General features: G+C 38.0%; 5 protein-coding genes, 1 long non-coding RNA gene and 1 pseudogene across 8 annotated transcripts in view; 4 read left to right on the plus strand and 3 right to left on the minus strand.

The window, feature by feature from the left end:
- Positions 1–2,343: 2,343 nt before the first annotated feature.
- Positions 2,344–6,729, minus strand: LOC120740937 (probable E3 ubiquitin-protein ligase RNF144A). 3 transcript variants are annotated; one of them, XM_040043479.1, is made up of 6 exons: positions 6,253–6,729; positions 6,039–6,155; positions 5,238–5,421; positions 5,040–5,140; positions 4,380–4,532; positions 2,344–4,294 (listed from the first exon to the last, which is right to left on the minus strand). In XM_040043479.1, exons 3-6 carry the CDS (start codon positions 5,392–5,394, stop codon positions 3,833–3,835), a joined length of 873 nt encoding a protein of 290 aa, XP_039899413.1. In that variant the 5' UTR covers positions 5,395–5,421; positions 6,039–6,155; positions 6,253–6,729; the 3' UTR covers positions 2,344–3,832. The 3 variants fall into 3 exon arrangements, with proteins under 3 accessions (XP_039899413.1, XP_039899415.1, XP_039899414.1); XM_040043481.1 differs by having other exon boundaries at positions 5,238–6,155; XM_040043480.1 differs by having other exon boundaries at positions 6,039–6,729.
- Positions 6,730–7,211: 482 nt separating this feature from the next.
- On the plus strand, positions 7,212–13,280 carry LOC120740992 (ubiquitin carboxyl-terminal hydrolase 47). The gene is made up of 11 exons (XM_040043584.1): positions 7,212–7,486; positions 8,058–8,160; positions 9,621–9,734; positions 9,833–9,903; positions 9,974–10,099; positions 10,806–10,901; positions 10,989–11,117; positions 11,604–11,732; positions 11,842–11,879; positions 12,566–12,597; positions 12,684–13,280. Exons 5-11 carry the CDS (start codon positions 10,097–10,099, stop codon positions 12,938–12,940), a joined length of 684 nt encoding a protein of 227 aa, XP_039899518.1. The 5' UTR covers positions 7,212–7,486; positions 8,058–8,160; positions 9,621–9,734; positions 9,833–9,903; positions 9,974–10,096; the 3' UTR covers positions 12,941–13,280.
- A 3,555-nt stretch (positions 13,281–16,835) lies between these two features.
- Positions 16,836–26,622, plus strand: LOC120740984 (probable E3 ubiquitin-protein ligase ARI7). The gene is made up of 5 exons (XM_040043576.1): positions 16,836–16,965; positions 17,376–17,470; positions 17,635–17,735; positions 25,907–26,062; positions 26,165–26,622. The coding sequence occupies exons 1-5, from the start codon at positions 16,859–16,861 to the stop codon at positions 26,618–26,620; spliced, it is 915 nt and encodes a 304-aa protein (XP_039899510.1). The 5' UTR covers positions 16,836–16,858; the 3' UTR covers positions 26,621–26,622.
- Positions 26,623–33,617: 6,995 nt separating this feature from the next.
- LOC120740991 (E3 ubiquitin-protein ligase RNF144A-like) lies at positions 33,618–35,484 on the minus strand. Its single transcript, XM_040043583.1, has 4 exons — positions 35,360–35,484; positions 35,177–35,277; positions 34,379–34,531; positions 33,618–34,295 (listed from the first exon to the last, which is right to left on the minus strand). The coding sequence occupies exons 1-4, from the start codon at positions 35,481–35,483 to the stop codon at positions 33,867–33,869; spliced, it is 807 nt and encodes a 268-aa protein (XP_039899517.1). The 5' UTR covers position 35,484; the 3' UTR covers positions 33,618–33,866.
- A 15,654-nt stretch (positions 35,485–51,138) lies between these two features.
- LOC120740993 lies at positions 51,139–52,447 on the plus strand. The gene is made up of 3 exons (XM_040043585.1): positions 51,139–51,258; positions 51,722–51,877; positions 51,983–52,447. The coding sequence occupies exons 1-3, from the start codon at positions 51,193–51,195 to the stop codon at positions 52,436–52,438; spliced, it is 678 nt and encodes a 225-aa protein (XP_039899519.1). The 5' UTR covers positions 51,139–51,192; the 3' UTR covers positions 52,439–52,447.
- A 7,869-nt stretch (positions 52,448–60,316) lies between these two features.
- Positions 60,317–69,543, plus strand: LOC120740988 (annotated as a pseudogene).
- Positions 69,544–70,599: 1,056 nt separating this feature from the next.
- The window catches only part of LOC120740998, a 2,276-nt gene continuing 1,615 nt past the window's right edge, over positions 70,600–71,260 (minus strand). Inside the window, exon 3 of the long non-coding RNA XR_005697527.1 lies at positions 70,600–71,220. This is a non-coding gene — a long non-coding RNA (uncharacterized LOC120740998). The remainder of the gene's footprint in view (positions 71,221–71,260) is intronic.

Genomic DNA, 71,260 nt, shown 5'->3' on the forward strand with positions numbered 1-71,260 from the left:
CAGCCAATCAGACAACACACACAATAACCACAAACATGACTTTTAGTGGTCTACAGCAGATATAATGATTTAATAATGAAAATTGTCTTCTAAGTGGAAACTTTCTTTGAAAAAATACAAATCAAATCATCTTTTGTTAGTATCACTAACTCATCAGATCACATACATTAAACAATCCAAATATTAGCTTTGCTGATCTACTCTAAAAGGCCTGAAGCAAGCCCAGCTCTTTAAAGCTCTTCTCTCTGCTTCTGCTCAGTTGGTGAAATGCGGGTGGTGTTCAGGACGAAGCCGCTGGAGGACAAAGCCCTGCTGGTGTCTTATGGGATTAAGCACATGTCCGTCATCCACACACTGCTGATGCTGCCTGGTGGAGGAGATCGACCCGCATGAAGGAACACGACAGACTCTGCACTGACAAAATCATTTATTGTCAAGTCTTTATTGTGATCTCATATGCACTCACATGATCATATTATTGTTATGTACTTACTGCTGTCCCTTTTTTGGTCTTTATTTTTCATATAATAAAATACATCATGTTTGTAGCACACTGCATAATACGTTTCATATCTTATTTTTGAGACACTTTAAGAAATCAGATGTTTAGCTGGACTTTTGCTAGAGAGATCATTTCAATAAAACTCTTCCATGTTTGTTTGTGCTATCTTGTTTCTTTAAACTCCAGATTACAACAGAGGAATCTGGATGTTACAATATTTACAGAAACAGATCGCTGCTAAAAGCAGACAGTTACTGGGTGACTTCAAAACATAAAAGGCAGAAACCAATGCCTGAGCCAAGATAAGAATGTGATCTGAAAGACAGCTCTATTTCTATTGAGGCAATACTTATAATCAGTGTTGGGCAAGTTACTTTGAAAAAGTAATTAATTATAGTTACTAGTTACTTCTTCAAAAAAGTAACTGAGTTACAATATTCTAAAAGTAATTAATTACTTTTCAAGTAATTAATTACTTGAAAAGTAACTATTGCGTTACTGTAAAAAAAAAAAACCATTTAACCCTCTGGGGTCCAGGGTATAATTGGCCATTTTTAACTACTTTTGATTTTCCACATTTTACCTTTAAAAACTATTTACTTTGCCTTGTTTGGTATCATCCTTTTCAGCACAACCTCACGTGTGTGAATTTACAGTTATGTTTTCATTTTGACAGACTGTATTAACACAATTGATCTAACATCAGACAAAAACCATAAAATCAGAGTAGAAAAAGTTATATTTTCTACTGTAACAACCACAAACATGTTTATTGAATCATATTTCATAACTTTAAATGCAAATATAAATTGTCAATTTTAGTTATTTATTTAATATATGAGTTATTTGCATCAATTTACCTTTTACCCTTTTTTTAAAATAACCATTTCAAACTATTTACAGAATAATCAGCTGTTCTTTATTCAATAAGATGCCACACAAATTATTTGTGCCACTCCGAAAACATAATTTCTGTCCACTATAAAGGAGAACATCACAGCCTGATACCTGCAGGTCTGACAGCAGCAGGTGTATCACTCCTGTTTCTACCTGGAGACAGCAGTCGCCTCATTGTTCTGACACACAACACAAAACTAACCACAACACTACACACTAACTACACAAGACAACACATGAACTACACACTCCATCCATCCATCCATCCATTCGCTTCCGCTTATCCCTTTTCAGGGTCGCGGAGGGGGCGCTGGAGCCTATCCCAGCTGTCATAGGGCGAGAGGCGGGGTACACCCTGGACAGGTTGCCAGTCTGTCGCAGGGCAACTACACACTCCAAACACGTTAAACGTCACAAAACTCTCACATCTCAAAACTCGCTCTCTCTCTTTTTCTGCTCTCTCTCTCTCTTGCCGTCACGCCTAACTTCGCCTGTTTTTGTTTTTTGTTTTGTTTTTGTTTTTCTCTCATAAACACAGAGTGCTTGCTAGCGCTGTCCTTAGACAGCAAACGTGACAAAACTATTGAGGAAAAAACGCCGCGTATATATTGTTTATCATGACTCTGGTTTTACGTGGCCTATCAACACAGTTTTAAAACTGCTATATATCACCTTGTTGCTTTGTCTTGAAGTGGTCATGTGACTGGCTTACCACGACTACTTTATTCTTCCTCAGTCAAACAGCAGCACTCATGCGATTGTTTTGCCCCCTTAGCTCCAGGTGTTGTGCTAGAAAGTGATCGTGATTACCGTCCGCGCAGCTGCTTAAAGCTGTAGCGTCCAGATTACTTACAGCTACTTCCGTGTAACTGATATAAGATGCATTTTCTTGTTAGTAACTGTAACGGCGTTGTAACGGCGTTGTAACGATAGGAATAGTAATTAGATGACTCGTTACTGAAAAAAGTAACGCCGTTAGTAACGGCGTTACAAGTAACAAGACCCTTACTGCAGCCGCTTTCAGTTGCTGTAGTAAGGGCCATTAACGTTTCTTTGCAGTGCATTATGTGCCACAACAAACTTTAGAAGACCACATTTATATGCCTAATTTAAATACTCTCATCTTGCCAAATTCTGCACTCTGAAACAGTTACAAGTAACGGCGTTACTCCCATCACTGCTTATAATATTGTGATATTGACAAGATATATTGTGTCTCAAACAGGATGATGTATGGTTAAGGCTAAGTGTTTGTTTCGCCTGTTTAAACCACCACAGTGGATTTTAAATCAATCCATGAATCGAGATGTGACTGAAGAGCAGACTTTCATCTTTAATTCAAAGGGTTTAACAAAAGTATTGTGTTAGCCGTTAACACATTACCTTACATGTTTATACATAGTCCCTCCTTTCAGGCACTTAATTGGACAAACTAACATAATTATACATATAAGCAGTGTTTTTAATGCTTGCTGTCAATGACTTGCTGAAGTCTAGAAACTATGGACATCATCAAATCCACTCTTGAGATGCTCTGCCAGACCCTTACTGCAGCCGCTTTCAGTTGCTGTAGTAAGGGCCATTAACGTTTCTTTGCAGTGCATTATGTGCCACAACAAACTTTAGAAGACCACATTTATATGCCTAATTTAAATACTCTCATCTTGCCAAATTCTGCACTCTGAAACAGTATATTTTCCTAAACAAAAGCAGTTGGAAGTGCAAAATTTTGTGGCATGAAAAGGATACTCTCACAAATACTTACACAACACGGTCAGCAAAACACCTACGTCTACACCTTTTAGTCACAAAACTGACACCTCTTGAGTAAATCCCAACAATAAATTTAATGCCAAAAGGAAGTTTTGCTCTGATGCAGACTGGTAGAAAACTCGCTGTCAAAGAGCAATCAAAATGTGCATAAAATGAATTTTCATCCACATGTTTTAGGAGAATTTTTGTCTTTTAAAAAGACGCACGATTTATTTATTATTGTTAAAGTTTACTGCGGTTAACAATCTTGTTTGACATGGTGAGGAGAAAAGGGGATTCCTAGGGTACAAGGAAAATTTAAAAAGTGAGAAATTATCCAAAAAGTTATTTTAAAAGTCTATAAAAGTGTGGTGCACAGCTACATTCTTCAGATTTCTGGGGTAGAATTTTTTTCCATTAAATATTAGAAAGTGAATTCTGTATTAGAAAATGAAGAAATTCTTTCAAATAATAGAAACATTTAATTTTAGAATGCTAATATATTAATTTGATGAGAACTGGTCTTAATCTGACTTATTGCTGTATTTGAGACACAGAAAGTCACTTCATTAGATTGTGGTAACTGTAGCTTAGTGGTAAATTTCAAATCAGGCTTTACCAACTTACTGAGCTGATAGTTTTTCTATGTGAATCACATAATAACAACATTTCTGTAACAATCTAGTAATCATCCCACTGACACACTGGTATAGAAGTCTGTCTAGGGGCTACACCACTGGAACAAGGTTTGTAATATTCACTCGTCTCAAAACATTCCTCTTTCATTTTGAGGCAAACAAAGCAGAACTGCACCTTACAACGTGTACAGAAGATGTTTTTACACCCAGTTGTGTTATGTTCCACTAGGAAGCCACATGTGGGACAAGCACGGATAGAGGGACAGCCAGTGATGCCCTCCACATCCTTAAAGGTGATATCTGGACATTTTCTCAGAGTTTCTAAGGACTTATTGTTGCAGCCATGATTTTCACATCGGTTTGAACGTGGGGACGGACCTTTCCATTCCCTCAAACACTGCCAACAGAATGTAAAGGTCCGATTTAGATCAGCTGTGCACACTGTACATTCAGTACACAGATTACTGAAGTCAGTTCTCAGCACTGAAGACTTGCAGCCAGGACACTGTTAAAAAAAAACGATTATTTATTTAATGCTCAACATTTGGACAAATATGGCGCAGAAATGCAGACTATGTAAATAAACTTACTGATTTAACATCAAAAACATCCTTAGAGTTGCTGAACATTTTCTTTTCAAAGTACTCGATTTCTTCCGGGGTTAGAAGAGCCATTTTACAAACCTCCTCAAAGGACCACTCAGCATGACATCCAGTTTGGCCGCACACAAACCTGCTCTCGCCCTGAAACAGAATATACAAAAATATATATCAATCAGTGAAAGCAAAACATGTGGAACAAATAGCAACTGCTCACAATAGTATATAGATCAATTAACTGAGCCACAGTCCAGTCTCATGCCTATTAGATTCCATTCCTACCATACTAATGTGAATGCTTTATTTATTTATTTTTGGATTCTGAAGTAGCAATCCAGAAAGAAAGCTTGAGAACTACCAGACTAAGAAAACCCCCATTAATTAATTCCTGTGCTGATGACCCATTACTTAAACTCCTATAAAACTTATACAGTGCGTTTCTGCTCTATCTGGTAAAACAACATACAAACGTTCTTGACATCATGAGAGTTGTCAGTTCTGCCTTATAGTCCTGTAATGTTGAATTGGTGCCTTATTTTGTGACTGCAACTCAGTAGTTATGCAACTGAGTGCATAGTAATATACACTCAGTTCAAAAATCACTGTTAATTTATTTGGGGTTTGTGATTAGATGAACGTGTAATATCCTACCTGATTCAATAAGCTAAGACACCAGTTGGTGAGAGACATGGGAGTGACAGCATGGCCGCAAGACATCAGCGCTCTCAGAGACTTGAAGTCCTCATACAAGACTATGAGTGACACATGAAAAATCTTATTACTGTTATACACTCTACTCAACATTATCTGTAGCCCAGTAAACGTAGAATTCATAGTCTGAAGACTTACAGTCCAACTCATCATCTCCATCCACAAATGTAAGTGTAGAGTCGGATGGGTCGTAGCACTTCTCCTCCTCATATGTCAAACTGCTTCTGGAGTCTTGAGAGGGAGTTCTGCTCCTCTGATGAGAAATCTTTTTCTTTTTAGACAGTTTTAAACCCATCCTGACTCAGCGCCGCCTTCAGATCATCTACAACAAAACAAACAGAGATCTCGCTAAAAAGTTTTTTCTCTCTTATTTCATCCACTTTGGACTTCACTCCATCAGGGACTGTCACTATACCAGATATTCTACATGCATTCACATATGATTAACATGTATTTATTCCATGTTTTATTCTCTCACTACACCTTTTCCTTTATGCTGGGTGCTTTGTCTAACACTACGCGTACAAGTAGACATTACACAGGAAAGACAAAAGGTGCTCATGCACAACTATGTGTGTCTTGGTGCGCACGCATTAGAGTCTATAGCATTAGAGTTTATTGATAATACTGCCATAAGAGAGCGTGGAAAAAGTCAAGCCTGACGCGTGGATTTCAAGAGTTTCGACAATATATCGCTGCTCAAATTCCGATTAGATCAAAGTAATCTATGTTACTCACTTTGACGCGGAATAATCTTCGTCATCTTTCGACGTCTTGACTTGCTTTGGAAATAGCTCCCAAATGAAAGTTATCCCGATGCGCAGACGGATCTTAAAAGCGAAAACTCTGAAATTTGTTTCAGACGAAACAACTAAATGGCCAATAGTATACCCAACACTCCCATTATTTAATACAAAACATGAAAACGGAGGTAATTACCAGTAAGAGAGGAACTGCCAAAATCCAACGATGTCAGGATTCCCAAAATTGTCAAATATACTCGCAAGGAAATTCTTGTCCCACAAGACACAACCGCAATAGTCGTCTTTCCATCATCTGTTAGAACAAAGCACATCAAACAAAAACATTCACGTGTACCTGATGACTAAAGTTTTAACATGAAGACTTGCCAAATAGAGATCCGGACGGTGACCTTTTCTTATTTTTCAAAGAAGAACAGAAGTCGCAGCTGCCCGCAGGTCGAAACCGCGACGTTGTTTTCTTGGTCATGTGGTCGCGGTATGACGCGTAGTGATCCAGTCAGAGTCTCTCGCTACAACACAACAAATAGGGATCATTTTAATTTAACAGAGAAAACAAATCCATGGGTGTTTGTTGTTTGACGTTACATTTTATCACCAAATTTTCGTGAACAAACAGTCAAAGAGGCTCCACTCCAATCACATAGATTTACCTCAGCCTGTTTTTTTTCCTTTTTCTCTCTTTTTTTTTAAAATAACACACTAAATAACACTAATCCATTCGCGTCTGCCTATATGCAAAGGATGTCTTCTTTCACTTGCGTGTGTGGACACACGAAGGTCACCACTCTGCCCTCCTCCCCATGTCGGAAAAAACAACCTTTCATGGGTGTCAGATCGGGTCCAAGTGAATTAAATTTCCTCATGAGACCGCGACAACGAGGCTCGTAAAGAGCTCCGTTTGTTGTTGTTATGATGAAAATACAAAAATGGGATACACAATCTATACTCATTCTGTAATAATAATAATAATAATAATAATAATAATAATAATAATAGTTGTAAACTCGAAAAATTTCGTCTCATCTAAACATAAAAAGGAAGAGGAACTCAGTCCATTTGATGGAAATGTAAACACTGACGAGCTGCATTCAAAATCACAATGTTATAAAAAGTCTCTTCCAGTTTTAAAAATTACGCTAAGGTGTATCAAACAGTGTCTGCCAATATTTTATGACCACTTGGACTTTTGCATGGAGACTCTCCAGTGCATCATGTGCCCTCTGGGCGGATTTCAAGCTGACACGAATGAGTAGGCTGCTCCCCTGTGCCTGCGTGCGCAACAATCCCATGGCGCGCGCAGTATAGAATCTCGACTTTCCTGTTCTTAAATAGAAAGTTCAATCTGAACTTGCAGCAAACAGCGACATCGGCGGATCTATTTTTAAACCAAGACAACAAGAAAAGAAGGTGAGCCGATAGTTCAAAGTCGAAACTATTCCTGGGTGAAAATATGGAATATGAGATGATGCAACAAAGAGCTGGATATTTTTAACAAATAAACTCAGATTTTAAAAAAAGCAAAACAATTTATCCTCAAGGAGAAATTCAAGATGATCAGCTCCAGGAAACGGAACCTGGAAGAAGTGAACACAGAAGAGACGAAAAAACTAAGAGAGGATGCAGGTGAGTTAAAGTCTTTTATACTGAACACTTGCTGTACAAAAAGCAAATAAATAAAACTAAAGCACCGCATACACAGGATTTATAAAGCCGATTTATAAAGCTGTAACTGTCACAGAAAAGAAACATCTTTAAACCATGTGGCCCAGGCTACAATATACATCCAGAGACCACTTTATTAGGCACACCTGTTCAACTATTCTATAAGGCATCTAATAGCCAGTCACATGGCACCAACCCACTGCATGTAGACATGGTCAAGATGACCTGCTGACGTCCAGATGAACATCAAAACCAGGAAGAAAAATAGTTTAAGTGACTTTGAATTGTTGATGCTTTGAAATATGTCAGAAACTGCTGATCTACTGGAATTTTCCCACACAATCTCACGTCACATAAGAGTTTTCATAAATAGATACAACAAACCTATTGGTCTGTCAAAAACTGTCAAATTAATTCCTTATATATGCTTTAAATATGCATCATTTTTGTGGCTGAGGTCTTTAAATTTTTTGTAATCTTTTCTACAGTCATTTATAAAAAATGTGCTATTTTTTTCTTTTCCCCCCCAAAGTAATCCAGCAGAAGAAATTTCATGGCCTGAAAAATCAAGGAGCCACATGTTATCTCAACAGCATAATGCAAGTTTTCTTCATGACACCTGAGATTCATGACAGGTGGGAGATTTTAGATTGCTTACATTTCACATCTGATGCTAATTAGAAACAAATAAACAAACAAATATACCCCTCTTCTGTGGAACCAGCTTCCAGTTTGGATTCAGGGGACAGACACGATCTCTTCTTTTAAGATCAGGCTTAAAACTTTCTTTTATGTCATAGCTTGTAGTTAGGATTGGATCAGGTGATCCTCAATCCTCCTTTATTTATTATTTTATTTCCCACTGTCGCCAAGTGCTTGCTCACATAGCAACAATCGAATTGAACTGAAAGTGAACAAAATTGAAGCGTTTATGCCACTGAGAATTATTTTGATTCATCAGGCCCTGAGTTTTATAAGCTCAGATATGTTATTACAAGATTTCTGGTCATGTTAAACTTTCTTCATATTTAGAAAATGTCACACAGAATAAATATTCTTTGGTTTGAGAATTATTTTTAGGAATCATATTACTCTCAACCAGCTGCTATACTGAAAGAAAACAAGAGATGTGAAAAAAAAGTTTCATCTAGTGGTGAATCGGTTCTTCTATCTTTCCCCACCTGCACTCCACCTCGTTTTATTTGAAGTGAGGTGGAGTGCAGACTATGGTCCTCCTCCATTCTTAGAGAAAAGTAAGCAGTTATTATCTGCCATGTGATTGAAGTGGAGCTTGTGCAAAACCATTGGTTCATCAGGTTATTGTAGTCACAATGTGATTATGATGGGGGCAAATGCATGGTTAATCAAATGTATGATCAGTCCCCTGCTGTGGGTTGTTGACTGTTCATTCAGCACATAACTGGTATGAAAGCTTCATCTTCATCTACATTATTTTACGAATAGTTCGCAAAGCAGCAAACTTTCTGAACTCAAAACAGTGACTCCCAGTCATTACTTGGTTTTCTTTCATAAAAAGGAGTAAAAAAAAACAACTTTAAGTTAAAAAACAAAAAAAAAACAAAAAAACATCCCAAAAGCTTTTGTTTACTCCGCTTATCAACTTTTGAGCCTAGAGTGCAACTTTTGTTCTGATAGTTCTTTATGACAGTCTGGTGTGTTGTGCTGCTATCAGCAAATGTAAACCTGATCTTCTGACCCCAGTCACAAATAAGGAGTTGACTCTAGAGGTCTTACAGAGTTAGATTTTGTTTGTTTTCAACTTCAGTCCCCATGAATGCAACTCTTGGTTTAATAGAGGCAGGTTTTTTTTTCTTTTTTTAGGATATGCATTTTACCCCCTAATATCTTTAAAGAAAAATGTAAATTTAGGAAGCCCCTTGAGTTATTAATTGGGTGTCAAATCAGTCAAAGTGTTTCATTTAGAATTATTTTGTCAGAAACGAAAGAAATCAAATGACTGAATAACATTGTTCTTGGTCACAAGCCTGTATTTGAAATTAGATAAAATAATAACAACATGGTGAATGGACCATAAAAAGTCAACATTAACTAAGAAATATCTGTTTTCCTGAAGGTTGGATCCAGAATCACAGAAAATAGACCAAGAGCTGAGAAACATCTTTGAACGTCTGAAGAAAGGAACATGTGGAACAGAAAAGGATAACAAAAACTTTGGAGATCCATAATGGTGAGATGACCAGTTGGTAAAACATAAACATCAAAGGTAAACTCAAAGAAAAGGTCACATAGTGGCTGTGCTGAGTAACATTTACATGTAATTTTCAGTTTCTCAGCAGCGTGATGCTGCTGACTGCCTGGATCTGATTTTATGTAAGGTCAGCCCCCGTGTCTCTGAGGTGAGAATCATACCATCCAAATAACACTGAGAAATCAGAATGTTTCCTAACTGATATTTCTGTGTTAAAGCTTTTTGAGGGTCAGCTGACGTACACAACAAAATGCTCCAAAGGCCACGTCATCAATGAAGAGACAAATCCTTTTTGGACTCTTCCACTGTCACTGAGAGACAACCCTGATGAAACATACAGCATGGTAAGCAGCAGCCAGGGCTCAGACTGCACCCCTGGTCATGCTGTTTTTGAGTTAATGAAGAGATAATTCTGTCATTGGTACAGAAAAGATGTTTATTCTAACATATGGATACATCATCAGTGATGTTCCCGGGCTCATCAGGTGTTTCAGGTCTTAATATCAGACACCTTCTCCTCGGTGACCCAGCCATGGGGATCAGGCCCTGACTTGCGTCCAGGTAGCATGCTCTACTGCATAACACCTTTCTTCAACCAGAGCTATTGGGAATCATTCACTTGACAGCTTTCCTCCTTCACAGTCTACAGATCCCCAAGAGCACTAGGACTACTCAGTGTATATACTGACTTGCAAAGCCCCCAACACGCCACCTCCATGGGTTCACTGGGTGCTTTCAACCCTTGCCTCCAGAAATTGGCTACAAAGTATTTTGTCCACTTTCTTTCCTGGGCTTCCTCCACTCAGTCCTCCTGTGGGACCATCAACTCCATGAGCGTGACTTGCTTAGACTCCTCAGACTCCCAGGACCATGTCAGGCCTGAGTATGGGGGTTACAATGAGCACTCTTTACTAGTGTGCATGAAAACTTTTCAGTTGTGTATGTAAAAGTGTTTTACTAGTTGGTTTCTGTAACCAACTCTTTCTTTAAGAGCTTGATTTCTGCCCCCCCTTCTTTTTTTAAAAAATTGCAACATGTGTGTTTGTGCAGGACGGAGGATTTGAAAAGATTTTCCAAACCAAGTCATACAGTGGAGACAACATGGTGTACTGTGGAGAGTGTGAGAAAAAAACAGAAGCAACCAGTGTGAGTTTCTTAGTTTTTATTTTATTTTAAAGCAGAATCTGTTAGTCAAACTCTGCTGTGTGTAATCATCTCTCTTGTGGTTTTTAGAAATGTGAGATGGTGAAGTTTCCTCACATCTTGATTCTACTCCTGAAGAGATTTGACTTTGACTACTACACCATGTCAGATTTCAAGTCCGACTGCTGTGTCGCTGTGCCATCTGAAATGACAACAAACGTAAGGAGAAGTCACTCTGAAACCTGCTCTTATGTTTTTGTTTCTATAAACTTAGAACAAAACTAAGGAAATTTGTGTTTGGTCAATTGTTTCTTTGTTGTAACTGGCAATTAATCTGATATCTGTTGGAAAGCCTGTTTATTTCTCCTTTAAATGCTCCCACATTTGTAAGGAAATGCGTTTGTAGGGTGAGCAGCAGTTACACCCATGAAAAACCTGCCAGATCTTCTCTGTCAATGCCAAACAGTTTACTCTGCTGATGACTCTTGCTTGGTGTTGTTTATTAGTTTGGGTGAAGGAAGGCTGAAGAAATAAGAACGGTCCATGCTCACAGGTGCTGAGAATCTGGTACCTGGGGTACCAAAAGCTGAGATTTATTGCCAAGAAGCATTGTTAGGGCAAAGAAATAATCAGTCAAACACAGATTTCCTTACTTTTTGCGGTAATTTTATATGTTCTTATGTCTGACTGCGTGCTCTGTTGTAGGGCAAAAGGTACAAAGTGTATGGGATAGTGAATCACATGGGCAGTCTGAGAGGTGGACATTACACAGCCACTGTGCTGTTCAGGGAGGACCACACCTGGTATGACTGTGATGACTGTAATGTGACAAAGGTGACTGATTAAATAGAACTGAAATATGGGTCATACTTAAAACCTACAGGAAGTGTTACAACTGCAGGGCTCATTTTAATGTTAATCTTGGTTTTGTTGATGTGTGCAGGCTGAAGAACAGCTGTTTGCAAAAACCAAGACATACAAGTAAGTTTAATTTTGTTTAACAAGTCTGACACAGCAGATAGTTTACATCTAGAGCTGTTTGTGAGCTTTATTTACTAAACCTTCACAAAATGATTTTTTTTCCCAGTGGTTTTGCGACCGAGTGTTTTGTGTGTTTTAGTTTTATTCTTTGATTATTGTTATTTTCTCAGCGTTTCCTGGTTTATTTTGAAAGAGTCTTGCGTGTCTCTCAGCTGGTTCCCTGTGTACTTCCACTTCCCCTGATCACCTCCTGTGTGTATTTAAGTCCTCTGTCTTCCTTTGTTCATTGGCAGGTCATCTTTTTACCTTACATGTCTCGTCTTTGTATTCATAGTATTCATAGTCGTCATTGTTGTTTCATAGTTATCACCGTTTTCATAGTAAGTTTGAGTTTTTTCCAGTTTAGGCGTTAGTTTAGTTCTCGTCACTGTTCATGTTGTTTGCACTTGTCGTCATCAGCCCTAATAAAGGATCATCTTTGTTTAAAGACTACAGTTCCTCTTTCAGTGTCTGCATTTGGGTCCGTTTACAAAACACACCGACCTACCCCGCCGTGACAGGCAGTTATTTTTACCACTTGTTGGGGCACTTTAATGTCTTTAATAAGCATGTATGACTGATGGATTACTGAACATTGTTGAATTTCCTTCTTGCTCTGTGTGAACTTCAAAATGATGGTTCGACAGTTCCAGGACTGCATATCTGGTCGTGTACAGAGGTAAGATCACAAAACTACTGAACATCAAGAAATCGTTTAAGAAGTTCATTCAACACTGACAAATAATTACTGTGTCTTTTGTGAAGCCTCGGAGAGAGAGCCAGAGGAATTGAAAGAACAACAGAGGACCAGGAGAAGAGTGGGGGAAAAGGATGAACCAAAGAAAAGAAGAGTGCATGAATACATAAAGAAATCTGGAGAAGAGAACATCCACGATGATGCCCTGCAACCTGGCAAGAGTTCAGAGATAAAGAGGAATACTTTTTTGATTACTGTCATCACTGTTTTTTTGGCCTTAATTGTAATACTTGCAATGATACTCACAGCTCTAAGCAGAAACTGATGGAGAGGAAGAATATCACCAGAGTTTATGGTTTTGAAAATTTCAGCTTGTAACAGAACCAGTTTTGTCAAGGGAGCAATGAAAATGTTATAATTGCATTTCACAGATAACTATGGTCAATGTTATGAATGCAACTTTGTAGAAGCCATTTAAATAATTGTAAAATCAGTTGTTTGAAGTGTGGAGCTCAAAAAAGGTGCTGTGGTGATGATGATGATGATGATGATGATGTGGATGAATTTTAATCACAACGGAAGAAATTCAGGCATCAAAATTGTATTTTTCACATTGTCACTGTAAATTCTGACGCACAAACACAGCCATGACATGCAATACCAAGATTTCATTAGCAATACATGATTAAATAATTATATAAACTGTTGTATTCTTAAAGTTTTCCCCAAAATTATAAAAAAAAAATTTTTCCAAATAAATAAAGGGTCCCACTCCATAGTAAGTAATAGTGACAGAACAATATCAGATATTTGTTTGACGTGCAATTTAAAGTTCACCCAGAAGGAGGCAGTGATCCAATAATGTAACTACAATGGTTATGGATATGTAACCTCTCATTGTTAATATTTAGCAATACTTTTTAAAAATATTAGAATTACTTATATATTTCTGGCTTTAATATTGCATAATAGAAACTGTAAAAGTAAGTTTATTACTTACTGTTGTTACCTGAAACCACAAAGACCATCAGCTGTAAGAGTGGTGTGTTGACATAGCCAATAGGCTACTTATAAACACTGACAACCTTTCAATTGATATTCTGCACATTATCTTTCAGTTTCTGAATCCTGTTATAGGCAATATTAATTGGAGTGTCCTGCCTTAATTTTTTTAGAGCTCACCATCCAAGCCAACGTCCAACAGTCCAAAAGCAAAATGTAGCTGAGTGTCATGGTAGAGACTGAGCTGCTGCTGTCAGATGTTCTCTCATCATCAAAATCTCTTGTGAAAGGTGGCTTGTATTTTCATCTTTAGCCACCTTTAGCCACCAGGTGGCTTTTCTTCATATTTACTTTGTAAATGTTTACTCTGTATATCAGGTGAGTAAATTAGAGCAATGAAAGGTGCTGCTAGTTAGAGACATTGTGGAATTTGTTGTGTATGTGGACTACTCAGATTTAATTTGTAAGGCAATTATACAGTTGCTGACTAATATACAAAATGTCTATATCGTACACATTTAATGTTATTCCTTATCACTGTCTGATCAGAAACACACCACACCATGTTTTCAGCCTCACTGTGGTGCACTAAGTCCTCCTGACCTACAGTCACTGCTGCATTAAGTGCTTCTTTTCAGTCCACACTAACAACATGCACTAATCCACATATTCACTGTGAACATGTAGATTAGTGAATGTGGTAAAAAGAAACAAACAGAACAAAAATTTGAGTATAGCTTCCCATTTAACTTTTTCATTTTCCCACCGAATAACTGAAACTATTCATGTTTTTAATACGATTTTACTCCCCCACCTTCCCTCTCCCTTTTTAAAAGCAGCTGAGATGCAACGTGATACATGATATAGGCAACAATCATTAAAATCAGAAAGCCTAAACATGCACTGTTTACTAGAAATCTCACATATGCTCTCTAACCCTGTGTTAATTACTATATATGTCTAAAGACATATCTTTACTAATTGTAATGTTCATTTTATAATAGATGGACAAAGTCCCAATAGATTTGGATCATTTGACTAAACTGGAAAATCACATGCCTTTCTCCAGTTTAACAATGTTGGATGAAATGGTATCAAGAGAATATAATTTTGTATTTGTGGCTGTTCCTGAGTTTTTTCATTGCAAACATTATCCTGCATCATAGATAAATCAGCTACTCTAAAAGATTTAAAAAAAATAGCTGGAAAAATAAACAAATGACTTCAAAATAACTTTCTTGGGAATACATATTTACACACTAATTAGTCATCATTTACAATCTCTGATATTTAGTACTGAACTCTAAATAGGTTTGATAAAAGTTCTAAAATGTAAAGGAAGACCCAAAGATGACACAGTTCAGTCCCAGCTGGCAAAGAAGATGCATTTTGTCCTTTGGTGTATCATATTTCAGTCCTGCTGTGCATCGATGATGATATCTGTCAGCCTCCGTGGACCTTCGCCACCATCTGCACCACAGACGAGGGTTTGATCCCATACTCCGACAGAGATGCAGAGTCATCGTCCAGCGGCTTTCCAGAGACAATCAGCCGGAATTCAGCCATAAGATATCCTACACACACAAGACAGGAGAGAGAGGAACCTTACTAAATATTTAAACATGTCACATATAATTATATCATGTCCCTGAACACCACTAATGATTGTTATTTTTAAGTTGCACTCAGACAGCACATGACTGTGGCCCCTGCTCAACTAAAACTAAACTAAGTGTGAAGAATATTTAATTCAACTGTAATAAAATAATTACTGGAAACAAAACAAAACCTGAACAAAAGTGTGCTCTCACAGTTTGTGCTGCTAACTGACATACAACAACAGTAAACACGTACAAATGTGTGCATGGGACTGTGCTCATCTATTAACACAACCTGAGATGTCCACTTGAATGTGTGTTTGAAGTTGTTCTGTTTTATTACTGTGCTTCTTAATTCTTGCACCACACAAATACCTCACATGACAATAAAACAAACTGAAACTGATACTGAACATAATGTAAACCAAACTAAATCAAAAGATTTTTTAACAATAAAAATTAAGCACATTAAGGTCATTTAAAAGATGAATAAAATAAACGAGGACATTTGAATGTAGGCTTATAACAGAGTCTGCCTCATTTGCTTGTCTTACTTTTTATCAGATTTCTACATGATCACACGAGACACAGATTAAACACAGATCTGTTTTGAGTTGTTGGGCTTACCTTTCTTGGGAAACAGTTGCGCTGCTTTCATCTTCAAGTCTTTCACGGTCTTCTGCTGCTTTTTGGAGTGGTTTAATTTGATAATCCCCAGCTCACCTGCGGGTGAGCGAACCGACACGCTGTACTTGCACATTGTGTTTGTCTGGATCGTGTGTGAGGCTGAGGAGCTCCTTTGGGTTCTGTTAAAGTCAGATAAGGTGAGTGTATTACTCACTGAGATGGGCTGTCTCTAAATAGTTGTTCAGCTGACAGCTCTGTCAGACAAACATGAAAACACACTTCAAGAATTTTAGGGAAGTTCCTGAGTTCTAATTTAGTTTCACTATCATCTCCACACAGAGATCACATGATTTATTTTAACACAACAAACTGTTTACACTGTCACACTCAGTGGATACTAACACTAGTATCCATACTTATTAATACTTAAACAGCATCAAACACTTTATCTTATGTACTTTATCAGTTTTCCTATTCTGGTCAAAGTGTGCTTCATTGTTTGATTGCAGTACAGCAGAGCTCCAGAGGAGAAGATGGAAGTCAGCAGCAGCCCGTATTCAATAGAATATTTGTATAAAGTGAAGTAAATTAGAGGGGAAGAGAAGGAGAGAGAGAGCTGTATACAGACATCAAACATATGGCCTGCATTTGTATAGCGCTGTCAGTCCCTAAGGACAAAGCGTACTAACAGTATCCACCCATTCAACTTCACACACTGCGAGCAAGCTAATGTAGCACAGTGCCTGGGGCGCACTGACAGAGCGAGGCTGCCGGAACTGACGCACCGGCCTTAAACCGTAGGCAACAGGGTGATATTTGCCAGGATATGGCATGCAAGAGGCAAATAAATTGCTTTGAGGTTATGTAACGAGATGCAAAAGTGAAAAAAGATTAAATATTTTTGTAAGCACCATGTTTCTTTAGTATTTAGTGCAATGCACTGTATGCATGACATACCCCCAAAAGGTTTGATCCTGGAGTCGTCCCTAGTGTAGAAAAAGTCAAGGTCAAGCTCCATGTTCACGTCACTCGGAGTCATTAGTTGTTACGCTCATAACCGCGTCAGACGTTTTTTGGTTGCATCTAGAGCGAGGATGGCCTCATCCACGGGTCTGCTACACAGGTAACACTCAGCGTGGTTCACTCACTGATGTGTGTGTGTGTGTGTGTGTGTGTGTTGGTGTGTGTTGTGTGTGTGTGTGTGTGTGTGTGTGTGTGTGTGTGTGCTACATTTACTCGTCTGTTTTCACAGGTAAAGACTCTTATGATCGGACTTTTTGTTATGTATGTGGAAACTGCGCACCGGAGAGCTCGCGCTGTGCCCGATCATTCAGTGTCACAGTCTGACATCACAGTGATACTGAAACATGAAGCCGCTGATTAAAAACTTTGAATGTGAAGAAGAAACGGGAACTGTTGATCGAAGATCCCGCAACACTGCAGCGCGCACGCTGTTCTGACTCCAAGCCGGATTTTGCTCTTTTACGTGAAACCGGAAGTGTTCATTCAGATCTGTTTGTTGTTGTTTCGCAGTGTGACGCTCCCAAGAGTGCCGACAAAACACGAAAAGTGTTACAACCCTCATGACCCAACGCTTAAGTTTGTCGATAAGGAGGATGATTTGGACTGTAAGTATCACGCGGGCACTTTTCACGGCGATGTCAAACAGATAGAATTTAATGGAGCAACAGTAAAAAAGAAAACAATCAAATGCATAAACCAATGTAAGAACAGACATCAGCATTTATTTCTGTGTAACACTGATTTTTTGCTTGTGTGTGATTCTTCTCAGTTTTGTGTGAAGGCTTCAAATCTCTCAGAGCTCAGATGTCCTGTGGTCACGCTGTGACCCCGACCTCTCTCACCAACTGGTGTCGCAGGTTGTTGGACCAGGTAGGCCACTGAAGGTTGTCTTTGTTAAAATAAACAGTACGTAGCAACAAAAACGAGTGATGGGGAAAAAGAGAGAAACAAATGATGATCACTAGGATGGTGGTGTGGTGATTGGGAGTGAAAAGCTTTACAATTAGGGGAGACCGGGGATAGTTGTAACATTTTTGACATTTCTGTCTGTAAATTGAAGCTCTTTTAAGGTAGTGGATTCAAAATGTAATGCAAAGTATTTACATGTCTCGGCTATTAAATAGTGCAGCTATTTTCTCTGCAGCACAATTACCCATTGCATGGTATGGTCTCAAACACAAAGAGTAAAATGTTACAATTAACCCCATAGTCTGGGTTAGTTGTAACATATCCTGGGGTAAAATGTAACACAATGAAATAAGGGTACTAACAAAACATTAACATGTAATCTTTGTTTATTCAACACATGAATGCACTTAGAGCCATTTATGTAGCTATGTGTGTGTGACAGAATGCAGAAATCTAACTTTTGAACATATTCCAACCCCCCAAAAAAGACAAATTATGGAATTTTCTGCAACTGAATATTTCATTAATTTTGGTTGGTCTTCCTTGCGTTTGGCCTCATTGGCTCAGTGGGCATTATAACCTACAACTCTTGCACCAATTTTGAACATAACAATGAAGCTGAAAAAATGTAGTTGTTCACCAGCATCGCAATTCCATTACTTTTTATCCTGGCTTACCTTGGTGTGGTTTGCAAAGTGCTTCAGAAAGATGAGGAAATCTGTTTCTTTCATCCATCCTGATTTATTTCCACTACCAGTACTTCCTACTGGTCCATCTCTGACACAGTGTGGGAATGTGTATGTGTGGGAACACAAACAGTGGAGGAATTGTGTTGCCAATGGCATTAACCGCATATACAAAGGTGACCAGTGAACCTCTCTCTGCTGATGTCGTTGCCCCAACTTGTTTAATATAAGTTAAAGTAATAGTGTGGTAAGTTGTAACATCTGCATTATTATTACAACTAACCCAGACTGTTGCTGTTACAACTGACCCAGACTCCTATAGCCATGAACTAGCTAACATTACAGCCAACGGCTAAAACATTAGCACTAAAGACCTACACAGAATATATCCCCATAGACATACAAATAACATAATTTAAGTTTGATGAGTTTAACTGCAAAGCAGATAATGCTATTAGAAATTGAAATAAAGTAGAAAAACTTACTTTTTGGCATACAAATTACTTTTTTCGTGTTAAATTGTCTGTGTTTGACAAAATGTGCTGATTTTTCACATGTGATAGCACAACTGAGTTGGGCATGCACAGGATGAATCACATCATTTGAAACTTAGCCCTGATTGGAGAAATTGGAAGTGTTACAACTGACCCACGTTACAACTAGAGATGGCACGATACCACTTTTTTATGTCCGATACCGATACCGATATCATAAATTTGGATATCTGCCGATACCGATATGAATCCGATATAGTGTTTTTTAATCAACAAAACTGTTTTTTAAAATATCTTGCTGCATTTTGCAAGTCTGCAAGTTCATACTCAAGTTTAAAACAACAACTACACTAAAGCTATTCTGTTATACCTGTATACAAAAAAAATATTTAATAGTTCAGCAATAGGGCTTCGGAGTTGACGTCACGGCCGCAATGCATTGTGGGAGCGCGGCGGCATTTTCGGGATCTACAAATCAAATCAAACACACTGTGTTGGAACGACGACTACAAGATGCTTAAAAGCAGCTCAAAAGAGAATAGACTGTATAGAGACCGATTGCGTCCAGAGGCGAAGCGGCGGTACTTGCAGAAAATAGCGTGCATTTGAAATGTGGACCCGTATGAAATACGGCCGTGGAGTAAAAACCCTGAAGACCAACCGCTGCTGACGTAGCCTGATATATTTCATACCTTATCTGTGGAGTCAGCGTGTACAAGTCGTCATTCAATCAAAGGTAAGTCAGCTCGAGTACAGCGAGTGAAATGCGTTTGATTTCCCTGCAAACATTCAGATTACTGCAGCATAAATTCATTCATGAGGGGAAATTACAGTGAGAACATGTGGAGGCTGTTAGAGGGATAACATAGTGAGTTCAGTGCATTGATGAGACACTGTCCTGAAGCATTTAGTTATTCTTTATGGTTAAAGAAATTGCAATGATTTATTAATGTTTATTATAAATAATTCTAATTATACATCTTGCTTCCATGTTTGTATCTTGTGTCACTAAAAATACATTTTATGCTTTCTCCATCTCTAAAGTGATGACATCCTTGCATTACATACTTTAGGTTCATTTTCTGCAGGCAGGTTTCTGACAGATCAGGCAGATTTACACTATAACATGCAGCGTTCTATAGATGGACACATAAAGAAATGAAAAATGACATGTATGTGCTAACTTTCTAAACACTTTGTTACATTTATGATAAAGTAGATTAAACACATTTGTGTCGGCCTTGGCTCATAGTTCTTGTCTTTAAATGAACTTTGTCTGTGTGTGCTTCAGGTCCTGCACTCAAAGACTGAATGAACCAGCATTGCAGCCATGGGTCATTGTGAGCATCACAGGGAAGGTTGAAGCCGCCCGCTGCACCTGCATGGCCGGAGTCGCAGAGACCTGCACCCACGTCACTGCTCTTCTGTTTAATGTAGAAGCAACAGTGTTGATCCGTGGCACAAGGACTGTTACAGATGAACCTGCATACTGGGTTTTGCCTGGTAATATGACCAAGATACAGCCAGAGGTTGGCCATAAGATAGACGACTTCTCTTCAGCTGCCCAAAAAAAGGCTCTTGATCAAAACATACACAGACCATCTGTAGTGACAGGTAAAAGGAGCCGTCCTCAAAAAAGAAATCCCACCTGCTACTGTGGAGGAGTCGTCACTGCTATAATGCCATCATGTTTTATCTAGGGGTCTAGATTTATGCCTGTAGTGCACTGCCGTGTAAATAATTTGCATTTACTGAATATGTACTGACTGAGTCCCGCTGTTCAAAAGTTGAATAAAGAAACTAAATTATTTTGCCTTTTTTTTTTTTAATTTAAACCACTTTATAGAACATCACATCAGTAACAGTGTAGAATCCATGTCATTTACAGTTTACAAATGACAAAATGTTTACACCAAATCATGAGTGTTTACATGATATCACCCACTACTAACATTACTTTATTTACTGTATCTTTTGAAAAAATAACAGCACAAGACTTAAGAATATTTAACAGGAGCAGGTTTCATTCTTCTCTGGTTTTATTATCACACTGTTCACCAAAACGCAGCAAACCTTCACCATCTTATCCAGGAGGGTCACCTCTTCACCCTCACATGGAAGAAGTAATCAGATTGGCATGGTGGTATGTTTGAAGCAGGTCCCTCGTGTAGCGCTGGAAACCAGTCATGATGTTTCATCCATTTCATCGGCTGGTTTGCTGCAATAATGCCAAATAATTAGCAACTCTATAAATAGAAGGTAGTTCTGCAAAATCACTCAGTAGGATGTTTGTTCTAATTTGCTATGAGCTCAGAGCGCATCGAAAATGAAACTAATAGGCTATAAAGAGTGATATGAACATATTTAGAACTTACCGGAATGAAAATGTCTGGAGCACCAACAGATATTTGGAGATGGAAGAGAGCTGCACGTCAGCTCGTCTCACAGCTGCTATCCAGGCTGGACGCCTTCGTTTGGTAACATCGATACACGAGCTGCCTCATGTCGCTTCCAGGTTGGGAAAGCATAAAAAGACAATCCAACCTTATTCCCGTGCCGGTCGTAAGATCGAACATTGCAGCCGAGCACACAGCAAGTACGAACCATGGCTATGCTATCGCTCCTAGCTTAGACCCCCAAAATGGTGAATCGGGCCAAAATCCTTTCCACGCCCACCCCCGTGACATCACGCTCCGAAGCCCTATACTGATCAATCTAATAAACTTAGACCTACACCATCCTCCCTATTCTGGTATTTTAAAGAGTACTTAGCGTAAATATTAAGCAACCTAACTAATAGGGTTCCAACTCCCAGCAACAACAAAAATAAATAAATAAAAAATAGGGAACCACCCCTCACGCTCCACCTCATGATGCTTAATCGACGTAATCAACATTAATTTGATGCAGTGTGAAAAAATATGCACAGAAATCAATTATTTTTCAAGAAATATTAAATAGATTCAACATCTTTCTTCAACAAAATTGCAGACTGCACAGATGGTACCTTCCCAAAGGAAAAAGTACTATAGCTTACTAGGGTATATTAGACTTAACAGTTACTATATACAGTAATTGACTTCTATTCATTTTACATCAAATTAAAACTTTGGGTGTCAGATAATTATTTATTAAAAGCTAGACATTTTAAATGAGAATAAGAAAGAAAAGTATGTCTTTGTGCCCCCTTTTCCCAGTTAATGCCCTATCGGCCCCCCTGGCTAAACTTTGCTAGATCCGCCCCTGCACAGTTACCAGCCGTCAGCTACGTAGAAAAAGATCCTGGTGTAGAAAGTAATATTAAATAAATTGTAACAACAGCTTATCAAGCTTAAACGTGCTGCTGTTGTTCAGCCGCTGGTTTCCTCTTTCTGGCGCAAAGTGGGCCAAAAACAAACAAGAGAGACTCGCGACAGAAAAGCCGATCAGCTGATCATTAGCAGTTTCACGATTGAAGTAGCAGCCGGAGAGCGAGAGGCAGTCGCTCGTTAAGCTTAACGCAGGAATGCTTTACAAAGATTCAGAGATGGACTTACACACTTGCTTTACTTCTCTCGGGGATAACTTTGTCGGAGATGAAATGCCAGGTTGCTAGCGAAGCTCCAAATGCTATCCAGACCACCGACAGGTCCCGCATGCCACAGCCACTCTATCACGTGATGCATACTGCTCCGACGTGCTAACGTTCGGAGGTGAGTTACGGCGTATGTGAGGTGCTTTCGTGATATTTAATGGATCGGATTACATTTTTTATTTTTCTCCGATATCCGACCCAGTAATTTAGGTCAGTATCGGACCGATACGTAATATCGGATCGGTCCATCTCTAGTTACAACTATCCCCGGTCTCCCCTACACGGAAAATCCAGCAACGGAACCCAGGGAATGACAGCTATATATCTGGTTCAAACATATGGTAATTATCAATGAGACACTCAGGTCTGCTATACTTTAAACAGAGACACGGCTAAGGTCATAAAATAGTTTGACCGGTCTTTAAAACAAACCAATTGCACATATACCGTTAATCACTTCAGGGCTGTAGCTCACCAGTGAGCGAATGGATTGCCAGAAGAAGACAAGTCCAGAGAATCACCAATCCACAGGTGCACCTCACCTCTAATTAACACTCAAATTAAAGTTTAGCTCAAACCAAGGCTGTCTACACCGGCTCTTGCTTACCCTTACCCATCCCTGTTGCTTGTCTTGTCTACACCTTGTTCCAAATTATTATGCAAATGATATTTTTCTCTGTTTTTCCTAAATAGTCGATTCAAATGACAGTCGGCACACAGAGTTTCAAAAGATTTTATAGGTTGTAGAGAATTGAAAATGGTCATTTGTTGAATTTGCAGCATTAGTAGATTAATTTCACTGACATCAAAAGGTATTTCAATCAAAAACATCTTGACAGGTCAAGTTACATATTAACATAGGACCCCTTTCAAAACAAATTTCCCACATGTGGGACTAATAAAGGTTATCTTATCTTATTCGATAGCAGTTTTACAATTCTTGCATCCATAGAACTTGTGAGTTTTTGGAAAGTTTCTACTTGAATGTCTTTGCAGGATGTCAGAATAGCCTCCCAGAGCTGCTGTTTGGATGTGAACTGCCTCCCACTCTCATAGTTTTTTGCTTGAGAATGCACCAAAGGTTCTTAATAGGATTGAGGTTAGGGGAGGATGGGGGCCACTCCATGAGTTCCTCTCCTTTTATGCCAAGAGCAGCCAATGATGCAGAGGTATTCCTTGTAGCATGAGATGGTGCATTGTCTTGCACGAAGATGGTTGTGTTGCAGAAGGCACAGTTCTTCTCTTTCTACCATGGAAGAAAGTGGTCAGTCAGAAACTCCACATACTTTGCAGAGGTCATTTTCACACCTTCAGGGACCCTAAAGGGCCGACCAGCTCTTTCCCTGTGATTCCGGCTCAAAACATGACTCCACCACATCCTTGCTGACGTTGCAGCCCTGTTGAGACATGGTGGCTGTCCACCAACCATCCACCACTGCATCCATCTGGACCATCCAGGGTTGCACTGCACTCATCAGTGACCAAGACTGTTTGAAAACTAGTCTTCATGTAGTTCTGGGCCCACTCCAGCCATTTCTGCTGTAAGCATTGTTTAGGGGTGGCCGAATAGAAGGTTTATGCACAACAGCAAGTCTCTGGAGGATCCTACACCTTGACGTTCGCGGAGCTCCAGAGGCACCAGCAACTTCAAATATGTGTTTGCTGCTTTGTTTTGGCCTTTTAGCAGCTGCTCTCTTAATCTGATGTATTTGTCTGGCAGAAACCTTCATCATCGTGCCTTCATCTGCACAAACCCATGTGTGCTCTGACTCAGCCACAAATCTCTTAACATTATGGTGATCACGCTTAAATTTTCGTGAAATATCTAAGGTTTTCATTATGTGTCCAAGGCATTCAACTATTTCACGCTTTTCAGCAACAGAAAGATCATTTTTCTTTCCCATATTGCTTGAAAATGGTGGTCTGCTTAATAATGTGGAACATCCTTCTTTAGTAGTTTTTCCTTTAATTGGGCTCACCTGGTAAACTAATGATCACAGGTGTCTGAGTTTGATTTCAGTGATACAAAGAGCCCTGAGACACTAGTCCATCCGTTGGTTTAATTGAAAAACTTCTTATTTAATCTTTATGACACTTAAACACAATTTGCATAATAATTTGAAACGCGGTGTATGGTGTATTGACAGTCATGTGCTTTTTGTGCTGGGGTGTTTTTTCTGTTCTCAAACTGTTCTCCCATTAGGAGCTCAGTCTGAGTGGAGTTTTTTTTTTCTCCTCCTCTCACCTCATGTTATGTATTTTCATTGTTTTTTTTTCCCCCCCTATCAGCCTACCTCCCTGACATGTCTTCCCAATGTGATGTTTGTGTAAAGTTTGGTCAGAGGGTTCCTTTGTAAGTGCGCATGCGCCATTAGTGTGCTGCCTGCTGTAACCTATAATTTCCTTCGGGAATAATAAAGTATTTCTGATTCTGGTTCTGATAAATAACCACGGAACATGGAAGTATATCCCACCAGCAAAGCCACCCACTGACCTCCACTTTAAGCCTTCAGCTTCTGAATAAAATAAAAAAAAACAAGTTATTTATAGATCCAAACCATGAAGACAATCAAACTCACCCTCATGGTAGTAACAAACTGGTCATCTGCAGCTATAAAAATGTCCTTCCAGTGGTGTAACAAACATTAGGATATTACAAACCAAAACAGGGCTTAGGCTTTTCTTTTTAATCTTATTGGTGTGGCCTTTCACAGCAGTCCCAGTTTCTCATGTGGCTCCTTGGGAAAATTAATTGTCCACCTCTGGGATCAGGTTTTACCGTAGCTGCTCTGGTGGTTAACTGACTTTTTAAGTAATGCTCTGCTAAACAACTTTATATCCACATTGTCCACGGCAAAGTTAAAGTATTTTGAGAAGTCATGTCATTCTTTTGCACCTCAGGAGTTTTGGACTTATAAAACAGTATTTAAATACTGTTTTATGAGTAACTAGTGAATGTACAAGCCTGTATGGAAACACTGGGACTGTAGATTCTGGCTTACTGCTCTTACTGCCTTATTTGGCTTTTTTGAGACTCCAGTGCAGCTTTTAATTACACCTGTGCTTTTATAGCTGTGACCTTTGAATGTTTTCTGTGTGAGGAGCCTTTGCACCGATGACTTTAAGACAGAATTAAGCAACAAAAATCATTACAGTGTTTCAACAAACAATGGCATATTTAGCAATGCATTTCTGACGGATGAGGAAATATTTTGATTGTGATTTGTTTCATTAGCTATTGAGCAACCTTTTTCCACAATATAGAGTTTAATATTTTAATAGTTTAAGCTTAACTGGAAAAAAAGAGGAAAAAAAAATTTCATCAACTTGTTTGGAACAAGTCTGATAATTCTCCCATCTCTCATTATCTCAATAAAGGGTGAAAGCAGATTTGTGTGTGGCGGGTCTGGTTGCAGTGCTGAGTGGACTTTTTCAGAGGTTTGGAAAATGGCTCTTCTGACTCCTCAAGAAACTGAGCATTTTCGAAACAAATTGGCTGTCAATGCTGCCTTGCAGACGCTTATTACCAAATCGGTAAGTATCTCATTAGAATAGTACAATGTCATGAAAATAGAAATGTATTTCTTGTAAGATTTAGTTCTTGTTAAATATTGTAACTCTCTTGTCTCCATGTAGTGTCCTGTATGCAGATCCACTGTGATGAGAGAGAATGGATCAGACTTGAATGTCCTCTGTAAAGTGTGCACAGCAGTAAAAGGACGGCCGTTTGAATTCTGCTGGCAGTGTTTGAGGGAGTGGAAGGGTCCACGGCCTCGGAAAGACCGCTGTGAAAATGATGGCTGCTGTAACCACTCACTAAAAACACTAAAAACCTGCCCAGATATCAGCTTTGATTCAGTGAAGGGAGTCAACGGGTGTCCCTCTGTGCGTGCCTGTCCCACCTGTGGGTTACTGGTGGAGCACAACAAGAGGCATTGTAAATCTCTTGTTTGTCCTCGATGTAAGGTGAAGTTCTGTTTTGTGTGCCTGAAGATCTTCACTAAATGTATGAAAACAAGTGGCCCTTATGCAGCATGCTCCAGTGGTGTAGCCCCCAGACAGACATCGATACCTGTATGGAAAAAGAAATAATTTAAAAGACACAAAGCTCCCAAGTTTCACTTTTAATGCCTTTTCTGTAAATAATATACCATGATGTTTTTTTTTTTTTACATGACCTGTGGTTTTAGTCACTTGTTATAATTCTCTATTGTGTTGGAACAGTTATCAGATATAATCAATGTTGGCTTATATTGATGAGAAATTTGCTACCAAATGTGATCTTTACAGCTGTATTATGTCTGAATCATATCGACAATAAACCTGAAAAATGTTGTTCATTCATAAATTTGAAAACAAGTTAATCATACATTCTGTGATAAACGCATTCTTTGCCTCAATATTTAGTTATTTTACATTATCCTGTCATTGTCTGTTGCATCTTTAGCATCAGCATCTTTGGCATTAGCATCTTCTAAATTGTTCTAAATTTTATACATTTAATTACAGGTTGTAAAGCTAAAATACAGATTAGACTAAATGCATTAATAAAATAAATAGCACAATAACTGACAGATAAAAATAACCAACTTATTACAGAAGAATATTAAAAAAAGATAAAAATGAATGTAAATGCGTGGTGCAATTTGAAACACATTGAATAATTCATTGGCTACATTTTAAAATAACACTTTAAATACATTAATTATTGTAAAATTAGAATAGTCAGTTTATCTGTTTATCTGCATCGGATCTCTGGACCTGTTCACCTTCATCCACCAGGTGGCACTTTGTTTACTCTGTACATGAGGTCTGTGAATTAGAGGGGTGTGTCCAGTTAGACACAAATGTTTTTAACCTTCCTGTTGTGTTCGGGTCAAAGACTCCCACCGGAATGTATCCACACTGCACCATGAAGGCTGCATGGTGTTTAAAAGCATTTGTGTGTAACTGGAAGCACCTCCCAATTCATGTGCAGAGTACACAAAGCTCCACCTGGTGGCTGAAGGTGAACAGGTCCAGAGATCGGAGGCAGATAAACTTCGACTATCCTAATTTTACAATAATTAATGTATTCAAAGTGTTTTTTTTAAACGTAGGGAATGAATTATTCAGTGTGTTTCAAAGTGCACCACGCTTTCATTCATTTTTATCTTTCTTTCTTTATATTCTTCTATAACAAGTTAGTTATTTTTATCTGTCAGTTGTCAGAGGAGGGTTTGATCCTATATTCAGACAGAAATGCAGATTAATCGTCCAGCGGCTTCCCCACGACAATCAGCTGGACTTCAGCCAGAAGATATCCTACACACACAACACGGGAGAGAGACGAACCTCACTAAATATATAAACGTGTCACAAATAATTATATCATGTTCCCCAACCACCACTGAAGATTATGTTTAAGATGCACGTGCAGTGCAGTACCTGTAATACTGCAGGTATTACAGGCATGCTCTAATAATTCTAATAGAATACTATCATCAGCAATATTGAACGCTGCACTGAGGTCTAGCAGGAAGAGAACAGAGATGAGTTCACTGTCAGAGGCCATAAGAAGATCATTTGTAACCTTCACTAAAGCTGTTTCTGTGCTGTGATGAGCTCTGAAACCTGACTGTAGGAGCCATAATTGAATGTTTTGAATTTTGATGATCACTGGGTTTTTATTTGTTTGGTTGTTATGGGAGTCACGTGGGTGCTAGCGGTGACATAAATGGGCGTTGTCAGTCTGTCATTCACTGGTTTTGATTTTGACAGAGAGGAGGGCTGGGTAGCCGTAGTTTTTGCTGACCGCTGCACAACATGTTTCGCTTTGTTACATTAGAGCCTGTGATGTTGTAAGAGTCCAAATCGCGAGATTATCACATTACTTTGTAAACTCTCAAAGCACTTTAATAAACAAGCAAACAATTCTACCTCTTGCATTATTGCGTAAAGTTGACAGCGCGTCAGGCAAATAGGCAGGCTCCATCCCCGGCCTCTAGCGACTGTGGAAGTCACTATAATACTACTAGTACTACTACTAATAATAGTACGATAGTATAGTATGATAATAGGATAATAGGCCAGGAGTTTGAAAACAGTGTGAATAAAATAATAATAATACAAATACTAAAGCATAGGGCTAGGTTACATCTAATCACAGTTTGGAGTGTCACAGCAATAGCTGAGAGACATCTTTTGACTTTGTGTTGATCAAATAGATCTACCACACCTTTCTTTACCAGGTGAAATGGTCTAAGCACTTTCTGTGGCTCCTTTACCCTTTACCCATCTGTAAAAATTTACTCAACAAATTGAGATGAAGAAATGTGAAGAGGAAGGATTTTTATAACAACTAACTGAAACCTGAATGAAAATCACTTAGTGTTATTCATAAAGCTTTTGCAGAAAGTTGCTGTAATTTGATCTTCAACCAAAAAATGCACTAAAATTAAGAATGTAATATGATAAAATAATGAAGCAAGGATGAAGACAAAAACAAATAAGTGTTTTTTGTAATCTTATGAAACTTATGGCAAAAAAAAAAGAAAAATAGAAAGAAAACCAAAACTAAAAAATAACCAACACCCCCCCACACACAAAAACTTTACTTGTTCTTGTCACTGGTTACTTGTTTCTTTATGTCTTGTTGAACTGGTTTAAAAGTAATTTGACGGTCTTAATGGTATTATTACCATTTTTAAAAACACATACATTTAAGTATAAATACAGAATAATGAAATCACACAAGTAAGGTCCATCACTCCACAAACAAAGCATTAATTCATAGTTGTGATCTAGAGTCTTTCAGTAGGTGGTGGTGTAGTCATGGTAAAAAGAAAGTCCACCGTCTGTCACTTATAAAGTTTCATGCATCAGGATGCATACATTTGGATTGGTCAGATAAACAACAAAACATGACATATGACAGCATGCCATTATTTATTCATCAAAAAATTGCCACAATGCAGAAGTAATGTGTACTGCTTAGGTACTAGGTACACCTTTACTTACTATCGGAATTAAGACAATGAGTAGCAGCCAGGTGCTTTAATCAAATACACTTGATTAACTGTTTATCAGCATTTGTTTATCACAAATTCTAATCTGGGGCATTCAGGTGTGTGTTAACACAATGCCAAGTAAAAAGATATCAGCAGCGATCTCAAAAAACTTAAAAAGGAGTGGTGCTACCAGTCTTGGAAGAGTTATAAGGGCATTTCCAAAAAATGTGAAGTCCTTCAAGAAAGTTGCCAAGAATGAGTGTGCCAGGAAATTCAATCAAAGTCAGACTGCAACGTGCTCAGAGAAACTGCAAAAAAAACCCCCAGACCTACATTTTAGACTCTTAAGGCTTCGTTTAGCAAGTTAAATGCTAATTTTATGACAGTAAACTTAGAAAAAGAATGAACAAGTTTGGCTTGTTTCAAAGGGTTAGCAGGAGAAAGCCTTTTCCCTCTAAGAAGAACATGGAGACTAGCTTAGGTTTGTCTCAAAAGAAACCACAAGACTTCTGTAACAATATCCTTTGAACAGGTGACACCAAAGTCACCTGTAACGCACAGTGTCACTATCGAGATAGTGAAAGAGCATATCAGCACAAACACCTCATACTAGCTGTCAGCACGGTGGTGGAAGGGTGATGATTTGGGCTTGTTTCACAGCCACAGGACCTGGGCACCTTGCAGTCACTATCATTCTAAAGTCAAATATCAGGCCATCTGTCCAACAGTTAAAGCTTGGCTGAAAATTGTGTCATGTAATAAGACAATGATCCTAAGCAGTTGCACAGCAGCAGAACTACTGAATGAATGACTGAAACAGAAAAGAATCAAATCCCGACTGAAATGCTATAGCAGGACCCGAAAAGAACTCTGCATAAATAATTGAATCAAAACTCACTGAACTGACTACACAGTGTAAAGAAGAGTGGGCCAAAATTCCTCCACAGTGAAGTGAGAGACTGATAAAGTAATATAACAAATTATTACTTCAAGTTATTGTGGGTAAAGGTGGTTCTAGAAGCTTCAGAATAATGGGGTGCCCTTAGTTTTTGCACACACATTTTAATTTTTGTCAAATAAATAATGACACTGCACAACATGTCATGTGCTATTCTTTTATCTCGAGCTGTATTTATCTTATTTTAGGACCTAGCAAGGACTAGATTTAAAAAAAAAAATTATGCTCTTTTTTTTTATCTTGAACTTCACGAGAAGTACCTTGACTGTACTTTTCACCATCCCTCTACAAAGGGCAAAATTTTACAAAGCTGTGTTTAAAAAAATTCCAAAGGTGGTACAATAAAAAAATTAAAAGTAAAATAAAGCAATAAATCTGTGAGAAACACTGACAGCCTAAATAAAAGAATTAAGCCTATCATTCTTGTAACTGCTGGGAAGCAACAGAAAGTAAATAAAAGATGAATCATAGTACTTTCCCTGAAAGTTAATGTTTACGGATAACTCCCGTAACTTATCTCAACCAAAAACTGGCACTTGACCAGATCCAAAACAAACATGATGCCAGAGATATGACTCTGACATTTGCTGATGACTTAGCTTCATTATTAAACAAATAAATCTTTGAAGTATCTGCTGTATATACCAATTACATGTTAGAAACTGTATTCTTGTTACTTTTTCCTAGAACATAAAATATTTTTCTTCACATTTATTTAGGATTTAGGGGACACCTTGCTTACTGAGCCCATAATTTTGCCCCTCACAGTGTGCTGAAGTATTCCACAGGAGGAAGTTGTTTACCTGAATTCCTAAATGGGCGGCGACTGCTGGGGTTTTGTCTCGTGGCCAAGATAGTTGAAGTTAAAAGCCTCAATAAAGGTCTGATTGAAGTAGAAACAGATCCAGCTCTTAGTGCTAAAATGTCCATCCAGCTGAAAGTAAACGGACCGAGAGGAGAGGAGAAGATAGTCAATATTTGTGACAATATGGACCAGATGAAGATCCTCAAAGTGATGGAGCTAAAAAGCAAAATCTCTGACGCACTAGTGATAAGTAAGTATGACTCTTCTTATCGTCTGTTATTAATTATTTGTAGAAATGCAAATGTTATTGTGCAGCAGATTCTATTTACAAAAAAATTATATTTAATTTCCAAAATGAAACAAAATGCAGTGTGGCCTCCCATTTATGTAGTCTGCAGTCACTCAGATAACACATACAAACACCATAAACATGACTTAAATTAGCAGATAAAAAGGGGCTTAGAATAGCAGTATAGTTAAATTGATTGACAGTGGGACTCCACAAACACAATAAAAACAAATATTCGACTTTTGCTAGTATGATTAAATAATTACATCACGTATATTAAATGATCCAAATATTAGTTTTGCTGATCTGCTCTTAGAGGCGTGAAGCAAGCCCAGCTCTTTAAAGCTCTTCTCTCTGCTTCTGCTCAGTTGGTGAAATGCGGCTGGTGTTTAGAACGAAGCCACTGGAGGACAAAGCCCTGCTGGTGTCTTATGGGATTAAGCACATGTCCGTCATCCATGCACTGCTGATCCTGCCAGGTGGAGGAAATCGATGAGGACAAGACCCAAAAGAAGAAACCTGAATGCACAGACAAAACAATTTATTGTGAAGTCTTTATTATTTTATATGCTCCAACATTATCACGTTATTGTTATGTAATTATTGTTGTCACTTTTGATCTTTATTTTTCTTATATCAATAAAATAAATCATGTTTTTGCCACACCGGATAATACATTTCATATTTTATTTTCTGAGGGATTACATCTAAAGCCATCACATTTAGCAGTTTAAGGCAACAAATGGGTTAGTGAATATCAATTATTAATTTTAACAATAAACTGATGAAACACAATAAGAACGATATGATCTGCAGATCACAACAGAGGAATCTGGCTGGCACAATATTTATAGAAACACATCACTACTAAATATAGACAGGAGCTGGGTCACTCTAACACATATAAAGGCAAAAACAACTAAAGCCTGAGCCAACAGCAGCACACAAGAGAAAGAGTTCAATTTCTATAGAGGCAATGCTTATGATATTGACAGGATATTGTGTTCACCTCCACAGTGGATTTTAAATTAAAAAAAAAAATCTAGATGTGACCGAAGTGCAGACTTTTAGCTTTACTTCAAGGGATTTAACAAAAGTGTTTCATTAACTGTTTAGGGGTTACAGAAAGTTTTTTAAATAGTTCCCCAATTTCAGAGGCTCAAAAGCAGTTGGGCTTAAATAATTTTAAATATGAGGATTTTTTTAAATACTTGGATGAAAATCCTTTGAGCTCAGTGATTTCCTGAAGCCAAACCCACAGACCTCACTAATGCTGCGTTTCCGCCCTTTAGATAACCTGCCAGGCCTTATGCAGTTCCACTAGCAGACATATTTATCCATGCGTCATCATTACGTCGACAGTGTTTGACAGATGATGTGGTTCTGGAGCCTACTCCGGCTGTCCTTACCAATATTTCTCATTCTGGCTATTTGTAGTAGACTGCGTGCCACAAACCTCTGAAAACTCACGTATGTATAGTTCATTTAAAGGCTCTGCTCTTAGAATTTTGCACCCTGATATGGTATATAATTTGAAACGAGAGTAGTGTTGTAATTGCAAAATGTTGTGTTGTAAAAAGTATACTCCAAATACAAGTACTTATACGAGAAGGCCAGCAAAAATACTACAGGTATCTACCTTTCAGTGCCAAAAGAGGATTCTGCTCTGATGCAGACTGGTAGTAAATCTGTTGTCAAAATATGCAAAAAATGAATTCTCATCCACATGTTTTAGGGCAAAAACTGTCATTTTACCAAGGTGCATGATTTATTTATAATCATTACAGTTGGAATTGGTTAACAAAGTCTTGTTCCACGCAGTGACAGTGAGCATGAAAGTTGACTATAACGATAAAGCATATGTTAGTGAGTGTGTGTGTGTGTGTGTGTGTTGAGGGCGGGTTAAAGAAATGAAAGTGAAAGTTGACTATAACGATAAAGGAATGTTAGTGTGTGTGTGTGTGTGTGTGTGTGTGTGTGTGTGTGTGTGTGTGTGTGTGTGTGTGTGTGTGTGTGTGTGTGTGTGTGTGTGTGTGTGTGTGTGTGTGTGTGTTGAGGGCGGGTTAAAGAAATGAAAGGATGTTAGAATCTGTTAAGGCAATGATAACTGGCCTTAATCAGGCTTATCTCTCTGTGTAAAGAAAAAGTCAGCACGTTAGATTGTGGTAAGTAACTGTAGCACTGTGGTGAGTTTCAAATTAGGCTTTATCAACTTACTGAGCTGTTATTTATTTCTCTGTGAATCACATAATAAGAACATTTCGGGACCCTCTAGTAATCATTCCACTGCCACACAGTTACTGTCTAGGAGCCACACCACTGGAGCAAGGCCCAAAATCTTCACTTGTCTCCGAACAGTCATCAGTGATTTTAAGGCAAACAAAGCAGAACTCCACCTTACAACGTGTGCAGAAAATGTTTTTACACCCAGTTGTGCTATGCTCCACTAGGAAGCCACATGTGGGACAAGCACGGATTGAGGGACAGCCAGTGATGCCCTCCACATCCTTAAAGGTGATATCTGGACATTTTCTCAGAATTTCTAAGGACTTATTGACACAGCCATCATTCTGACATCGGTCTGAACGTGGGGCTGTACCTCTCCATTTCCTCAAACACTGCCAGCAGAACATGAAGGTCCGATTTAGATCAGCTTTGCACACTGTACATTCAGTACACAGATTACTGAAGTCAGCTCTCAGCACAGAAGACTTGCAGCCAGGACACTGTTAAAAAAAAAAAAATTTTTTAAGGCACAACATTTCAACAAATATGGTGCAGAAATAAAAACTGTAATGAACAAACTTACGGATCTGACATCAAAGAAATCCTTAGAGTTGCTGAACATTTTCTTTTCAAAGTACTCGATTTCTTCAGGGGTTAGAAGAGCCATTTTACAAACCTCCTCAAAGGACCACTCAGCATCACAGCCAGTCTGGCCGCACACAAACTTGCTCTCACCCTGAAACAGAATATACAAAAATACATAAAGACCAGAGGAAAATATTACACTTGATTGAATGCTTTATTTATGTATTTATTTTTGCTATTGAAGTAGGGCATGCCAGAAAGGAAATTTGAGAACTATACTGGTCTAAAAAAAAAAAACCTTAATCTATTCTTACACTGGTGACCTGTTGTTTAAAGTCAGGAAACTTATAAGGCTTTTCTGCTCCAACTTGGAACGCTAAGCACCACACCCCTCCCTTTAGCCACACTTTCCCTGTCAGTAATAAAACAATACAATTTAGAGGCTAAGTACCTAATAATTGTTTTTAAACGGTTGGACCATGCACTGCTCTGACAGAATGATCCTAACCATACACCAATTCCAAAGATCAACAAGCTCTTTGCTCCTATCCTTCCCTTCAAAACACAGATTACATCAGCTACAATTTGTGTTTGAAAGCACCATAGGTATAACAAAACATGTCACACAAAAGTTCTTGATTTCAGAGAGAGTTGTGAGTACTGCATTATATTCCAGTAAATGTTAAACGGGCACCTTATTTTGTGACACAGCTCAGCGGTCATGTGCTATACAGTCAGGTTAAACATCACTGCTACTTATTTGGGTTTGTGACTAGGTGATCGTATAACGTCCTACCTGATCCAGCAACCGACGACACCATTTGGTGAGAGACATGGGAGTGACAGCATGACCACAAGACATCAGTGCTCTCAGAGACTTGAAGTCCTCACATAAGACTGAGTCACACATGAAAACAAATGCTATTACGATTACACAGTGCACTGTAGGAAACTTACAGTTCTTGATGTGAAGACTTACAATCCATTTCATCATCTCTGTCCACAAATGTGAGTGTAGGGTCCTCTGGTTTGTAACGCTTCTCCTCAAATGTCAATTTTCTTGTAGAGTCCTGAGAGGGAGCTCTTCTTTCAGTTGTCAGCATGCTGTTCTGTAGATAAAGCCTCAGTTTTTGAGATCATCCTGACTCCGATTATGCTTTCTGCTCATTTGCAATAAAACCAGCAGATATCCAACAAAGAATATTTATTAAATTTTTATACGTCATCCAATGTATCCAGCATGACTCATTGTTGGAAATAACTTTTATTAAGATCTAATTAATATAGCCTTTACTTGCCATAAAACCTCGACCAGGGGCTGACTGAAATAATAAATCAAAAAGGGATTTTAACTCTATCGGAAACTTCAGCTATTGCTACAGGGCTGCCATCATACGAGATTTTCTCTACATGATTAAAATTTCTTACACACACACACACACACACACACACACACACACGCACACACACACACACCTTCATGGAGGGTGCTTTGTCTAACATTACGTGTACATAACTAGCAACTGTGTGCGAGTTGGTGCGCACGCAAGACAGTCTATAATGAGCAACAGAGCAGCTGGTGCTTTAATTCTGAGTGCTGTTGTTGGTGGAGCTGTAAAGGGGACCCTTCACAGGCGCATCCATCTGGTCCTTTGAGAAGTACATATGCGCACATGGGTGTGGTGCATGTATAATATTACAGTAAGAGAGCGAGGAAAAATCATGCCAATGTAACAGACGAATCATAAGATTCAAACAAAGTTAAGTGTTTCTGAGTAACAACTAAATGGCCTAATGTACATGGTCTTTGCCAGTTATTTAATGAAAAAAAAAAACTCACGTAAGCGAGGAAATGCCAGAAGAAAATACATCAAACAGAAACTTATTTAAGTGTATGTGAAAAGGAAACGAAGCTAAATACAATAATAATGACAATAATAAATAACAACTTGCCAAATGGAGATCCGAACGGTGCGCTTTATCTTATTTTTCAACCACGATTAGAAGTCGCAGCGGCCCCTAGGTCTAAACCAACCTGTTGGTCACGTGGTCGCGGTATGACGTGTAACGGATGCTGACGTTTCTGTTTCTGAATCGTGGTCCAGTCGAAGTCTCTCTATACAAAGCATAGTGGCTTTTGTCTACACAACCTGCCCGATTAATCTATTTTATAGTTATTTAGATTTGGGATATCCATACGACTTCTAAACCTCAAACTTCAGAAATATTCCGATTGAACAAAACCCTTTACGTTACAGTGATTAAGAAAACCGAAACGTACAAAAACTAAAACAAAACATTGCAAAACAATATAAAGTAAGATGAAACGAGCAAAACCCACCGTGGAAACTAACTGAAACTAAGCTGAACTGAAAACAAAAAAAACAAAACAAAAAAACACGAAATTCTACACCTAGAAACTACGAAGTTAAAATAATAATGCACACACCTCATGTTGTAAGAAAAAAAAACTTCCTCTAGTCACCTTGATGTAGATGAATGGCGTGGGCTGCCTACTTTTCACAGAGGTGTGTCAGTGCAAATTAATTTCCAATAGAGAAGAAACAGCGGTGAGCTACATTAAAAATTACGTTATGGAAAGTTTTTGCCCGTTTTTAAAATCGAGGGAACGTGTCTAAAACAGGGTGTCTGCCAATATTTTATGACCGGATTTTTTTTTTTTTTTACTATGCACCTTGCGCCCTTTGTGCGGATTGCAAGCGCCACTTGCCCTGGGCTTGCCCACTAACTCAAGAGCTCAAGTCACTTACCCCTCGTCTTTTGAAAATATGAAATAATCCACGTATGCAAACTGTCCTTAGAAAGAGCACCAGGAAACTAGGAAACAACGACATCGGCACGAATTTGATTCCGGATCTATTTTTCAACTAGAAGATTAGATTAGACCACCAGGAAAAAAAAGGTGAGCCGATGGTTGTTCAAAATCGAAATGATCGCTTGCTGAAAAAAAATGAAATAAGTCATAAAAAACTAACCGATCTATTCATCAGTTTCCCCAATCAAAAGCTGTTTCCTTGAAAACAACAAACATCAAACAAACAAGGACGTTAATAATTACTTTTATAATCGTATCATTGAATATTATTTACTCTTTAAAAGGCAGGACCACTATTATAGAAGCAAAGTCAACCTCTGTCGGTCATGTCCCTTTTGACTGGGGAAATAACATGACAATGAGGAAGAAGTACTTCTACTCAACATAAATATTTAATAAGTCCAAGTATTTCGGAACGCTTATTGGCTGGATAATGGACCTCAGTGATATGTTGGTCTCTAATGTCGATATTGTTCCTACATTATATTTAATCTTGTCATTTTAACTGAAAAACCACATCGTTGTAATGTTATAGAGTTTTAGTGACTTGTTTTTATGAGCATTATTTCAGTTATATGATTGTACCTTAAGCTGAGGCACCCTTTCAGATAAGTCTTTACCATGGATTAGTTGGGACAACAAAGGATATCAAATTGTGCTTCACAGAACTGCCCAGGAAATGAATCTTTCCCCCAAATAAACTGAGATTAAAAAACAAAAACAAATTATCCAATTTGTTCAAGATGATCAGCTCCAGAAAACGAAACCTGGAAGAAACTAAAACGGAAGAGCAGAAAAAACTAAGGCAGGACACAGATGCAGGTGAGTTAAAGTCTTTTACTGTACACTTGTTGGACAGAATACAGTACGACATGCAGTAGAATTTATAAAGCCGTTACTGTAATGAACATGTAACCTATGAGCTATTTGATACCATATGAGCATGTGGCTTATATTAGGTTACATTATACCCAGTGGTCTAAGTATTTTAGAAACTGCTGATCTGTTGGGATTTTCCAGAACAACAATCTCTAGAGTTTACAGACAAAGGCAGAGAATTGTTTTTTTTTTCTTCTCGTGTACAACTGTTCAACTGTTGTCTGTTATGGTTGTATTGAGGGTGTGAATGTGAGGATGGAGTAAAAATAAAGTAACCTGAATGTGTCCTGAAGAAGCCAATAAGAAAGGCAACAGCAACTCAAATAACCATTCGTTAATACCGAGGTATGCAGAAGACCATCTATGAATGCACAGCATGTCAAACCTTGAAGCAGATGGGTTACAGCAGCAGAAGATTACACTGGAGCCACTCCTGTGTACTAAGAACGGGAACTGAGGCTATAGCTCACATGGCTAGACCAAAAAATGGACAATAGAAGACTAGAAAAATGTTGCGTGATCTGACTCTTGAATTCTATTGTGACATTCAGATGATAGGGTCAGAATTTGGGGTACATGAAACAACATGAAAGCATGGATCCGTTTGCCTGGTATCAGCAGTTTGGGCTAGTGGTGTGATGGTGTGACCACATGACCACAGTGTACCATCCTCCGATGACTGCTTCCAGCAGGATAACTCACTATGTTACATAGCTCAAATCATCTCAAACTGGTTTCTTAAATACACGAATGAGTTCAGACTACTCGGATGACCTCCACAGTCCCAAAGCTAGACAGTAGAGCACCTTTAGGAGGTGGTTGAACGGGTGTGTCACATCATGGATGTGCAGCCTAAAAAAATGTGGCAACTGTGCGGTCATGTCAATATAAACCAAAATCTCAGAAATGCTTCCAGCACCTTGTTGAATCTGTGTGATGAAGAAGACAAAAGTGGGTCAAGCTTGGTACAACCATAAATATGCTTGTTTTTCATTTCATGTGTTTCATTTTTTTCTACAGTCATCTACAAATGCATTGATGTGTTTTTCTTTCTTTCTTTTTTTGTTTAAGTAATCCAGCAGCAGAAACTTCATGGCCTGAAAAATCAAGGAGCCACATGTTATCTCAACAGTGTCCTACAAGTTCTGCTCATGACACCTGAGATTCATGACAGGTGGGAGATACTGTAATGCTTACATTACATCTGTACTCTACCTAACTTCAAAGAGGTGCAAATGAATCGTCAAATATGTGTTCTATGGTGTGGGTAATTGACTGTTGATTCAGCACATAACTGACAGGGAAGCTTCCTCTTCCCCAAAGGCAACATCATCTTAAGATTAGTTAGTAAATTAGAAAAAGCTAAACCTGAGAAATAGTGGCTCAATGCTGAGATCTGCCTTTAGTTTTTAAGAAGAAGACAAATTAGTCAGTGTGTCTAATTTCAAATTGTTCTGTCAGAAAGGAAAGAAATCAAAAGAAAATAAATATTATTATGTCACAAAAGCCTGGATTTGAAAGTAGAAAAAATAATACAAACATGTTGAATGGACAGTAAAATAATCACTAATAAGCAGAGATGCGCAGTGATCTGATTACTTTTTTTCAAGTAATGAGTAAAGTAAGGGATTACTATTGCAAAAAAGTAATTAGATTACTGTTACTTTCCCAAAAGCACGCTGCGTTACTGCGTTACCAAACCGTGATTTTGTTTGTTAGAGTGTCTCATGGCAATGATCAGCCCATTCTCATATTATGCTTAGGGAGTGAGAACGTGTTGCAATGATGTAAGTGCGTGTGAAGTTTGTGGTAGCGACAGACGTGTGCAGATCAACAACCGATAATATATCGAGTGCAGGAGAGAATACGACCATGTGTTTTACTTGCATTTATTTGAAAGAGTGAATGTAAACACAAAAATATTTGATTTTATATGCTTGAATATGCAGAAAATAGCTTTAAATGTTAAACAAATTTCTTCAAGTCAAAGACAGTTGCATATAATTTAATATTTGCTTGATGCAATGTGCTTAAAGTTAAAAGATTAAAACTAATAAAACAAGTTTTAAAAAAGAGACTTTTTCATTTGATTCAGTTTTATATGATGGATTATGCAGAAAACAAAGAACTGGGGTGAAAGGACTATTGCTTTATAATGTATTCAGGTTGTGTATCATGTTTTTAAAAAGTAACTAATGCTAATAAGTGAGAAATAATTGTGATTGTTTTCCTGAAGGTTGGATCCAGAATCACAAAAAATAGACCAAGAGCTGAGAAACATCTTTGAACGTCTGAAGAAAAGAACGTGTGGAACAAAAAAGATAACAAAGACTTTGGAGATCCATAATGGTGAGATGACCAGTTGGTAAAACATAAATTTCAAAGGTAAACTCAAAGAAAAGGTCACATAGTGGCTGCGATGAGTAACATTTACATGTAATTTTCAGTTTCTCAGCAGCGTGATGCTGCTGACTGCCTGGATCTGATTTTATGCAAGGTCAGCCCCCGTGTCTCTGAGGTGAGAATCTTACCATCCAAATAACATTGAGAAATCAGAATGTTTCCTAACTGATATTTCCGTGTTAAAGCTTTTTGAGGGTCAGCTGATGTACACAACACAGTGCTCCGAAGGCCACGTCATCAATGAAGAGACAAATCCTTTCTGGACTCTTCCACTGTCACTCAGAGACAACCCTGATGAAACATACAGTGTGGTGAGCAGCAGCTAGACTATACACTACTTATCTTATTGTTTTTGAATTCACGAAGACATAATTTTATTATTTTTTTCCCCAAACATAAACCTTGTGGTGTACAGTGGGATGCAAAAGTTTGGGCAACCTTGTTAATAGTCATTATTTTCCTGTATAAATTGTTGGTTGTTACAATTAAAAATGTCAGTTAAATATATCATATAGGAGACACACACAGTGATATTTGAGAAGTGAAATTAAGTTTATTGGATTTACAGAAAGTGTGCAATAATTGTTTAAACAAAATCAGCCAGGTGCATAAATTTGGGCACTGTCGTCATTTTATTGATTCCAAAACCTTTAGAACTAATTATTGGAACTTAAATTGGCTTGGTAAGCTCAGTGACCCCTGACCTACATACACAGGTGAATCCAATAATGAGAAAGAGTATTTAAGGGGTCAATTGTAAGTTTCCCTCCTCTTTTAAATTTTGTCTGAAGAGTAGCAACTCTCAAATGACCTGAAGACAAAGATTGTTCACCATCATGGTTTAGGGGAAGGATACAGAAAGCTGTCCCAGAGATTTAAGCTGCCTGTTTCCACAGTTAGGAACATATTGAGAAAATGGAAGACCACAGGCTCAGTTCAAGTTAAGGCTCGAAGTGGGAGACCAAGAAAAATCTCAGATAGGCAGAAGCGACGAATGGTGAGAACAGTCAGAGTCAACCCACAGGCCAGCACCAAAGACCTACAACATCATCTTGCAGCAGATGGAGTCACTGTGCATCGTTCAACCATCCAGCGCACTTTACACAAGGAGATGCTGTATGCAAGAGTGATGCAGAGGAAGCCTTTTCTGCGCCCACAGCACAAACAGAGCTGCTTGAGGTTTGCTAAATGACATTTGGACAAGCCAGCTTCATTCTGGAATAAGGTGCTGTGGACTGATGAAACTAAAATTGAGTTATTTGGGCATAACAAGGGGCGTTATGCATGGAGGAAAAAGAACACAGCATTCCAAGAAAAACACCTGCTACCTACAGTAAAATATGGTGGTGGTTCCATCATGCTGTGGGGCTGTGTGGCCAGTGCAGGGACTGGGAATCTTGTCAAAGTCAGTTGGTCAGTATCAGCAGATTCTGGAGACCAATGTCCAGGAATCAGTGACAAAGCTGAAGCTGCGCCGGGGCTGGATCTTTCAACAAGACAATGACCCGAAACACTGCTCAAAATCCACTAAGGCATCATGCAGAGGAACAAGTACAACGTTCTGGAATCTCAGTCCCCAGACCTGAATATCATTGAAAATCTGTGGTGTGAGTTAAAGAGAGCTGTCCATGCTCGGGAACCATCAAACCTGAATGAACTAGAGATGTTTTGTAAAGAGGAATGGTCCAAAATACCTTCAACCACAATCCAGACTCTCATTGGAATCTACAGGAAGCGTTTAGAGGCTGTAATTTCTGCAACAGGCAGAACTACTAAATGTTGATTTCATTTCTTTTTTTGTGGTGCCCAAATTTATGCACCTGCCTGATTTTGTTTACACAATTATTGCACACTTTCTGTAAATCCAATAAACTTCATTTTACTTCTCAAATATCGCTGTGTCTCCTATATGATATATTTAACTGACATTTTTTTATTGTAACAACCAACAATTTATACAGGAAAATAATGACTATTAACAAGGTTGCCCAAACTTTTGCATCCCACTGTATGTTTGAAAAGGTCCTAGCATGTCAGTAGATCAAAACCCATTTAAATGAATTTCCATTTTAGAGGAAATGTAAAGATTTTTATGAGCACATTTTATTTGTGTGTGTGTGTGAACGCTTTTCAGTGTAAGCGAAAGCATTTTACTAGTTTGCAAGACTGGGTTTCTGTTGTGTATCTGCATTGTTTCACTGTGTATGCAAGGTTTTCAATATTGAGAGAATGGATTTGATTTCATATGTGTATGTGATTCTGAATAAAATCCCTCATACTTGGGAATACTTTGTATTTTCTTTTCCTTTCATTATTGGGACATCTGTGTTTGTACAGGAAGTAGGATTTGAAAAGGTTTTCCAAATTGTGTCATACAGTGGAGACAACATGGTGTACTGTCAAGAATGTGAGAAGAAAACAGGGGCAACCAGCGTGAGTTTCAAACACCAGCTGTAGCGTTACTGAACTTTAAACTAGGATTACTGGGATGTCTTAGATCTGTTTAAAGCAGAGTCTGTTGGTACAACTCTGCTGTGTTTAATCATCTCTCATTTGGTTTTTAGGGATGTGAGATGGTGAAGTTTCCTCGCATCTTAATTCTACTCCTCAAAAGATTTGACTTTGACTACAACACCATGTCAGATTTTAAATCAGACTGCTGTGTTGCTGTGCCATCTGAATTAAAAACAAAGGTAAGGACGAGTCACTTCGAAGCCTGTTCTTATTTCTTATCTTCAAATTTATTCTTATATTTGATGGTATGTTTTGTTGTAGGACAAGAAGTACAAAGTGTATGGGATAGTGAATCACATGGGCAGTCTAAGAGGTGGACATTACACAGCCACTGTGCTGTCCAAAGAGGACCACACCTGGTATGAGTGCGATGACAGCCATGTGACACAGGTGATTAATTAAATATGGGTCATATTTAAAACCTACAGAAACTTTTATTATTGCAGTGCTCATTTTAATCATAATCTCTCTTTTTAAAAAAAATATTTTTAAAGTCTGAAGAGCAGCTGTTTGCAAAAACCAGGGCATACAAGTAAGTTTGCTTTTTACCAACTGTTACACAACAGGGTCAATCCATCTCAAGTCAACATGGGCCTTCTGCTCAACCATCTCTAATTTTCATGAACAATTTGTGGTTGGGACATGTAGAATGGTTGCTGTGAAATGCTAGCTTCGTATATCAAATACTTTTTAAAGTTTCTTTTGTTTTTTGGTTATTTTGTTTTTTTAAGAAAAATGGTTTGTCAACCCTCTTTCAGGCATTTTTCCCCACACATTGAAATCTTCATTTTATTGTTACCTGTGTTATTTTTGAGGTGCGAGAATGAAGAAGCACAATAATACAACACAACCACAACAACACATATTCAGTATTCAAAGATAAAAGCTTTAAATTTCAAGCAAAGTCCCTTATGTGAGCGCACAGTAATAAAAAATTCTAATTGCAAAAGACAGCTAGGGGGGATTTGTGAATGGTTTATAGTACCAAGACTACCTGTAACAGTACCAACACTTTCCAACATCAAATTCTCAGTCACATAAAATGAACAAGATTTAGTTTCTCTTTACTTTTTTGCTGGATTGAGCAAATATGACAAAAATATCAGTAGATTATATTTATAGATTCTATTGAAATTAAAAAAAAAAATTCCAGTGGACCATTTAAAAAAATACATGGAAATATCTTGTAAAGTATTTGATTTGATATAAAGTTATCATTTTATGCAAATCAGTGAAAGGTCAAGATTAAAAATTTGCTGTTTTGATATGGGATGACCCAACAGGCAGTTTACTTCATTATTTGAGTAATGTTTATTAAACTTTTATAAAAAGCGCCCCACTTTTGGGGCATTTTAATGACTTCTTTGATAAACCCACGTGATTGATGAAAGGCTCCAGAACAATGACAGTACTAAATAAATATGGAAGTGACTAATTCTGAAATATGTTATATGATTGTATGTTGCTGATTTTTTTCTTCTGTGTGAAAATTAACTTCAAAATGATGATTAAACAGTTCCAGAACCGCATATCTGCTCATGTACAGAGGTAAGATCACAAAACCAATGAACATCAAGAAACCATTTAAATAATTCATGCAGCACTGCTGAATTATTACCATGTGTCTTTTTTTAAGCCTTGGAGAGAGAGCCAGAGGAGGTGAAAGAACAACAGGGGAGCAGGAGAAGAGTGGGAAAAAAGGATGAACCAGAGGAAAGGATAATGGATGAATACATAAAGAAATCAGCAGGGAAAATTCACAAGGATGCTCCGCAACCTGGCAAGAGTTCAGACATAAAGAGGAACTGTATTTTGATTGCTCTCGTCATTGTTGGTTTTGCCTTTATTGTAATACTATACAAATCACAAGTCTCAGCATAAATTTATGGAGAGGGGGAAAGACTCACAAGAAAATACTATGCATAGATTTAGAAATGCCAGCCTGTTATAGAAGCGGTTTTGCCAAATTTTAAGATTTTTACAGATATTAAACAGACAGTTATGGTCAGTGTTATGAATGGAACCATGTCAAAACCATGGAATTAATCATGGGACAAAATCAAATGATTTCATGATGTGTAGCTGAATTTCAATCAATATATATTTTGTTGTATTATTTTATTACATTTAATTTTTAGATTTTTGATGTAAATTTTGGTATGCAAAATAATAATAATAAATAATTACACAATAATTGGTGTGTTCATCCATCCATTCATCTTTGTCCTGAGAGCGGAGGATACAAATATACCTACCCCTTCCCGTTACCTCCACAGTGGAACAGAGCCCACAACACTGTTTTATTGCAGATAAAACAGTGTTGTGGGCTTCCACAAGCAGGGACAGAGAAACTAGTGTGGAATGCAACCAAATACATACAAGTCACTACTCCAGAGGATGGAGACTGAGGAGAGTTCACCAGTTCAATAAGACAGAGAACCAAAGCAAAGGGATTCATCAAAGCTTTGTACTGAAGTACTGCTACAAAGTACTCTCAACACAATTTATGTGTATTTTATGAATGTCTTTCAATCAAACTTGAAAGCAGTATAGTTATGCTTCTCACCACCCAAAGAGACACCCAGCAGTTGAAAACGAAAATATGGCTGGCAGTCATGGCAGAGATAGAAGTGATGCAGAGCTGACGCTGTCAGATGTTCTCTCAAAGTCAATGTCTCAATTGTATTTTCACCTTCAGCCACCTGGTGGCTAATCTTTGTATTTACTTTCTATTTGTTTACTCTGTATATCAGGTGTGTGAATTAGAGGGGTGACAGGTACTGACAGTCAGAGACTTTGCACTGTGGAATTTGGTGTGTACATGAACTACTGAGATTTGATTTGGTAGGTAATCATACATTTACTGACTAATATACTTTGCAATAACAGTAAAAAGAAATACAATAACAGAATACACATTTATGATTATTCTACCTCCAATTTTTTTTTATTGTTTTTATTTCTAACTGCTGAACAATCTGAAACACCACACATCATGTTTTCAGCCTCACTGTGACAGACTAAGTACTCCCACAGTCACTGCTCCATCAAGTGGGTCACTTGTAGACCACACTAACAATATAGAATAATATACATATATAGAATAATATAGAATAATTTACATGTTCACAGTGCTTGCTCACTGTAAACATGTAGATTGTAAAAGGAACCAAAAACCTTCCTTCTCCTTTTTCAATCAAAAGCAGATGAGATAAAACAGAATATAGATAATAATTAACACAACTGTAAAGCCTAAATATGCTTTACTTGCTAGAAGTCTCAAACATGCGCTCTAAAACTATTTTGATGGCTATAAAAAGCTCATTAAAAAGGTGAATGCTCATTTTGCCATATGAGGTCATGAGATTTTTATCATGTGACTGACTGGAAAAAAACACATGCACCAAGGCATTTCTCCAGTTTAACAATGTTGGATGAAATGGTGTAAAGAAAGCATGCAGCATTTTGACTGTTCCTGATTAATTATAATAGCTAACAATATCATAGGTTAATCTGTTTTCTCTTTGCATTTTCAGAATCTACCATTGCTGATAAAAAAAAAAGTTAACTGGGGTAAAAGGGATGAAGTGAAGAGCTGAGCCAAGGCATACCTAGTATATGATAAATAAGGATAGTTTTGAACTGTGAGTCATGCAAAGATGCTCTAGAATATTGCAAGAGCAAAAATATGGATCTGGGAATGAGAACAACAGGTTTAATTTCATTGATCATTGCTTTTATTTTTATACATAATAAAAGCACAATATTTATGTGAATATGCTGGGGATAAAGATAACTAAATATAAACAAATGACTTCAATATTACTTTCTTGGGAATATTTACACCTTAATTATTCATCATTTACAGCTTGTGATATGTAGCTTAGGAGTCTTAAAATGTCCCAAAGAGACCCAAAGACCAAAGATGACACAGTTAAATCATAGTTGTGAAAGATAAACATATTGACATATGATTTAAATATTACTTTTTCTGTAATATTTATATTGTGGGGTGCGCTGTGTATAACTGTACATGTATTGCCATTTCTTTGGTACTCCAAATAATAATGAGTTACACAGGTTATAAGTGAAAACAAACAAACCTTACAAAAAGACAAATACTATTACATCTATTATTTATCATTTATATTTTCTGATTAGTGCTCAACTCTAAATAGTAGGGGTGCAACGATATTCGTATCGATATTGAACCGTTCGATACAGTGCTTTCGGTTCGGTACGCATATGTATCGAACAATACAACATTTGTAATTTATTTTATCAACTTTCCTTCTGACGATGCTGTCTGTGTTGAGCGCTCAGTGAATCTGCGTTCGACTACTCCGCCTAGGCTGCACTGTCGAGCGCAGATCCACTGAGCGCTCAACACAGACAGCATAGTCAGAAGGAAGAGCGCAGGGCAAGCTAGCAAGACAGAAGTTAAGCTCTCTTTGCAACATGGACCTCCCCCACTCTCATTCAGATCTGGCGTTTGGAATTATTTTGGTTTTCATGTGACGTATGACCCTGAAGGTAAGCGAGTCATGGACTAAAGTAAAACAGTATGTTGGATGTGCCATGCAATGCTCAATTACATGGGTGGGAACTAGTGTGTTAGCGCAGTTAGCTCGTTAACGTGTTGGCCGTCTAGCCCCATGCACGGGGCGATCGGCGGTAGCTCGTTAACGGAGATTTGCCGTGTTGTGGCGTTAAGGTCATTTCAACGAGATTAACCTGAAAGCACTAGTGGGAACACAACGAATATGACTGCACATTTACGCCAACATCATCCTAGTGCAAAGACAAAAATAACAAGCATGCTACTAACTTTAGCCGAGTCATTTAGACAGCTGTTAGCACATGATTCCCCTTATGCTGCTGAGAATATAGCCCAGAAGAAGCGGATAGTATAGCTTTTATTTTGGAAAGAGCCATTTCTCTGTAATAAACTCTCTTTTCCAAAGATGAGTGATTCCTCAATCAGATACAGGGCTTGCAATATCGCTAGCCCGACGTCCCGGAGCTAGCGATTTTTTCAGTCGGGCTACCAAAATCTATCTCTTCCCTGCCCGTCGGGCTATTGTAGGAAGGAAAAATATATGTCAATGCTTTTGCATTCTTTCAGAAATGTAGCTGGGTAATTATGTCATTGGCATCGGTGAGCCACTGTCAATATGTGACATATTGAAATCGCGTTTGAATTTGCGCTTGTTTTTTTGCTTTCACTTTGCAATTGTGCGAACTGTGTATAGAGAGCGACAGCACTGATCTGTGAGTGATGATCATTTGTGCACCAATTCCTCTGACATCGTCTTATTAATCGTTAGCTTACTATGCAAACATGACAAGTGAAATCTCCCGCAGCTTAAACATGTGAGAGGTTGACCCCGCAGAGAATCGCTGAGCTTATGTGAGTGCGTGTGTAAAACCAGCAGCATATATATTTTAGTTCTGCTGAGCCAAATAAGACAGGTCAGGGTGAAGAAGTGACAGCCAAAGAAAAGCTTACCACAAAACGGAGAAGTTATGACAAATCAGACTATAAGGCAAAAAGAAAGTGCAGCTTTATGGTTTCATGGACAAAATAATTTCTGTGGCTGCAATATGACGAGCTAAATAACCAGGGCTGCACATAAGTGGTCCGCAGGTGCGCATTCGCTGTCAAAATAAAAAACACGCACAAGGGTTACATTTAAAAACTGTACCTTTGAGTTAAAATATATATTTATAATTTTAATAAATGACAAATTAAAAAGGCATGAACATTTTTTTTGTATCGAAAAAATATCGAACCGTGACACCAAAGTATCGAACCGAACCGAACCGTGAATTTTGTGTATCGTTGCACCCCTACTAAATAGGTATGCTGAGAGTCTTAAAATGTAAAGGAAGACCCGAAGGTATAAACGTGAACCAAAGATACACTTCACACAGTTATATTGGTCTTTAACAGCCTCCGTGGACCCTTGCCACCATCTGCACCACGGTTTGATCCCATATTCAGACAGTGATGCAGAGTCGTCATCCAGCGGCTTTCCAGAGACAACCAGCCGAACTTCAGCCAGATGATATTCTACACACACAACACAGGAGAGAGAGGAACCTCACTAAATATATAAACATGTCACAAATAATTATATCATGTCCCTGAACATGACTGAAAGTTTTTGTTTGTTGTTAAGTTGCACTCAGACAGCACAAGTGTCAAAAACAATTATTTTAACGGTAAAACAAACAAACAAATAAATAAATAAATAAATAAATAAATAATAACATAACTGGAGTTTCAAAACAAAACACCAGCAAAAAACAAAAATAAAAAAACAAAAACAAACAAACAAAAAACCTAACAAAAGCGACACAGAACATGGGAAATGTGTTTGTCATTGAATATATGTTTGTTGTGGTTGTGTTGTATTATTGTGCTTCTGCATTCTCGCACTTCACAAATAACACAGGTAACAATAAAACAAATCGAAACTGAAAATAACGAAGGCCAAACCAAATCTAAACATTCGTAACAATCAAAAATGACTTCATATAGTCTTTAAAAATATATAATTTAAAAGATTCTTAAAATATATGAGGACACTTGAATGCAGGCTTACAATACAGTCAACGTCATTTGTTGTCTTGCCATAGTTTCTCTCTTTGATCTGCTTTGGGTTTTTAGGCTTACCTTCATCCTGGAACAGCTTCAGCGCTCTCTTCTTCAGGTCACTGACCGTCTTCCGCTGCTTCTTGGAGTGGTTTAATTTAAGAACCCCCAGCCACTTCCAGGTGAGCGAACAGACAAGCTGTACTTGCACATTGTGTTTGTCTGGATCGTGTGTGAGGCGGAAGAACTTTCTTCAGGTTGTGAGAGGATCAGATGAGGTGATGGCTTGTTAGTTAACGAGATGGGCTGTCACTTTCAAGGCTTTGTCAGAAAAGCAAACCAAAACATGCCCCGGGAGGCTTAGGGAAGTTCCATATCTCGACAGTTTCACTATCATTTTCTCCCAAGCGAGTTAAAAGAAATCTTATGATTTATTTTAACATAACATTTTTTAGACTGTGGTTCGATAGTTGTGTCAACCACTTGAACATGGCCAGTATCTGTTTTTATTATTAATGATTCATCCAAGTGTAATTTCTGTACATATTTGTCATGGTCCTGAGTCTGAGTCTGAGTCTGAGTCACCGCTGTAAATAAACACTCACTCGCACCCCAGCCAGTACCTGCATTTTGGATCCTTTTTTCAATACACCACATGACTGCCCCCAGCCATGACAATATTTTAATGTTTTTGTACATTTTAATGTACATTTAACTGCGCAAGACTCAGTGCCACCCGAAGACACCATACTCCCTGAATTCTCTGATATATTCATTATTTTAGTGACTCCCACTAAACCTGAAAACTGTACACAACTGCTCTGAGATAGTCTGGAATGAAAACCAGCCTAAACTTGAGTTTTCAAGATAGACCACTAAAAACTGGAATAAACGACCAAGAGCGTCTCTAAAGAAAGGAACGAACAAAGTCCGCAGAGGCGGGTTTCTCCTTATCAGCGCTCACTAGGTCAAGTTCCATGTTATCGTCACTCAGAGTCAGCTGTTGCTATGCTCATGACCGCGGCCGACGTTTTTTGGCTGCATCTAGAGCGACGATGGCCTCATCCACCGGTCTGCTGCACAGGTAATACTCAGCGTGGTTCACTTTATCTCTCTGTCTCTCTCTCCCCCTCTGTGTTCCATTCGCTGGTCTAATTTCACCCGTAACAATTCTTATGATTGGACTTTTTTATGTTTGGAAACTGCGCACAGGAGAGCACACGCGCTGTTTTTACAGGCTGGGATTTTGCTCTTTAAAGTGAAACCAGAAGTGTTTGTTTATTTTGATCTGTTTGTTGTTGTGTGATGCCCCCAAGCGTGCCAACAAAACAGGAGAAGTGTTACGACCCTCACGACCCAACGCTCAAATTTGTCGATAAAGAGGATGATTTAGACTGTGAGTATCACGTGGGCACTTTTCAGGGTCAACCAAGTGATGTCAACCATATCAAAATATAATGTAGCAATAGTAAAACCCAAACAAACACATCAACCAACATTTATTCTAGCATAAATCAATTTTCTTTTTCTTGTGTGATTCTTCTCAGTTTTGTGTGAAGGCTTCAAATCTCTCAGAGCTCAGATGTCCTGTGGTCACGCAGTGACCCCGACCTCTCTCACCAACTGGTGTCGCAGGTTGTTGGACCAGGTAGGCCACTAAGGATTGTCTTTGTTAAAATAAACAATATGTGGAAATGTGAAATATGTCTCCCCTCTACATACACTCACACTGAAGTGTAGCTCAAACCAGTAGTGGATAAATAACTACAGCATATGGAAATAGATCCCACCACCAAAGGCACCCAGTCACCTCAATCTTTAGGCCTTCAGCTTCTGAATGAAACAAAAACACAAGTTATTAATGTATCTGCTGATCAGTTGCTATTCTACACTAATGTGTCTTCAAAGAAAAGTTTAAGTGCATGGTTCAGAACAGTGAGCCAAATCTTTTAGTTTTTGTGGCCATCCTCCCTCCCAGTTTCTCATGTGCCTCCTGGGGAAAATGACAGCCTACCTTGACTTCTCCTGGATATGATGCTGGGGGTTTTCGCTGGTATCATCAACTTCTTTGGAGTGAGTCTGATAAATTATCTGTGATTATTTCAACAAAGGGTGAAAGCAGATTTGTGTGTGGCGGGTCTGGTTGTAGTGCTGAGTGGAGTTTTTCAGAGGTCTGTAAAATGGCTCTGCTGACCCCGGAACAAACTGAGCATTTTCAGAAGACTTTGGCAGTCAACACTAACAGGCAGACACTTATTACTAAAGCAGTAAGTATCTCACTAAAATACTACAATTTCATGAAAACAGAAATGTATTTCTTATAAAACATTTTACTGCATATTAAATACTGTCACTCTCTTCTCTCCATGTAGTGTCCTGGATGCAGATCCACTTTGATGAGAGAGAATGGATCAGACTTGAATGTCCTCTGTAAAGTGTGCACAGCAGTAAAAGGACGGCCGTTTGAATTCTGCTGGCAGTGTTTGAGGGAGTGGAAGGGTGCACGGCCTCGGAAGGACCGCTGTGGAAATTATGGCTGCTGTAACCAGTCACTAAAAGTACTACAAACCTGCCCAGATATCACATTTGATTCAGTGAAGGGAGTCCACGGGTGTCCCTCTGTACGTGCCTGTTTCACCTGTGGCTTCCTAGTGGAGCACAATAAGAAGTATTGTAAATCGCTTGTTTGTCCTCGATGTAAGGTGAAGTTCTGTTTTGTGTGCCTGAAGATCTTTACTGAATGCATGAAAACAAGTGGCCCTTATGCAGCATGCTCCAGTGGTGTAGCCCCCAGACAGACATCGATACCTGTATGGAAGAAAAAATAATTAAAAGACACAAAGGTCTCAAGTTTCACTTTTAATGTGTGAATGCCTTTTCTCTAATGATATACAATGCTGTGTTTTTTATTCAGTTCTGAATCATAATGACAATAAACTTGAAAAATGTCATTCATTCATAAATTTGAAAACAAGTTAATCATAGATTCTGTGGTTACTCATTCTTAGATTGAGTTATTTTTTTTATGTTAACCTGTCATTATTTGCTGCATCTTTAGCATTAGCTTCATGATATTAAGCACCTATACTACTCGGATAGCCATTTTTATTCTTGTTTTTATTTTTAGTAGCTACATGATGATTGGTCTTCTATCTTCTAAATTGGTCTGAATTTTAAACATTTAGTTACAGGTCGTAAAGCTAAAATACAGATTAGAATAAACGAATGAACAAAATAAATAGCACAATAACTGACAGAAAAAATTACTAAATTATTACAGAAGAATATTAAGAAAAGATAAAAAGAATGAAAACACGGTACACTTTGAAACACACTGAATAATTCATTCCCTACATTGAAAAAACCCCACTTTAAATACATTAAATATTGTAAAATTAGATTAGTCAAAGTTTATCTGCCTCTTATCTCTGGACCTGTTCACCTTTAGCCACCAGGTGGAACTTTGTTTACTCTGTACATGAGGTCTGTGAATTAGAGCTTTGAAAGGTGCTTCCAGTTAGACAAATGTTTTTAAACACCATCCAGCCTTCATGGTACGGTGTGGACAGATTTCAGTGGGAGTCTTGCATCTGAAATTCTGATCTATACAGATACTTACATACTTAAAATATGTGAACATTTCAATTTTAACCACTTGAATTGTTTTGATCTCAAGAAGCAGAGACAACAACTCTTTGCTTTGTGAGAATAACACAAATGTATGCTAAATGTTAAATGTATGCATTTAACACCAACTTAAGTTAGGTTAAATGGGACTGAACACCATGTTGGGGGGTTGCAAATTTTGCATGTAGATGAGCAGCAATGGGACGACTAAAGCATGAGAATGACCTTGAGGTCGGAGGTCACTGATACCTGAACTCATGCAAGATTTTTAGTGCCGTAGATACACCTACATTATCAATTCCAAAATCCTACATCACCTCCTTCACAAGTTATCATATTCAGAAACTTGGGTGTCCGAGCCAGCCCATTAGCCTTTTATGGCTGAGGGGTATAAACTTGTTGCGAATGATTTTCAAAATAAACAGTTTTCTGATTTGATAGGTTTATTTTATACTGTAATTAGAATAATGATTTGAGTTTAAACTTTCTGAATTCTGTTTCATTTACATTTCACTCTAATTCCCAGGTTATTTAAAATCGCATGTAATAACCAACTGAAAACATGCAGTGGTTTTCATCTATATTTATTATAAGTACATATAAAATTGTTTTTTTTGCAAAGGTCTTCTTCAGGCAAAAGTACAGACATTCTGTACGTAAGTAGAAGTACAAAAAGTACTGTTACAAAATACTCCAGTACAAGTACTGATACAACTTCTTTACTCAAGTAAATGTAAAAAAGTACAGTCTGCTCAAAGTAAGAAAGTTAAACGTAAGGATGTTACTATTTTTGTGCAAAGCTAACTGAACCTTGTTTTATATGGATGTAATAATAAAATAATATCACTAGATAGGAATACAAACTTCAGTCTAACTTTTTTTCATTCTAATTGTACTTAGTGTGAAAAAAAGAATCATAAATCAAAATAATTTCTATTTAGACCTCCAGTAAATTCAGTAAATTCAAACTATGAGAATCAGCAGCTTGTTTGACCAGTCAGTACCAGTGCATGTGTTCATGTTTTATTTTGCATTCCTTGAATTTTGTCTTGTCTTTTTTGTTTTGTTATTCTGTTATTTTTTGTCAATTTTTAACTATATCCTGTTTTCCCCTCTGCATCCACTCATGTTATCCTCCATAAATGTTCAAATCAGTTTTTTGTCTGTTATAGTTAATACATCAGTTAAACCATTAAGATTGTTGATTGATTGCACACAGTTAAATATACCAGTCATTAGTCATCAGCATTTAGAGCTCAACTGGTCAATCAGCACAGCTGTTTTCAAAAAATTGTCAATCTAAACACTCAAAACAGAATAAAAAGGGAAACTATTGCTGATGTGTATTAAACATCTACATTTAAAAGTCCTTATTTATCTTAGAATTTTTTTCAATTAAATAAAGTAGAAAAAAATATTGTGAGGACTAGTTAATTTCACCACTGAGCACTCAAAATAATATACATAGAAAAGTTATAGGTTTGCATAATCAGGGGTTGTTTGTGCACAGTTGGTGGACGGCCGAGTGCAGGAATGAACCAGAGCAAAGTCAAGAAACAATACCTCTCACAGATCGATGCTACCTAAGGCACATGAAACTAGGCCAGTGTATGTGTGTGTATGTGTGTCCATCCCTAGGTGAAGCTGCACCCAATGGAGGAAAAGAAGAGTGCTAATAAGGGGGGCAAAAGTCGAAACTACAGCACTCCTCAGTGGTTTTTGATGAATCAGACAGAAGCACATTCTGCTTCATGTACCGCTAACTTAAGGTCATCTCTCTTTCGGAAGTTGGTCACAGCAAACTGTGGCAGACAGTGGTTTTCTAACCAGAAGGATATCCATGTACATGAATTATTTTTGAACTGCTTCAGGCAATAACTGAGTGAAAACCTGGAAGTGAGATCTTCTTTTACCCTAGATAAAAAGCAACACTATATCAAGTATTTACATTTTATTGTTGATTTTATTTTCAGATTTAGTTTGGTTTTCATTATTTTCAGTTTTGGTCTCAATTGTTTTATTAAGAAGTTTAAGTGACAGAAGGATAAAAAAAAAAATACAACATCCATCCATCCATTCGCTTCCGCTTATCCTTTTCAGGGTCGCGGGGGGCGCTGGAGCCTATCCCAGCTGTCATAAGGCGAGAGGCGGGGTACACCCTGGACAGGTCGCCAGTCTGTCGCAGGTAATAATACAACACAACCACCTAAAACAGACATTCAAGTAGACTTTTCAGTAAACCTTTGTGCTAAAGCTGGCTCAAGCTGTGTTAACAAATATGACCTCAGTGACAAACACAGCCCTTATTTTATTCTAATTAGTTGCACAGTGTGTAACTGCACAATTTTGTTGAGTTTTTTGTTATGTTTCTAAATTCCAGTTATTATTTTTATTAGAGTTGAATTAAATTCTTTTTGCAGTTTAGTTTTAGTTAAACAGTGGCCAAAGTCATGTGTTGTCTGAGTGGAGCTTAAAAATAACAGTCTTCAGTGGTGTTCAGGACAAACTGTGTCACGTGTGTGACATTATGTTTTTTCCAAATTGTTAAACATGCTACAAATCAAACCGAAGTAGACTAACTTGTTTAAAGGCTCCATTATATTATATTATATTATATTATATTATATTATATTATATTATTTTATATTATATTATTTTATATTATATTATATTATATATAAACCTTAGGCTGAGCATATTTCTGTCCATCAATATCTTCTGTACTATGTCTGTCTGTTACATCAGCTGTCCAATCAGCATCACTGCATGCCCATAACCTCAGTTGCTCATTATCACATCTTCTGTAACCCAATTCTTTCTCAGGTGCCCCTTTCAGATATCTCAGTACATGTTTTACCGTGGTCCATTGGTCTTCAGTCGGCTGACTAAAATACTGTGATAGTTTACTTATTATAAAATTAAGTCTGGTCTTGTGCATGTATAAAAATAGACTACCCACTCCCTCTCTGTACATTTGACATCATTCATCTTTTCAGCACCATCAGCGTAGTTCAGTTTTTGCTCACAAGGTGTCCCTCTAGCTTTGCAATCATGCATGTAGAACCTTTCAAGCATTTTTTCCATGTATTGTGAATGTTACCCAAATGGTTCAGTTTTAATTTTCTGCAAACATTTTCTTCAAAACAATTAGTGCATTTTTGTCACTGGCAGCAATGATCAAGTCATCTACCTATATTATCAAAATCACCTTCTTATTTTACTCGTGGCCACCTCTCACCTCCTTCGTAGAAAGGGTCACTCCCAGACGGGCAGGGCTGTGATGCGGTGCCTCAGTGGCTCTCCTCTTCTGAGAGTTATTTGTAAACAAGATGAAAACTGACTATTAATGGGAATACGCTGGAAAGTCAAGATAACTATTAACCAGAGATCTCAGTATTACTTTTTTAGGAACATTGATATTCATGGGGCTGCCGTGTGTAACCGTACATTTGTTGTCATCTTTTGGTATTTCAACTAATAGTAAGTTACACAGGCTAGCAATGAAACAAAGAGAGAAACTAGAAAAAGAAATATCTTTACACTCCATTTATTCTTCATGTACAACTTGTTATAATTAATTAGTGCTGAAGTCTAAATAGATATGATAAAAGTCTTAAAATGTAAAGGAAGACCTAAAATTGTAGAAGTGAACCAAAGACCAAAGATGACACAGTTCAGTCCCAGCTAGCAAAGATGATGCATTGCGTCCTTTGGTGTGTTATTTCAGTCCTGCTGTGCATTGATGATGATATCTGTCAGCCTCCGTGGACCTTCGCCACCATCTGCACCACAGATGAGGGTTTGATCCTATACTCCGACAGAGATGCAGAGTCATTGGCCAGCAGCTTCCCTGCGAAAATCAGCTGGACTTCAGCCAGAAGATATCCTACAACTCCACTGAAGATTTTTGCACTCAGAAATCACATGACTTTGGCCACTGCTCAACTAAAACTACAATAAGTGTGAAAAACATTTATTTCATCAACTTTATAAACAAAAGTGTGCACTCACAGTTTGTGTGATGAAAGTTTTGAAGTCGTTGTGTTGTATTATTGTGCTTCTTGATTCCAAACATACAACACATAACAATAAAACTGTCAGGGACCCTGGGTCACTCAGACCCAGGGTCCCTGACCAGTGATGGACTTATCTGTTATTATATGTATTTTTGGTAGTGCTGTCCTTCTTCCCCCTGTTTGCAGATATGAGTGTGTGTGGGTGTGTGTGTATGGATGCGGCAGGGGTGGATCTAGAGAAATTTTCTTAGGGTGGCATGAGGGTGGCAAAGAAATCAAATGGGGTGGCAAAATCAAAGCCTTTTTTTTTTTTTTTCAAACACATGCAGGTGGTTACATATGGTTAAAATGATTCAAATGCAGTAAGTATACACCTTTTTCATATAAATATAGTCTATAACTTAATTATTGTCTGTAGCCCACATAATTACACACTTTAGTTACATAAAACATGTGAGTTTTGATGTTATGTACTGCATAGCCTGTATAATAAATAAATATGTAGCCCAATAAGTATAAAATCCAGAAAGCTACACAACATGGGACGGTTCATTTACAAACGCAAGTCTAACTTAAGTTTCACACTGTTTTTTGTTAGAAAACAATCACATTGTTACAGCTTAAATTACACAAAATGTCAGAAATCTGCACTGTCATGAACAAAAATTTAAACCTAATTTTTCATGATTTGTTAGATTCACTCACTGAGGTCTGAAATACAACCGGCCATTTTTGACTCCTTTTGAGTTTACGTTTGTATTTCACCCTCAAATTGTTTCATTCTATTTTTTCCCCCTTGCCTTGTTTGGTATCATTCTTTTTTCAGCTCATCTGAATTTAGTTGTTTTTCACTGACATACTGCATTAGTACTACTATTACTATTAATATTACTATTACTGATCTGAAATCACACAAAGAACTTAAAATCCTAGTAGTATTTTTTACTGTAAAAAAAACCCACAGACATGTTGAGTAAATTTTTATAACTTGAAATGTAAATATAATATAATTGTACATTTTGTAAACATATACAACTATTTATCTAAAAATGCAGCCAATACACCTGCCGTTTTTTTTTTTTTCATTTTCTACAACCATTTAAAAATATTACTAAAACCAAAGTGAGAGAACAATCAGGTGTCGCATTAAGATGCCCCACAAATGATGTGTGCCAGTAAAAAAAAAAAAAGACAGAGGAGAACAGCACAGGGATAAACCTGCAGGCCTGACAACAGGAGGTGTATCACTTCGCTGGTTTTCTACTTAGTGACAGTGTTTACATTGCAAATGTGCCTTTGTGACATTCATTAGTGCCCTCACTGACACACAAAACAAAACTACTACACAACAGAACAGCTACACAAGACAACACAATACACTAAGAATCCACTCCACACTAAATGTCACAAATCTCCCATATCTAAAAACTCTCCCTCTGTCTCTCTCTCTCTCTCTCTCTCTCTCACTCACTTGCTCTGTCTCGCTGCCGTTACCATCACTCCCAAAACTTTTCCCTCTTCCTAAACAACCAAATCCCACGTGTTGACTTTTTTTTTTAAATTGGTCGACATGGTACATTTTTCCACCGATAGGAAAGAGGTGGCTTTTTTCCCTTTCTTTACTGTTTTCGCGCTGTCCTTAGAAAACGCTTAAAACACATACACACACACACACAAACGTGACGACAGTATTTAGTAAAAAGTGTGGCTTATATATATTATCATAACTCTGGATTTACTGGCCTGTAATTAAAATGTAAAAACGTTGAAGTCTGAACTTTCAATGTGGGCTGAAATAGAGAGTCAGCGTGGCTGCAGCTTGCTGCTATGTCAACTTACATCAGTCATGTGATTTGGAGGTGCAGCGTGTCAGTGGACCACAGAGGGTTAATAACACTCACCTTCCTTCTATTTCCAGAGTGTAACATCCAACCACCTGTGTAAAATCCGAAATTCCCATGGTGTTGTTCAAAATGTGCTCTGGCACAATCATAAACATCGCTTGTTACTGAAAACAAGAAAAAAGCTGGTCCTGCTATGGGCTGAACCATTTGTTAATGGTGGAGGGGGGGACACTATGCAATATATTCAGTTTTAGCATTTATATTCACCGTTGACTGTAACTACGCTCAAACTGTTAATGCTATATTATTTTAATAAACAACACTGTTATATGCAAAACTGGGGTGGCACTTGGGGTGGCAAGGGATCATTTTAGGGTGGCACTTGCCACCCCATGCCACCCTTCTAGATCCGCCCCTGGGATGCGGGTGTGTCTGCCAACACTTGTTTACAGTCGCAGGCCTGGTGGGTGTGGCCCTGCTAGGGGACTGGCCACACCCGAAGCCCCTGCCACACACCTGCTGCTGATCAGGGCTTGTCGGGGGAGCTATTTAGGAGAGTGTTGGAGCTCCCACTGGTGCGGGATCATTACATTGTCATCCCAAGTTAGTGTGTGTCTGTCTCAGCGTATGATAGTGCAGTTCGTGTATGCCCGCGGGGTTCAGTTTTGACGGCTGTTTCTGTTGTTTTCCTGCAGGTGGAAGGGTGGGCCAGAAAGGGAGCATGCACAGGGTGTGCGGAAACACGACAGCGGGGAGCACGAGCACGGACGTCGGAGGGGAACACACACGGGAGTCAAGGGAGCAACGGGGATTTATTGTGTTTACGGCTTTTACTGTAAATAAAGTGCACTGTTTGCATCGCAGAGTCCTGCATTTGGGTCCTCCTTCCCCACACTCCCACGGTCTGCCACACTGACCACACTCAACTAAATTGAGTTTTGACAATGAAAACTAAACCTTTCCTACAGTTGAAAAACCATGACTATCTATCTATCTATCTGCACATTTTGTTTGTCTTAATCGTGTGTGAGGCTGAAGAGCTACTTCTGGTTCTGTGAAGGGTCAGATGAGGTGAGAGCGTATTAGCAGCCCACAACAAAGGCTTTATAAGACAAACAAACCAAAACATGCTCCAGGACCGTCAGGGAAGTTCCTAATTTAATTTACTTTCACTATCACTTTCTTACAAGAAAAAAAAGCTGACTCCTCCGACCTTTGAGTTAGCAGTTGCTCAGTTCGCCACTGCGCCCAACCTCTTCAGGCTGTATCCAGAGCGAAAAGATTGACGCATTCACGGGTCTCCTGCACAGGTAACACAGCGTCGTTCAGTCAGTGATGTATGTTGCACTTGGGTGGATATGCAATGGTGTGAGTTCACTGGTAACGACTCCTATGATCGCACTTTTTGTTATTGTTGGAAACACTGGAGTGTTCACTCTCTCCGTCTGACACACACACACACACACACACACACACACACACACACACACACACCACTAAAGTGCACATTCTGGTTTGTTTATCATTTCGCAGACTGATGGCCTCAAATATGACAACGAAACAGGAGAAGTGTTATGATCCGAATGACCCAACACTTAAGTTTGTTGATAGAGAGGATGATTTGGATTGTAAGTAACACTTGGGCACTTTTCAAACTGGTGTCAAAATTATATTTTAGAAATAATAAAATAAAATCATTTTAAGTATTTACATTCACATTATGCAATGTAAAAAAAGTCGACATTAGCGTTTATTCCTGTGTGTGTGTGATTGTTCTCAGTTTTGTGTGAAGACTTCAAATCTCTCAGAGCTCAGATGTCCTGTGGTCACGCTGTGACTCCGACCTCTCTCACCAACTGGTGTCGCAGGTTGTTGGACCAGGTAGGCCACTAAAGGTTGGCTGTGTTAAAATAAATCAATTAAAAAAGCAACATAAATAAAAAATACCTAAATACCTAAATAAATAACAGAAGGAATCAGACGTGGTGAATTTAGGGATAAATAAGATAATAAGGGAATACTTTGGGCCTTATAATTATAAAAGTTAATAGTTTTAATGCTGCCACCCACAATTTTATAATCACGCATGTGAATAAATGCAGAAAACATATTAATTCACTTAAATAAAGAGATCCAAAGCGCACTTAAATAAATACCATTTTACTGGAATGATTATTGTCATATAGGTGAGAAAGAGAGCGAGAAAGACTGTTGGGTGAGCGACACTAACTGAAGCCAACAGAGGGAGTGGCGCACTTAACTTATCTCGATAGAAACCACCTCTGCTTTCAAGGAACAAATAAAATGGGACAGAAATGTTCAGCTCTGATTTCTGTCTGCGTTGTTGTTGCTTGTAGCATTTATGTAATGTAACTCTTGCTTTAGTTAAGTGAAAGTTTCATAAATGGGAGTTTCTCAATATGTAATGCAAATGCTGCAGACGCATGACTCATCAGTGTGTACACTGTGCATCAACTGAGATGATGCAGATAAAGAAAGGTTTAGTTGCTGTTTCTGATCAGCTGCTTTCCAAACGTGTCTTCAAAGAACAGTTTAGTAAGCAGAACAGGACTATGATCTACATCTTTTGGTCTTTTCAATCCTCCACCCATGCTCCACACGTTTTTTAATATATTAATTAACACTGATATCAATAACATAACTTGTTGAATCAGCAACTGCGATACACAGCAAAAAATTACACGTCCGAGAGCCTCATTGTCAAGATCCTGGGTTGGTGACCAGGCATTTTGATTTTTGTATTATTTATTGTGCTTTGATTTCATCATGATTTATCACTAGTCTTTAAGTTTTTGGTTCTGTATTTCTAAGCTCTAGTAGTTCTTAGGTCTTGTTTCTGTGTCCCCTCTCTTTGATGTCAAGTCCACAGCAATATGAAAGTTTTTTTGAGAAATCTCTTTACTCTTTTGCATGTCACAAGTTTTTTGGGGGAAAACTACTTAAAACTATGAACAGGTAATGAATGCCTGGGAATTTTTTTTAAATGTCCTGAAAACTTTCTGCCTGGACATTTTCTGTTTTTACTCAGACATTCACGGATGGATTTTCTGTTAACAGTAAAAAGAAAAATTCTGTCACACAATTTGGTCAAAAATTCATTCTTCTTGTTTTAGCTTTTTTAATTAATTCGTGCTTAGTACACAGCAACACACGTACATTTAATGTTAAATATTCTTTTATTCTCCTCAACTCAAAAACTATACTAAAATATAATGACAGCATCCATCTCGTCATAAAATGACTAAACAGCTAATACATGATATGGTGGAATTTTCTGTTAATAAAATCTGCAACAAAGCCAGCTGTGGTCAAGCTATTTTATTACTGCATGCAGGAGAGCTAACACACATCACACAACACAGTTCTACAGTCATGAGCGTTCTGAAACACAAGTGGTGCTCCCACTCCTTTATGCATTCCAAGGAAGAGGGAGGGAGTCACAACCTGATCATACCACACATCATGAAGCTATGCAACCTAACAAAACAATGGGTAAGCTGTTTTGTGCCCTTGGTGTTATCAGCAGCTGCAAAGGGAGTTGTCTTCTCCAACTACTAAGGCAGGAAACAAGTTCATCTAGTTTTAGAAACTTCCACTGTGCAGTGTCACAACTAAGCATATACATAAGCACTTAAATACTTTAAATGAGAATAATAGAAATTTTCTATCGCAATTTAAAAAATCACTCGCAAACTCAAAAATGTGAGCATTTTAATTTTTCTTGAAATCAGTTTGTCCTCATTAAAATGTTTTCATAATCATGCATTCAACAGGATACCTGACAAACATTGACAAACATTTAATTATACCCAGAGTAAAGTAAAAAGTAGAGTAAAGTAAAATTTTATTTATATAGCACCTTTCAAGATAAAATCACAAAGTGCTTTACAGAGGCAGAAAACAGACATTAAAATCTCAAACAAAACAAAATCAACCAAAAGCAAGTTTAAACAGATACGTTTTTAACTGTTTTTTAAAAGACATGACTGAGTCCACAGATCTCAAACTCAAAGGGATCGAGTTCCAGAGTCTGGGAGCCACTGATAAGTCATGATTATGATCTTAAAATGGACCCTGAACTTGACAGGGAGCCAATGCAGTTGAATCAGCAGGGGAGTGGCATGGAGATTTTTAACCACGAGGGGAACAAATTTCCCAGGGGCAAAGACAATGACTTCCGTTTTATCAGCATTTAGTTGAAGGTAATTACCAGCCATCCAATCTCTAACGGTATCTAAGCAGGAATGCAAGATTTGGAGCTTAGAAACATCAGGTGGCCTAAAAGAGATATATAGCTGAATATCATCTGCATAACAACGATATGAAATACCAGAGAGAGAGCTAAGAAGTTGCAGAAGAGGGAGTAAATACAACAAAAACAATAACGGTCCCAAGACAGAGCCCTAAGGCACCCCATAGGCAAGAGAGCTGACGGAGGATCTGAACTTAGAGGTAGCCACAGAGAAAGATCGATTTGACAAATAGGATTTAAACCATTCAAATGCGGTACCCGATACACCCACCCAGTGGTTTAATCTATCTAACACAATAAGATGATCAACAGTGTCAAAAGCAGAGGTCAGATCCAGCAACATCAAAACAGTGCACTCTCCAGCATCATAATTCATCAAAATATCATTAGACACTCTAAGAAGTGCAGTTTCGGTAGAGTGAGCCTTACGAAAGCCAGATTGAAATTTATCAAGAACGTTGTGTTCATCTAGAAAAACCGTGAGTTGCTTGGCCACAACCTTTTCTAAAATCTTGGCAATAAAAGGCAATTTTGAGATGGGTCTGTAACTGGAAAGCAAAGAAGCATCAAGTTTGGGTTTTTTTTGGGTGAATGACAGCACTTTTACAGTAAACAGGGACCTGACCAGAGAGTAGAGATGCATTAATAATTTTAAGAACACTAGGACCAATAGACTCAAAAACATTTTTAAACAAAGACCCAGATAAAATATCAAGGGGGCAAGAGGATGATCTAATCGAAGTGACCAGCTTCAACAACTCAGGTAAAGACACTGGTGAAAATCTTTCAAATATGACAGGCTTAAGTAAAATCGGAACAGGCAAATGGTACATGGAGGGAGAGATGTTGCTCCTTACATTGCTAACCTTTTCAACAAAGAAAGAAAGAAAATTTTTTACAGTCTTCATTCGAAGAAATAGGGACAGCAGCAGCAGCCGGAGTAAAAATATCCCTAATAGTGTCAAATAAAACCTTAGGGTTACCTCTGCTCCTAGAGACTAGGTTTGAAAAATAAGCAACCCTTGCATCACGAATTGAAGCATTAAAAGAATCTAACAGGTCTTTTAAATGAAAGAGATGAACCTGTAAACGAGTCTTTCTCCACAAACGCTCAGCTTTACGACAGACACGCTTTAAACAGCGAATGCTGTCGTTTATCCAGGGCGAGGGTTTTGTAACAGGGGCAAGTCTAGTTTTAATAGGACAAATATTATCGATAATAGAAAGACAGTAATTATTAAAAAGATCTGTTAATAAATCAACATCATTAGAGGCAGGCAAAACCAAATTACCTTGAAGCTAGAATTACTGCCTTGCAGTCAGCCAAACAGTTAAGTTGCAGTTTACATCCATGTCCGTCTACTCGTGATATTGTATACATATGTAGCCAGTCATGGCTTAAAACTCAGCGTTGATTACAAAACTGCTTTCACTTCATAAATGAATCTGAGTGAACATTTGTCCTTGATTACCGTAGAATGTCCTAAGACAAAAGTTGCTGACTGTTAAGTGGGGCTATTTGAATAAAACTAAACAGATCTACAGAAGGTGCTCCTGAAATTTGTGGTCATTAGAACAGGATGGATGGATGCTCTCTCAGCACGGGGCTGACAGGACTTTTCTGTAATACATTAAAAAAATGAAATTCCCAGATTAAAACATTAAAATAAACATATATTAAGACATAGTGTTATAACATAGGTGTTTCACAGACAGGTGGTCAAAATGCAAAAACAAGTTTCTAATATTCTAAATGAATCAAATATTTGATCTCAGAGAATATGTCTATGTCCAGTATTACAGTGCTACACCCAGGCTCTGACACCAAAGAACTCTTCATCTGCATTTGTGACACATCAGCAGCATCTGACAGAACGTTATTTAAAGTGCTGGGTTGGGACAAACTTACAGATAAAACTGCATTTACTGTATTTGTTTTGCCTGCTCTTGCTTTCTAAAAACAATGAGGAGCAAAGTACAATTAGTAGTGCTTGTCTTGATGAAGACTTAATCTGTTTAAACTGTAAACAGCAGCTAAGTGAATAAGGATCGGTGTCCACACTCCTGTGTCCACACTCCTGTGTCCACATCTCCTCAACAGTAACAACACTTAAAGTTAATAGTTCAAAATCATCCTTAGCACACACGTTTTTTCTGCTGTGCTCAAGATGCTCTCAACTGTTTTGTTCCTTTATATTTTTACTTTATTTTTACTTTATATCCTTTATAGTTTGGCAATTTATATTGTAAGGTAGACCCTACAATAACACAATACAGAGAAAAACCCAACAATCACATGACCGCCTATGAGCAAGTACTTTGGTGACAGTGGGAACCAGGTTCAGGGAGGGGCGGCCATCTGCCATGAGGGGAGGAAGAGAGGACAGAAAACATGCTGTGGAAGAGAGCCAGAGATTAATAATAAGTAATGATTGAATGCAGAGAGGTCTATTAACACATCATTACTGAGAAAGGTGAATGAAGAAGAAATACTCAATGCATCATGGGAATGTCCCAGCAGCCAACAGCACAACTAAGGGAGGATTCAGGGTCACCTGGTCCAGCCCTATCTGCTTTAGCAAAAAGGAAAGTTTTAAGCCTAATCTTAAAAGTAGAGATAGTGTCTGTCTCCCGAATCCAAACTGGAAGCTGGTTCCACAGAAGAGGGGCCTGAAAACTGAAGGCTCTGCCTCCCATTCTACTTTTAAATACTCTAGGAACAACAAGTAGGCCTGCAGTGCGAGAGCGAAGTGCTCTAATAGGGTGATATGGTACTACAAGGTCATTAAGATAAGATGGGACCTGATTATTCAAGTAATTGTATGCGACAAGCAGGCTTTTGAATTCAGTTCTGGATTTAACAGGAAGCCAATGAAGGGAAGTCAAAACAGGAGAAATATGCTCTCTCTGCAGCATTTTGGATTAACTGAAGGCTTTTCAGGGAGTTTTAGGACATCCTGATAATAATGAATTGCAGTAGTCCAGCCTGGAAGTAATAAATGAAGTATTTTTTCAGCGTCACTCTGAGACAGGATATTTCTAATTTTATTGCGCAAATTGAAGAAAGGAGTCCTACATTTCTGTTTAATATGTCCATTGAATGACATATCCTGGTCAAAAATTACTCCAGTGGTAGTAGATGCCAAGGTAATGCCATCCAGAGTAAGAATCTGAGTACAACATTCTAATTCTCACCTGAATTTAGCAACTGAAAATTAGAGGTCATCCAGTTCTTTATGTCTTTAAGATATTCCTGCAGTTTAACAAATTGGTTTGTGTTATCTGGCCTCATGGAAAGATCAAGTTGTGTGTCATCTCTTGTACAAGTACTGCAGTACCTGTAATACTTACAGCATGTTCTAATCGCTCTAATAGGATATTATGGTCAACAGTATTGAACGCTGCACTGAGGTCTAGCAGGACAAGCACAGAGATGAGTCCACTGTCAGAGGCCATAAGAAGATCATTTGTAACCTTCACTAAAGCTGTTTCTGTGCTGTGATGAGCTCTGAAACCTGACTGAAACTCTTCAAATAAACCTCTGCAGATGATCTGTTAGCTGTTTGACAACTACTCTTTCAAGGATTTTCTAGCTAAGACAGCTGGGCCAAGAGATGGCTTTTTAAGTAATGGTTTAACTACTGCCAGCTACATAGCTGATTATTAGAGATGGGTTGATCATATTTAAGAATGGAGCATTAATTAATGGCAGGACTTCTTTGAGCAGTTTTGTAGGAATGGGGTCTAAAAGACACGTTGATGGTTTAGAGGAAATAAATACAGAACTTTACTCAGAAAGATCAGTTGAGGAAAAAGACTAGATAAATATCAGTGGTACTGAAAGTAACTTTACATAATGTAACATCTGTGAGATGATTATGAGTATTTTTTTTGTCTAATTTGAGAAGAAATTCATGAATTCACTGATAGTTCACGTTAAAGGAATGGTTGGTTTAACAGAGCTCTGTTAAACCAACCATTTTTGTCAGCCTGGCTATGATGCTAAAGAGAAAACCTACGGTTGTTCTTATTGTCTTCAATCAATGATGAATAGTGAGATGTGCAGGTATAAAATATAATAACAAGACAGCAGAAATAAATAACAAACAGGAGAATTACATACAAACTAGAATACTAGAGGAATATATACAAAAAAGAGAAAGGCACATATTGAAGAACACAGTGCTTGGAAGAAGTACAGAGACTTGGTTTAACACTTTACAAAGTTTAATACTGAGCAAGTTGAGGCGGAAAATGACTTGAAAACAAATGAAAATTTAATGGATTTGTATACTCTGCTATTGAAATCCAGCAAGAAATAACATAGTTTTAGTTTTGGTCATTGTACACATAACAGCATTCAGTTGTAATATGAGCAGTTTATTATTGAAGTAACATATGTACCTTCAAAAACTAAAACAAATCATAACATGAAACTCACCTTGTTTCTGTGGAGAAGTTGAACAGGGTTTTTCTTCATGTTCTCAGCTGCACTGGATCATCACCAGCTTGCATCTTCATACTTTTTCCCCTCAGTGGTCTTTACTTTTGTTGGCCATTCTTCTGCATTGGAAAACCAAAGTGTGTGATCACAGGCGAAATATGGGATATTTTTCCTGTGCAGGTTTTAGAGCCCTTAATTTGGTTCTAGCTTATGAGTCATTGTTGATCTCAAATAATCTCTAAGCAGCTGAATGTTAAAGAAAGACACACATATTTCTCCTTACCATTAGGCTAAAAGCTTGATATAGACGCAATGACTTGCATGTCAGCAGCATCTCTAACAGCACCACAATTAAACCTGCACTTATATTATACTTTAATTAAGATATGCTTATGATTTAATCACATTAGTTTACCAGTGTAAAAAACATATTCCACAAACTTGAAATGATCTTCTCAGTATTACATAAATCACATTTTCAACAAAAGTTAAAGCGAAGACATAGTTACACAGATCTGCAAATATTAACTCAACATTTCTATGTGCTACAACATGGACATAATGGCACAATGATAGATTTTAGTTTCACCCCGGCACAAAAATCACTAAAGTGTTTCAATAAAACAACAGAATATTTAGCAACGCAGTTCTGAGATGTACAAAGTTAGCAAATACCACTGTAATATAGAGTTTATAGTTATAATAATTTTAGTTTAACTGGTAAAAATGCTTTAATTCCAATTCATCATAGTCTTTGGTGGTTTGTTTACAAAATGAGTCTAATAAATAATTTCTCGTTTACTATTTCAAAAAAGGGTGAAAGCAGGTTTGTGTGTGGTGGGTCTGGTTGTAGTGCTGAGTGGACTTTTGCCGAGGTTTGTAAAATGGCTCTTCTGGACCCTCAAGAAACTAAGTATTTCCGAAGAACATTGACATTCAACGTCGCCAGGCAGACACTTGTTACCAGATTTGTAAGTATCTAATTAACATATTATATTGATTATAAAAATTTTGTTATGTATTAAATGTTGCCACTCTCTTGTCTCCATGTAGTGTCCTGTATGCAGATCCACTGTGGTGAGAGAAAATGGATCAGACTTGAATGTCCTCTGTAAAGTGTGCACAGCAGTAAAAGGACAGACTGTTTGAATTCTGCTGGCAGTGTTTGAGGGAGTGGAAGGGTCCACGGCCTCGGACAGACCGCTGTGAAAATGATGGCTGCTGTAACGAATCACTAAAAACACTAAAAGTATGCCCAGATATCACCTTTGATTCAGTTGAGGAAGTCCGCGGGTGTCCCTCTGTCCGTGCCTGTCCCACCTGTGGGTTCCTGGTAGAGCACAGCAAGAGGTGCTGTAAATTTGTTGTTTGTCCTCAATGTAAGGTGAAGTTCTGTTTTGTGTGCCTGAAGGCACATACTAAATGTATTAAAACCAGTGACTACTTTGGAGCATGCTTCAGTCGTGTAGCTCCCAGACAGACATCGATACCTGTATGGCAGAAAAAATAATGAAAAAGACACAAAGCTCAAGTGTGTGAGGTAATATACCATGTTGTTTCTTTTAAATTACCTTTTCTTTTTTTTTTTTTGATAATTCTCTGTTCTGTTGGAACAGTTATCAGATATAATCAGTGTTGATTTTTCTTGATGAGAAATTTGCTACCACATGTGATCTTTACGGCTGCATTATGTCTGAATCGTAACAACAATAAAACTGAAAAAATGTTATTCAGTCAATAATTTGAAGCAAGGTTAATCATAGATTCCTCAACATTGTATTATTTTATGTTAACCTGTCATTGTCTGCTGCTTCTTTAGCATTAGCTTCAGGATATTTAGCACTTATACTACTCAGGTCAGACTTTTCTTTCTTGTTTTGACTGCTTAGTTTTTTTTGTAAAATGTTTAAAGAAATCAATGTTTAGTTTCTTGAAACCTTGTTATGCTAAATCAAAGTAGAAAAAATGTGTTTTTGTATTTTCACCTTCAGCCACCAGATGGCACTGTTCACTCTGTACACGAGGCGTGTTAATTAGAGCACTCACAGGTGCGCCCAGTTAGAGACAAATCATTTTGAATACCATGCAGCCTGCATAGTAAGTGAACTATTGAGATAGGATTTTGGCAGGTAATCAACAGCTACTGCCTAATACACAACAAAAGATTTATATAAATGTTACCATAGAATACATTTGTTATTTTTCTGCCTGCAAAATGGTAACACTGCATTTCATAAAAAGAACATCATGCCAACAGTTAAACGTGGTGGTAGCAGTGTAATGGTCTGGACTGCTTTGGTGCTTCAGGATGACCTTGCTGTAACTGATGAATCCATGAATTCTGCTCTCTACGAGAAAATCCTAAATGAGAATGTCCAACCATCAGTTCATCCCATCCCATGAAGCTCACTTGTGTTATGCATCAGGACAATGAACTGACAGCAGCAGGTCCACCTCTGAGTAGATAAAAAAAACCCAAATTAAGGTTTTGGAATGTCCGAGTCAAAGCCTGGACTTAAATCAGATTGAGTTGCTCTAAGATGCATGACCCTAAACAGGATGCTAATGCTTGTAAACCCTGCAATGTAGCCAAAATTCCTCCACAGTGATGTAAAAGACTCATTGTCAGTTATCATAAACACTTGATTGCAGTTTCTGATGCAATCCGGTTTTCGGGTTTATGGGGAATTACTTTTTCACACAAGGTCTGTTTGGATATGTAAAGCAAGGCTACTCAACAAGAACCCAAGAATAAATATACAGAGCTACAAATGAGCACAAGGGGTTAAATTCAATAATCATTGCATTTATTTTTAAACAAGATGAAAGCAGAGCATTTATGAGAATCAGCTGGAAAGTCAAGATAACTAAATATTAACCAATGATCTCAGTATCACTTTTTTTTTAGGAACATTGATATTCATGGGGCTGCTGCGTAACCGTACATTTGTTGTCAGCTTTTGGTATTCCAACTAATAGTAAGTTACACAGGCTATCAACGAAACAAAAAAAGAGAAATAAAAAAAAGAAATGTTATTATGCCCTATTTGTGCATCATTTACAACTTGTGATAATAAATTAGTGCTGAAGTCTATATAGGTATGATAAAAGTCTTAAAATCTAAAGGAAGACACAAAAGTGTAGAAGAGAACCAAAGATCAAAGATGACACAGTCCCAGCTAGCAAAGATGACGCATTGCGTCCTTTGGTTTATCACATTCCAGTCCTGAGGTGAATTTTTTGGATGGAGTTAAGTTCATCGATGATGATATCTGTCAGCCTCCGTGGACCTTTGCCACCATCTGCACCACGGACGAGGGTTTGACCCCATACTCTGACAGAGATGCAGAGTCATCGTCCAGCGGCTTTCCTGAGACAATCAGCCGGAATTCAGCCACAAGATATCCTACACACACACACAGGAGAGAGAGGAACCTTACTAAATA

Source organism: Simochromis diagramma, unplaced genomic scaffold (assembly GCF_900408965.1).
Source record: "Simochromis diagramma unplaced genomic scaffold, fSimDia1.1 OVJJ01000656.1, whole genome shotgun sequence".
NCBI classification, from domain to species: domain Eukaryota; kingdom Metazoa; phylum Chordata; class Actinopteri; order Cichliformes; family Cichlidae; genus Simochromis; species Simochromis diagramma.

Coding starts and splice junctions, on each gene's coding strand:
- LOC120740991 (XM_040043583.1), bottom strand. CDS start 35,483: ATGCTGACAACTGAAAGAAGAGCTCCCTCTCAGGACTCTACAAGAAAA. Junction 34,532..35,176: donor GTCGTCGGTTGCTGGATCAG/GTAGGACGTTAT, acceptor ATTCTGTTTCAG/GGTGAGAGCAAGTTTGTGTG. Junction 34,296..34,378: donor ATTTCTTTGATGTCAGATCC/GTAAGTTTGTTC, acceptor TTTTTTTAACAG/TGTCCTGGCTGCAAGTCTTC.
- LOC120740937 (XM_040043479.1), bottom strand. CDS start 5,394: ATGGGTTTAAAACTGTCTAAAAAGAAAAAGATTTCTCATCAGAGGAGC. Junction 4,533..5,039: donor GTCTTAGCTTATTGAATCAG/GTAGGATATTAC, acceptor ATTCTGTTTCAG/GGCGAGAGCAGGTTTGTGTG. Junction 4,295..4,379: donor ATGTTTTTGATGTTAAATCA/GTAAGTTTATTT, acceptor TTTTTTTAACAG/TGTCCTGGCTGCAAGTCTTC.
- LOC120740993 (XM_040043585.1), top strand. CDS start 51,193: ATGTCCTGTGGTCACGCAGTGACCCCGACCTCTCTCACCAACTGGTGT. Junction 51,259..51,721: donor GTCGCAGGTTGTTGGACCAG/GTAGGCCACTAA, acceptor ATTTCAACAAAG/GGTGAAAGCAGATTTGTGTG. Junction 51,878..51,982: donor AGACACTTATTACTAAAGCA/GTAAGTATCTCA, acceptor CTCTCCATGTAG/TGTCCTGGATGCAGATCCAC.
- LOC120740992 (XM_040043584.1), top strand. Junction 10,902..10,988: donor AAAAAACAGAAGCAACCAGT/GTGAGTTTCTTA, acceptor TGTGGTTTTTAG/AAATGTGAGATGGTGAAGTT. Junction 11,118..11,603: donor CATCTGAAATGACAACAAAC/GTAAGGAGAAGT, acceptor GCTCTGTTGTAG/GGCAAAAGGTACAAAGTGTA.
- LOC120740984 (XM_040043576.1), top strand. CDS start 16,859: ATGTTCACGTCACTCGGAGTCATTAGTTGTTACGCTCATAACCGCGTC. Junction 17,471..17,634: donor TAAGGAGGATGATTTGGACT/GTAAGTATCACG, acceptor GATTCTTCTCAG/TTTTGTGTGAAGGCTTCAAA. Junction 26,063..26,164: donor AGACGCTTATTACCAAATCG/GTAAGTATCTCA, acceptor GTCTCCATGTAG/TGTCCTGTATGCAGATCCAC.